The sequence below is a fragment of the Rhinopithecus bieti genome, unplaced genomic scaffold, assembly GCF_001698545.2.
Source record: "Rhinopithecus bieti isolate Rb0 unplaced genomic scaffold, ASM169854v2 scaffold_78508, whole genome shotgun sequence".
Classification (NCBI taxonomy): Eukaryota; Metazoa; Chordata; class Mammalia; order Primates; family Cercopithecidae; genus Rhinopithecus; species Rhinopithecus bieti.
Genome location: NW_016829854.1, coordinates 887588 through 942371, shown reverse-complemented (window position 1 = coordinate 942371; position 54784 = coordinate 887588). Strand labels below are relative to the sequence as shown.

General features: G+C 47.9%; 3 protein-coding genes across 4 annotated transcripts in view; 2 read left to right on the top strand and 1 right to left on the bottom strand.

The window, feature by feature from the left end:
• Positions 1 to 3613: 3613 nt before the first annotated feature.
• Positions 3614 to 37157, bottom strand: POFUT1 (protein O-fucosyltransferase 1). 2 transcript variants are annotated; one of them, XM_017865067.1, is made up of 7 exons: positions 36920 to 37157; positions 34510 to 34631; positions 28910 to 29092; positions 27651 to 27763; positions 14126 to 14318; positions 11189 to 11431; positions 3614 to 7773 (listed from the first exon to the last, which is right to left on the bottom strand). In XM_017865067.1, the coding sequence occupies exons 1-7, from the start codon at positions 37041 to 37043 to the stop codon at positions 7585 to 7587; spliced, it is 1167 nt and encodes a 388-aa protein (XP_017720556.1). In that variant the 5' UTR covers positions 37044 to 37157; the 3' UTR covers positions 3614 to 7584. The 2 variants fall into 2 exon arrangements, with proteins under 2 accessions (XP_017720556.1, XP_017720557.1); XM_017865068.1 differs by having other exon boundaries at positions 3620 to 7773; positions 14225 to 14318.
• A 2683-nt stretch (positions 37158 to 39840) lies between these two features.
• Positions 39841 to 52497, top strand: PLAGL2 (PLAG1 like zinc finger 2). Its single transcript, XM_017865066.1, has 3 exons — positions 39841 to 39859; positions 42645 to 43018; positions 47302 to 52497. The coding sequence occupies exons 2-3, from the start codon at positions 42759 to 42761 to the stop codon at positions 48530 to 48532; spliced, it is 1491 nt and encodes a 496-aa protein (XP_017720555.1). The 5' UTR covers positions 39841 to 39859; positions 42645 to 42758; the 3' UTR covers positions 48533 to 52497.
• Positions 52498 to 54481: 1984 nt separating this feature from the next.
• Positions 54482 to 54784, top strand: part of LOC108524145 (putative testis-specific Y-encoded-like protein 3) — a 7438-nt gene continuing 7135 nt past the window's right edge. The window contains exon 1 of the mRNA XM_017865085.1: positions 54482 to 54781. Within this exon, the coding sequence (XP_017720574.1) occupies positions 54721 to 54781 (61 nt within the window). The 5' untranslated portion in view covers positions 54482 to 54720. The remainder of the gene's footprint in view (positions 54782 to 54784) is intronic.

Below are 54784 nucleotides of genomic sequence, written 5' to 3'. Positions count from 1 at the left end.
TTTGAGATGGAGTCGCTCTGTCACCCGGGCTGGAGGGCAGTGGCACAATCTCAGCTCACTGCAGCCTCTGCCTCCTGGTTGATCAAGTGATTCTCCTGCCTCAGCTTCCCAAGTAGCTGGGATTACAGGTGCCCGCCACCACACCCAGCTAATTTTTGTATTTTTAGTACAGATGGGGTTTCACCATGTTGGTCAGTCTGGTCTTGAACTCCTGATCTCAGGTGATCCGCCCAGTTTGGCCTCCCAAAGTGCTGGGATTACAGGCGTGAGCCACCACGCCTGGCCATAAAGGACACTTTTATAAACCAAGCACTGGGCTAGGTGCTGATGTTGCAAAATGCATCCGGCATGGTCCCTATTCCTGCGGGACACTTCTGGTCCAGCTGGGGAAACAAATTGGCAAATAATTTGGTCTGATGGGTGACATGACATGAGAGGCAGCACAACGCGTGGCTTTGGGGCACTGACTCGTGTGCCATGCTTCCAGGGCCCAAGTCCCAGCTCTCCCACTCACAGGCTCTACAACCTCAAGCTGGGTGCTTCAACCTCACTGGTTCTCAGTGCTCTTATCTGTAACATGAAGATAATAAGAAAAGCAACCTCTTAGGGTTATTCTCTAATGAGATGAGTTAATTGATGTAAAGTGCTTAGAACACTGTAGCACATGGTAAATGATACATGTTAGTCATTTAATACATGTTACTTATTGAGACAGGGTCTTCCTCTGTCCCAGGCTGGAGTACAGTGGCACAAACATGACTCACTGCAACCTCTTGGGCTCAAGTGATCCTCCCACCTCTGCCTCCTGAGTAGCTAGAACCATAGGTACTTGCCGCCATGCCTGGCTAATCTTTTGACTTTTGGTAGAGATGGGGGGGGTCTCACTTTGTTGCTCAGGGTGGTCTTGAACTCCTGGGCTCAAGCGATCCACCTGCCTCAGCCTCCCAAACTGCTGGGATTACAGGCGTGACCACTGCACCCAGCCCATGTTACTTATTACAATTTCAAGGTTCTATGGGAGCTCAGAAAAGAATTTCATAGAATCTTGAAACATTTACGATATGTTTTAAGCAGAGGGAAAGCTTAGACAATAGTGTGGAAGTGTGAAGAGTGACGAGAGTTTCTCTCACAAAAGCCCTTTGGATATTGTTTTGAGCTATCTTCAGGGGTTGGCTGAGTAAGGATCTCCCAAACTTTATCATCATAATTCAAGCCACACCATTTACTTAATACTTTTTCTTTGAACCAACTCACTGTTTGTAATCTAAGTTTCTTAAAAGGAAACTTTAAATCACATTTTTAAACAGAAATACACAAGTACAAAATACCAAAAAATAAATAAAATGGCTGGGCGCAGGGGCTCACTGTAATCCCAACACTTTGGGAGGCTGAGGCAGAAGGATCCCTTGAGGCCAGGAGTTCGAGACCAGCCTGGGCAACACGGCGAAACCCCAGCTCTACTAAAAATACAAAAATTAGCTGGTGTGGTGGCGCATGCCTGTGATCCCAGCTTAGGAGGCTGGGCAACAGAGTGAGACCCTGTCTCAATAAATAAATAAATAAATAAATAACCTAGTAACAGTGTTACTAAATTCCAGCAAACTAAGATTGTCTGACTCTGAGGTCTACTCTGTTACAAGGACAGATTATTAGCAAGCAGTAGAGAGGAGTTAATGACACGACAGCACTGAACTGAGACTTTCTCTTTGGGCATTGTCAGCAGGATTGAGAAAAACTGAAAAGATAATTCTTGCCTTCTGCCAGTGCCTGCCCAGGACCCCCTAAACCAGCTTGTGCAGTGTCAGAGAGGGGAAGATATCCCCCACACTGGAGGAGATGAATGTCAAATGGATCAATGTGTTGCCAATTTGTTTTAGAAAGGTAGATTTTTCAGAGAGAGGTTTACCTGGTTATGCTTGGCATCCTGGGCTGATGATCAATAAAGGATTAGATGTAAAAACAAACCAAACCTGCTTGCCCTTAAATAATGTTATTTCAAGGGAAAGGTCTCAACCCTGAAATAAACCAGGTTTCAAGCAAGAATGTGAATTTATTTTGACAACATAATCCAGAGTGTAGGATTTGCCTCCGGGCTATGGGTTTTTTTTCTGTTAACTCCACTAAGGACAGAAGGAGAACTGAGAGGAAGAATCTTTATTTTCAGGCCAGTGAAAGTTTATTATTATTGTTGTTGTTGTTACTATTAATAGATTATTTGCTGAGCTTCTTTGAACAGAAAATGGAAAGGAGAACTCAACTCTTTCTTCCTCCCTCTGTCCTTTCTCCTCTTTCTTCTTTTCTTATTCTCTCTCCCCTCCATATTTCTGGAGATCTGTGATGTTTCAGGACAGTGTTTCCAGCTTTGGTTCCTTTGAACACCAGCGTCTCCATTTCTCCATCCAATCAGATACAGATTTTGAAAAATGGAATTCCCTTTTCTTAATTTTGAAAAATTGAATTTCCTTTTTTTTCTCTCTCTGAGACAGGGTCCCACTCCAGTGTCCAGGCTGGAGTGCAGTAGTGCCATCACAGCTCACTTTGCCTCAACCTCCTCCTGGGCTCAAGTGGTCCTCCCACCTCAGCCTCCCGAGTAGCTGGGACTACAGGTGCACACCACATGCCTGGCTAATTTTTGTATTTTTTGTAAAGACAGGGTTTCCCTATGTTACCCAGGCTGGTTTTAAACTTCTGGGCTCAAGCGATCGGCATGCCTCAGCCTCCCAAAATGCTGGGATGACAGGAGTGAGCCACTGCACCCAGGCTTCCCTAAGAAAACATATAAATTTGGTCTGACCCTAAAACAATGAGAGAGATTTGATCATCTGGTTGTAAAGCCCCTACCAATATACAGTAGGAGATGGAGGTCAATACAAACTGGGCAGCAGGCAGTTTCTAAAGCCACCTTGTTGACCACACCTGGTGGAACCCGTGAGGCTCACCAGGGAGGGGCTGCAGAGGTCTTCCATTACCATTGGCTGGCTGACCACACAGTGAGATCCCTACTTCCTTCAGATCAGTGTCGCTCAAGTTTTAGCCCCAGGAGAGCTTAAGAGATTCCTGGGCTGCATCCCCAGAGATCCTGACTCAGTGGTTCTGGGCGGAGGCCTGGGATTCTGCATTTCTAACAAGTTCCCCCAGGTGATGCTGATGCTGCTGATCTGACGACCACAATTTCAGGTCTTGGGCCACTGGGCATCCAAATCACTTGCAGGTGCTTGTGAAAAGGCAGATTCCTGGGCACTACCCCCAAGACATTCTGATTCTCAGGTTCAGGGTGGCTCCTGGGAATCTGCCTTATCAACCAGCCCTGGAAGGAATGTCTGAAGTCCACCCTTTGAGAGGCACCGCCTAGACCATTAGCACCTGTAATGCTGAGGTGAGGAATGCGGAGGTGAAGGGATTTGCTTCAAGGTCGTTCTGCAAGTCAGGAACAACTCCCTGGTGCCTGGGCCCTCCATCTTGGAGCACCCTGGACTCCTCTTTCCCTACCAGTCCACATTCAGCATGTCAGCAAATCCTGTTGGCTCTTCTTTCAAAACACGTTTAGGGTTTCCTTAAGACTCTAGCAAACAGACTTGGGTGTAGGAGAGTAAATTAAACTAGACTGGTAAAATGTGGGTCATTGTTGAAACTGTGAGTTCATTTTATTACTCACAACTTTTAATTTATATTTGAATTCTTCCATAACAAAAAGTTTTAGGTGTTTGATCCAACAAATTCACTTCTGGGAATTTATCTTAGTCAACTTTTTTTTTTTTTTTTTTTTTTTTGCTTTCTGTCCAACAACTTTACTAATGAACATTTTAAATAAAGAAAACCTCTTACAAATATTTTTTCAAATAACAATAGTGAAAAACTGGGGACACATTAAGTCTCCTTTGTTTATTTTGAGATGGAGTCTCGCTCTGTCGTCCAGGCTGGAGTGCAGTGGCACCATCTCAGCTCACTGCAACCTCCACTTCCCAGGTTCAAGTCATTCTCCTGCCTCAGCCTCCCAAGTAGCTGGGAATACAGGCATGTGCCACCACGCCTGGCTACTATTATTATTTGTATTTTTAGTAGAGACAGTTCATCATGTTGGCCAGGCTGGTCTTGAACTCCTGACCTCAAGTGATCTGTCCATCTCGGCCTCCCAAAGTGCTGGGATTACAGGCATGAGCCACCGTACTTGGCCTAAATTCTCATAATAGGAAAACAATAAACTATGGAACACTCCTTGGTAGATTTTTTTATAATCAAGAGCATTTATCCAGGCTACATACCAACAGGGAAAACATGATACACTATTAAGTAAAACAACAGGACATTAATTTGTATATATTGCATAATTAAAACTATGTAAATATTTGTATCTTTGAAAAAGACTGAAAAATAATTATATATGTTCAGAATCTAATCATTTCCCACTTTCTTCAATGCAATGGCCTTTGTCTCTTGGGAGAGGAGGGCACTGGAGTCCTAGTCTAGGGGTGCCCAGCACCCCAGTCTCTTACCTGCAACACTGTAACAGCCCTGCACTGGTCTCTTTGCTTTCACCTTTTCTCTCTCCAACCTCCTCGGCACTGACCAGCTAGAGAGGTCCTTCAGAACGTGAATCAGCTCATGCCCCTCTTCTGCTTAGAACCCTAGGAAGCTTCCCCTATCTCTCCAACTAAAAGCTGCCTGCCATGGCTGTCCACGCTGCAGAATGTCAGCTCGCCTGCTCTGATCTGCTGCTCGGTTCCCTGCCTAAGCCTGCCTCTCCAGGCATGCTGGCCTCCTGGCTGCTCTTCAGGTACACACTCCAGTCTTAGGGCCTTTGCATGTGCTGTTTTCTCTGCCGGGAATGTGCTCCCTCCCTCCTTCATGGCAGTTCTTCAGAGAGGTCTTACCTGGGCTCCTTATCTAAAATAGATCCACTCCCTCTTTTTGCTCCCAAACTCTTTATATTTATTTATAGCACTTATCAACACCTCCCACAGTATATTTATTACATCTGCTACTTTCTAGAATGCAACTTCCTTGAGAACAAAGACTTTATGCTTGATTCTCTCCTGCATTCCCAGTACCTAGCATAGAGCCTGACACATAGTAGGTGATCAACAAACACCTGCTGAATGACTGTTGTACTGAGTAACTATCCAATGGGGGCTGTAAGCTACATGTGGGCTTTGTTTCTTGGGTAACCTCCCCTCCTTAATCCTTCTGGCATAGGCAGACTCACAGCAGGAACCCAACAGAAGGTAAGGTGGCTGATCATTTTTCCATAGGAGGCCTCCATGGCACACAGGGTGGAAAGTGCATTCTGTGAATTAGAGGCAGCAGAGCATTGGCGGCTAATGGAACTGGCTCTGGGAGGTCTAATTCTGGCTTAACACCACAAGCTGGGCAGCCTTGGGAAAATTATGAGAATTCTCAGGGCATTAATTTTTCCTTGTGCAGAAAGAGAAGGATAATGACAGCTCCTATTTCCCAGGGCTGGGGAATAAATAAGAGAATGCCCATAAAGCACTTAGCAAGCACAGGGCCTGGCATGGAGGTGACCAGCAATGAGAGGCAGTCAAATTAATCAACAGCCACATTTGTGCCTTTGTCTCTTTCAAGTTTACAACATGCTCTTATATACATGCTTTAGCTGATCTGGGCCTTTGAACATTTTATAGGTAAGAAAATTGGGCCAGAGGAAAAAGTGCTAGCTCACAGAACACAACTCAATTTTGCTAGAACTTCTGGTGCTCTTTCTTTCAGAACACAAGTGATTATTACTGCTGATGTGAATCAAGGTGATTTGGAGCCAGGTGTGCAGTCTCAGAGAGGCTGAGGCGGGAGGATCGCTTGTGCCTGGGAGGTCAAGGTGAGTCATGATCATGCCACTGCACTCTAGCCTGGGAGACAGAGCAAGGCCCTGTCTTGGGGGAAAAAAAAAATCAGATGGCCCCACTGGAGTCCCAGACTCTAAAGTGTTTGCCTAGTGTAAGGCTGTGGATGGCAAATGAATTCCAAAATGAAATCAGCCAGCCAGCCACAGGCTTACAACCTAGTGGCGGCAGAGAGTGTACAGTCTCCCTCATCTGCAGCTCTTTCTCTGGATGAGGCTTGAGAGCAAGTCTGGACAGGCAAACCATCTCTCAGTCCACCCAGGACTTAAAATACTTCATTGTTTTCCCAAAAGGGAAAAATAGCAAGGCCCGTTCTGTATAGTTTCTCCTGCTTAGAGTTGGGTGGTGGCTCTATGCAGCAAATGCTGACTTTGGTGTTTGAGATCTTTGATACCCTGTGACCTCTGAGCACTGACCCAGGCTGCACCTGACAAAAAAATGTTTCCTCCCACAGGTAACCAAGGGAGAAGGCCCAGCAAGGAGCTCTTGGCCTGGCTCAGTGGAGGCTCTGCCACCTTTCCAGGATCAAAAGCCAATGGAGGTGACATGGTGGGGAAAAGTTCTACAGGGGTCAGACATGGAATTTTAGAACCACAAGGTCAAAAAACCATGGGCTCTCGGGAGTCATGGATTATTAAAACTGCAGCATCTGAGAGACCAAAACACTCACGACTTAGAGCACCTTAAGCCTCATGGTGTTGGCAGAGATTACATCGGAAGGGAAGTGTCAAAAGGTGCTTCTCCACTGATAATTCCGATGGCTTCTGGGCGCTGGGCATCTTCTATGTGGTCAGAACCTTGGCAAATGTTCCCTTGTGAGAATATGGCCTGAAGGCTCCAGCTGCAGGAGGAGGCTGGGAGAACAGGCTTTAGATATCAACCTAATGCCAACATTCTACCAACCAGGCCCTGCTGGGGCAAGAGATCAGAAGAGATTTGATGGTGCCAGGTTTGCAGTGGCCACCAATCAACAAAAGACTGTGAGAACAATACCATGATAGTCTGACTTGATGGTATGTGCTCCTTGCCAGGAACGTGCTATGTAAGTGGCACTTGGTCGCCCACAGAGCGCTGCACAGCACTACGACCAATAACTTCCATTTGCATAGTGTTTATAATGCAGGACAATGTTCATCCCCCAAGCTCCAGAAATGGCCTAGGAAGTGGGGGACAACAATGGCTCTGGCTAGGCAGTAGGGATGGCTCTTGAGGGCCACACTGGGGGACACCTTGAAAAGCAGCCAAAAGACTCACACCAGCCCCAGCCTCGTCCACATTCAGTTAAGGTCACTTTAGGTATCTACGTTAATAGAATTCACTGATTTTCAAAAACTACAGAGAGTTCTAGGGTAGTCATGACCTTGCATCAAAATTATAGAAATCTCCCTATAAAAAATCTCTCTGAAGAGTTCAGCATCCCAGGCTGCTCAGAGCAGAATGGACCGAAAGAGGGAGGCTGGACTGCTTTGCTGGTGTGAGAAATTCCCAGAAGAGCAGGAAGTACGTGCAATGGGAGATGCTCCTGCTCCTAGGAACTTGGAAGTCCTATGCCCTGGGATATGGAACGTCTCCCTCCTCCAGGGGCTCCTGGCACTCTTCTCCATCTTTGCCAGGTGAGAAGAGGAGTTTGCAATCCCGGAGCACCTCTGGCTGCCAGGCTTGGCTGGAAGGACCAGCTCAGATTCTGGTCCCTCCAGGATCAGAGGGCCTGGTGCTCAGGCCAGAATCAGAACTCGTCCCGCAGCTGAGGGGGCCTGTCCATGCCGAAGAAAGAAGACGGCCTCCCCTGGAGGTCCCGCTCCCGCTTCACAAAGGCAGTGAAGGAGGAGACACAGTTGCCAATAAAGTGGTCGGCTTGGCCAAGGATGTACAGGTCCACCTGGGCCACCTCAGGCTTCAGGCTCACCACCTTCACCTGCAGGAGGAAGGGCAGAGCATATAAGCTGGGGTGGCTGCAGGCCAAGGCCTGCCATCCACACCCCCAACCTTCTTCCCTGGGCTGCAGTTATAGACACAAAAGGAGGGGCAGAGAGGAGGAAGATGTGGTTCGGTGTCCGATGGCAGCATTGCCCAGCTGTTGCTTAGGCCCACTCCACCCTTCCCCGCTCCAGGAGCCTCAGCTCCAAACAGACCATTCACGCCTTCATGCCTTCACTTGTGCTGTTCCCTCTGCCTGGAATGCTGTTTCTTCACCCGTTAACATACCGACCAGACTTTTTTATTTTATTTATTTTTTAAGATAGGTTTTTGCTACACCGCCCAGGCAGGTCTTAACCTCCCAGGCTCAAGCAACCTCCCACCTCAGCCTCCCAAGTAGCTGGGACTACAGGTGTGTACCACCACGGATGTGGTTAATTTAAAACAATTTTTTAAGAGGAGGGGGTCTTGCTATGTTGCTCAGAATGGTATTGAACTCCAAGATTCAAGTGACCCTCCTGCCTCAGCCTCCCAAATAGCTGGGATTATAGGCATGAGCCACTGTGCCTGGCCTGACGAGACTCTTAAGGCTAAGCTCAAGTTCTGTTTTTCCTAAAGCCCTGGCCTGATGGACTTCCCCACCAAACCATAGAGGAACAGAGAGCCCCACACCTTCCAGTTCTGGGCTGGATGCCTCCGTCTCCCATCTACCCCAAATCCAAGCCCAAGGTCTGTCCAATCTACTCCCAAGATATTCCCCAAAGGTGAACCCTTCTCTTGAGGGACCGCCACTCCTTGGGCCTGATCATCACAATCTCTTGCCTGATGGACTGCAACAGCCTCTTCCTGGTCCCCTCACTGCCTCTCCTGGTCTGCTCACCACAGAGCAGCCAGAAGAAACTTTTTGAGATAACCTTGCATCTGTCCTTCCCACCCTCCAAGTGTAACACCCTTTAATGATGCCCTACTGCCCTTCAGATATGGATGACATATTGTGAACGTGGCCTACAAGGCCCTCGTTGGGCCTCTTCTTATCCCACCCCCATCATTCCTTGAGCTCCAGCCCCTACCCAGGCTCCTGCCCTCCTCAGGACGTTTGCACATGTTGTGCCGTTCAGGGTGCACCTCCCTTCACCTGGTTAGCTCCTAGCTCTCCTTTGAATCTCGGCTTCAGTGGTACCTCCTTGGGGAAGCACTCCCTGGCCCTCCAGCCTAGGCCAGAGTCCTCTGCTCTTCACTCTCGCAGAACCCTGCTGCTCTACTTTGGAGCACACATCTCTGCTTATAGTTTTCACCCCTTAGTGATTCTCTGATTAGCATCATCTCCTGCCCCTGACTGGGGCTAGAGCTGTGTCAGTTTGTTCTCCACTGCTGGCCAGGTGCAGCACAGAGCCTGCCCCAGTAAAAATCTGGTGAGTGGACAGGTGAATGAATGGACCTGCCCATCTCTCTAGCAAGCTCCTGAACCTACCTTGTGACACACGTTATTAGCTCCCTGCAGTCTCTTTTCCTGGGTCTAGAATGTGAACCCTGGAAGGCAGGACCACATCTTATTTATTGGTACCCCTACTCAGCACTGGACCAGCTTAATGGAGGAGCAAGGCTTAGTTCAGGATAAGGGTGGCCTCTGAACCCATGGAGAAGGGAGTTGAGGGGTGGGGAGGGACGAGAAGACTGGCATAGGGACAGGAAATAGAAAATGGCAAGAGATTCAAGGTACAACAGATACAGACTCCAAAAACTCACAAAAAAACTCCCTGGGACTCTCCAAATGCTTCAGCTTAGTACAGAGGTAGTTGGGGGTTGTAGGTAGGTGAGGGGAATGTGGGCAGAGTTGGGGCTGAAAGTGCTTTGCTGTTCCACAGAGATTTCTGATGTAACAAGAATCATCATCCTGCTATCTGGATTGTAGCAAAGAAATAATACCAGTTTAATCATGGCCAAAATCCCCCAAACAATTCCACTCACATTCTGAAACTTACCCACTCTGTGTCATGCCCATTATAATTAGCTCTGGGACTGCTTGGGTAAACTCTATCCTTTCTTGGGACTTTGGTTTCCTCAGCTATAAAAGAGGGGTTAGACGACCCCTGAGGTCTCTCAGCTCTGATTTTCTCTTAATTATATCTTTCTTCTGCATTTATTTATTTATTTATTTATTTATTTATTTATTTAATAGAGATGGGGTCTTGTTATGTTAGGCCGGGCTGGTCTTGAACTCCTGGCCTCAAGCAATTCTCCTGCCTTGGCCTGGGATTACAGGCACGAGCCACTGTGCCCAGCCCCAGCTCTGATTTTCTGTTCAGTGGGTGGGGAGGAGATTAGAATGTGCTGACTTAGCACTTCCTCTCTGCACTGGAGCTTCCTGTGTATCTGGGGTGAGAGAGAAGGGGAGGCCCTTGATATAAAGCCAATGGCACCCAGTGTCTGCCTCTTAAGGCCTGCACAGCATTTACAGTTTTCACTCATCCTACAAAGCCCTATGGAATGCTTAATACTAATTCAGTTATTTTATCAATACGTACTCATTACCTGAGTATTACTCTTCACTGATACAGTAAGCACTGACCAATAACATTCTAGTATTTACTCATGTACTGAATACTCACTATTCATAGCTTCTTCAAGGGTTTATAAGCACAAAGATCCTTTCCTTCCTTCATCAGCCACCAATTTCTACTATTGATGATAGCTAACTTTATTGAGCACTTGCTCTGTAGCAGGAACTGTTTCAATTTCTTTACATCTGACCTTCACAACTGCCCTGTGAGATAGGTACTGTTCAATCCCATTTTATAGATGAGGAAACAGAAGCACAGAGAGGTCAAATAACTTTTTCAAGGCTGCACAGTGGGTAAATTCAAGTTCTCTGACTCCAGAGTCTCTGTTACTAACTCCTCCACTATACTGGATCTCTCCCCAGAGCCCATTCTCTACATCCTCATTCAACAAACTGACTGCCTACTAAGTGTCAGGCACTGTCCTAGACACTGGTGATGGTAAGGCAGGGTTTCAGTCCCAAAGAGGTTGAAGCACCAGGCTAGACATCAACGAATGTAACAGTAAGTCAGCCTTGGATCCTGCCTTCAAGGAGCCCACAGCTCCTGGGAGGAAGTAAGACATGTTTCGACACCCGTCTCATACAGTACAGAAAGTGCCCAAGAGAAGAAATGATACAGGGCCGCGAAGGTCCCAGCGGGGACACGCGAGCTCCAGGAGCGGACAAAAACCTGGAAAGACTGCGGAGGAGGCCTCTGAGCTGGGGTTTGAAGGAAGGTAGGAACTGGAGAGGAACGGTAGATCCAGGCAAAAGGCTTGTAGGGGAGCCCATGAAGCATGCAGTGGGCAGTGGGACCACCCTGACTCCTCCTTTCATTCCCTTCCTGCTGTACTCCCACCTGGCCCGCACATACCTTCCCTTTGAAGAACTGTTGGAGCTCAGGCACGTAACTCTCGGAATCAGTAGCAACATAGACCGACTGGGCATCCAGTGACTTCACCCAGAGCTTCAGAGCCCTCTGGATCTCCTTCAGGTCAGGCAGGCACATAGTCATCGTGAGGGGGGCCGCTGTGCTGCGGCTGTAGCCCACACACTGCGGAGAGGCCATGAAGTGCGAGCCTGCAGTCCCGTCCTTCAGCATAGCACAGGCATTTTTCTATGGGGGGCAGGGAACAGGGTTAAATACTGGCAACTGCCCTGGTAAGTGGAAAAAGACAGGCTATACAGGAAAACCCTAATTACTTTTTTTTTTTTTTGAGATGGAGTCTCACTCTGTCGTCCAGGCTGGAGTGCAGTGGCGTGATCTCTGCTCACTGCAACCTCTGTCTCTCGGGTTCAAGCAATTCTCCTGCCTCAGCCTCCCGAGTAGCTAGAACTACAGGCACCTGCCACCATGCCCGGCTAATTTTTGTATTTTTAGTAGAGATGAAGTTTTGTAGAGATCCATGTTGGCCAGGATGGTCTTGAACTCCTGACCTCAGGTGGCCCACCCGCCTTGGCCTACCAAAGTGCTGAGATTACAGGCATGAGCAGCCGTGCCTGGCCTAACTACGCTTTTTTTTTTTTTTTTTTTTGAGACAGAGTCTCGCTCTGTCACCCAGGCTGGAGTGCAGTGGTGTGATCTCGGCTCACTGCAAGCTCTGCCTCCTGGGTTCGTGACATTCTCCTGCTTCAGCCTCCTGAGTAGCTGGGACTACAGGCGCCTGCCACCAAGCCTGGCTAATTTTTTTGTATTTCTAGTAGAGACAGGGTTTCACCGTGTTAGCCAGCATGGTCTCTATCTCCTGACCTCGTGATCCGCCCACCTCGGCCTCCCAAAGTGCTGGGATTACAGGCGTGAGCCACTGTGCCCAGCCCCTAACTACATTTTTAAAGAAAACATTGAGGACCAGGCGCAGTGCCTCGCACCTGTAATCCCAGCATCTTGGGAGGCCTAGAGGTAGGCTGATGGCTTGAGCTCAGGAGTTGGAGACCAGCCTGGGCAACATGGCAAAACCCCATCTCTACAAAAAATACAAAAATTAGCCAGGTGTGGTGATGCGTGCCTGAGGTCCTAGCTACCCAGGAGGCTGAGGTGAGAGGACCACCTGAGCCCAGTAGGTGGAAGCTGCAGTGAACTGTGATTTTGCCACTGCACTCCAGCCTCGGTGACGGAGTCTGGAGACCCTGTCTCAAAAAAAGCACTGAGGGAGGAAAATGCATCAAAAGAGTTAACAGTGGTTATTTCTGGGTGGTGGGATATTGGCTTTTTGAAACAAAAATTACTTTGCTTGGTATTACTGCATTATCTGGGACATTCACTGAATTCTGAACAGTGGCAGTGCTAACAGACAGCCTTATCTGATTCCCAACTACAGTGGGAACACTTCCAATAGCTCCCCAGGAGGTATGCCATCTGCTGTGGTTTCGAGAGATAGCCTTTATCAAGGTAAGGTGGGTCCATTCTATTTCTGGTTGGTTATGAGTTTTTATCATGAACAGGTGGTGACTTTTATCAAATGCTTTCTTGGCCTCTATTGAGATGATCATATGATTTTTCTTCTTTGGGTTTTAATATAGTAAATTTCATTACATTCTTGTGATAGATTTCACATGTTTTTTTTTTTTTTTTTTTTTTTTTTTTTTTTTTGAGACCGGAGTCTTGCTCTGCCGCCAGCTGGAGGTTGCCAGTGGGCCGGCTCTCCAGCTCAAACTGCAAGCTTCCGCCTTCCCGGGTTGACACCATTCTCCTGTCTCAGCCTCCGAGAGCCTGGGAACTCAGGCGGCCCGCCTCGTCGCCCGGCTGGTTTTTTGTATTTTTTTTTAGTAGAGAGCGGGGTTTGCAACGCTATTAGCCAGGATGGTTCGATCTCGCTGAACTCGTGATCCGCCCGTCCGGCCTCCGGCCTCCCAAAGTGCTGGGATTACAGGCTTGAGCCACCGCACCCGGCCGATTTTACATGTTTGTGTTGTGTGCTAATATGTTATTGGGTTTGACCTGTTAATATTTCACTTAGGATCTATGCATTTGTGTTCATAAGCGAGAATAGGCTATAATTTTCTGAGTTGACCTTATCTGAGTTTGGTATTAGTGTTACACTAGCTTTATAAAAAATAGCATCTTATATCTCTTGATGTTGTAGGAAAGTATAGATGGGAATTACTATTCCTTGAATGTTTGGTTGGAGCCACTCATAAAATATCCTGGGTCTGGCTCCCTTTCTTTGTGGGGGTGGGGGGAAAGGGGAGAGTTTAGTAATGTAAAAATGTAAGATTACCTCATCAATCGGCTATGAGTTAATTTTAATTTTAGTATTTTTCAAGTTTTCTGCAATGAGCGTTTCTAACATATCTACGTATCTTCTTAAGTCAATTAAGGCAACAGTCTACACTGATTCTGTTATTTTCACACAGAGGTGAAAACTTCATTGGAATACGAGGATTCTGCACATTTAAACAGCCTCCAAATTCTGGAAGGATGACATCTTCATTTCTTGGGAGCCACACCTCATCTCCATAGTTTGTTTTTCAATACAGAGTCTACTAGCCAGACACTGAGCTAGGACAGGGGACTCCTGGACTGCAGCCTCTTTATGGCTTGCTGCCTGACCTGGGGTCTGGCGTGATTTCTCAGTTCACCTATCTGTAAAATGCGGATAAAACAGCAGCTGCTACAGTGAGAGCGGGCCGGCAGGCACTCCGGAGTTACATTTTGATGTGTACTGCAGTGGGATGATGGGACACAATCCCACGAACCAGGCCAAGCAAGAGCTCTCTGCTCTCGCTGGGACACGGGGCCAATCCCTACAGGCCGGGGCCCTGCTCAGGGACACATCCAAGTTAGCCAGTGAGGGAGGAAGGGGGAAGTTACCCAGTCAGAGCCAATACGCAGATGAATGCCCACATAGGGCCGGACAAGGTGGGCATGAATCTGGGCTTCTCCCGTCCTCACCATTTCGTCTGACCATACCATGTACTTCTGCAGTGGCCTGTGTTCCTCCAGGACAGGGAACTGGGCCGGGGCTCCCGGCAGGGCAAGCACCGGATGTTCCTTTGGAGAAAATCTAGACAGGAGATGGAATGAGGGAAGTCAGAGGACGCACAGAGAGCCTGGCTGCCACCCCCACGGAAAAAAGGATGGTGTTGCACCATGCCCCAGAGACCCTACGGAGGGGCCCCTGTAACATGCAAGAAGCACGAGAGGTTGTGAAATACCAACGGGCTGATAAGGAACCTTGGTGGCGGTGGCAACAGGCACAATATGCAATACTGTCCCGCCGCAGGGAATTTACAACCCTCTTTGCTTGTTGAACAATTAAAACTTTACAGTAGAGCATTCCAACCTTTTATATGTCACGCTGGCTTCCAATCTGTGGTGCGGTAATTCACTCCAGGGTGGGGTGTCTGGACCAAGCCTTTGCCCTTTTATCTACACGGCGGGACTGGGACATGCAGCTGCTTACAGAAGCAACGGCCAGGTCACACTCACAGGGACTATGTACACTGGATTTGAATCATTCATTCAACATTTAAAAAACATTTATTGATTGCCTACTATGTATTGGGGCCTGGGGGAAAACAAGACAGGCACGGTCCCTGCGCTATGGAAGGGAGCAGAGGTCTGCAGGTGCCCCTATCACACCCTCCCAAGCCCCTGCTTCCCCCTTCATACACAGTACACCTCATAATTATTTCACATCTGTTTCTGCTGTGGGAAGGCAGTGGTTACAGTGTGCGCAGAATAATGTCTGGCATACCCAAGAGCTCGGTAAATATTTTTCTTTTATTTTTCTTTTTTGAGACAGGGTCTTGCTGTCACCCACGTAGTGGGTGGAGTGTAGTGGGTCACTGCAACTCCACTAAAGGCTCCAGAAAAGACCCTCCCACCTCAGCCTCCTGAGTAGCTGGGACTACAGGTACGTGCCACCAGGCCCAGCTAATTTTTTATATTTTTTTGTAGAGATGGGGTTTCACAATGTTGCCCAGGTTGGTCTCGAACTCCTGGACTCAAGTGATCTGCCTACTTAGGCCTCCCAGGGTTGGGATTACAGGTGTGGGCCACTGCACCTGGTCAGTATTTCTTGACTGAACAAATGAGGAGCAAACCTGTGTTCCCTCTTCAGCTAAACCCAGACTACGTCTCAGCAACATGAAACACCTTGCTGTTCCATGTTCACAATGCACTTTCAAGTTCTAGATCTCCGTATACTTCTCTCCAGCTGGAGTGGGGAAGTGCCTTCTGCCAGCCAAAATCCTTTCCTTAAAAGTATAAAATAAGAACAGCCATTCTGGAAAACAGTTTGGCAGTTAGGTATGCAGTTACCTCACGACCCAGCAATTGTACTCTTAGGCATTTATCCAAGAAAAATGAAAACTTACGTTCACACAAGCCTATATACCGATGTCCCTTGCAGCTTTATTCATAAAATAGTCCCCAACTGGAAACAACCCAGATGTCACTCAACAAGTAAATGGCTAAACACACCGCAGTACACCTATATCATGGAATGTGAACCCCACCAAAATAAGGAACACACTATCAACACAGGCAACAATTTGGATGATGTCAAGGGGATTATCCTTGGGTCAGGGAGGGTGGGCAATCTCAAAGGTTATGTATTGTAAGGTTCCATTTATATAAACATTTTAAAACGATAACATGGAGAAGAGAACAGAAATGGAGAAGAGATTAGTGGTTGGCAGAGGTTAGGAATGGAGTGTATATGTTTAGGGAGGTGGGTGTGGTTATAAACTGGCAACACAAGGATCCTTGTGATAATGGAACCGTTCAGTGTCTTAACTATGGTAGTGGATACATAAACCCACACACAATAAAATTGCACAGAACTAAATACATACACACACACACACACACAGAGGCACGTGCTCACACACTCAGAAGTAAGTACAAGAAAACTGAGTAAGATGGGTGAATTGTATCAATGTCAATATCCTGGTTGTGATACTGTACTATAGTTTTGCAAAATGTTACCATTGGGGGAAATTGGGTAAAGGCTACATGGGAGGTTGCTGTCTTATTTCTTACAACTGCATGTAAATGTACAATGACCTTAATGAAAATTTCAAATAAGAATTATGAAATATTTCAAACCATTCAGGCAAATACAGAAAATAATTTAATAATTTATATACCCATGACCCAAATCAGCAGATACTAACTTTGCTTTCAGGTTTAAAAAAACAAAACAAAACAAAACAAAACATACACACACCTAAACACAAGCTCATCCTGCCATCATCCTTCCCAGAGGGTAATGTGTTTTAATGTATGATTACACTTTTACTATAGGCATCAAAAAGGAGGGGAGGCTTCTTCTGAGTGCTTTCTATGGACTGAAATGATGAAGAATGTAGATTAAACCAGAATGCTTTGTTCCAACGTTGACTATGCCACTAGCTAACTTGGGCAGGTGACTTCACCACTCTGTGCCTTAGTTCCTCATCCGTATAATAGAGATAACAGATAACAGTTCCCACATCACAAAGCTGTTTTTTTTTTTTTTTTTTTTTTAAATTGTGGTTGGGTGTGGTAGCCACTCCTGTAATCCCAGCACTCTGGGAGGCTGAGGTGGGCAGATCACTTGAGCCCAGGAGTTCAAGACCAGCCTGGGCAACATGGCAACACCCCATCTATCCAAAAAAATCAAAAAATCAGCCGAGTGTTGTGGTGTGTGCCCGTGGTCTCAGCTACCTAGGAGACTAAGTGGGAAAATAGCTTGAGCCTGGAAGGTTGAGGCTGCAGTGAGCCATGATTGTGCCACTGAACTCCAGCCAGGGTGACAGGGTGAGACCTTGTCTCAAAAAAATAAAAAAAAGTTGGCTGGGCGCGGTGGCTCATGCCTGTAATCCCAGCACTTTGGAAGGCCAAGATGGGCGGATCACGAGGCTGGGAGATCGAGACCATCCTGGCTAACACAGTGAAACCCCACCTCTACTAAAAATATAAAAAATTAGCCGGGCGTGGTGGTGGGCGCCTGTAATCCCAGCTACTCAGGAGGCTGAGGCAGGAGAATGGTGAACCCGGGAGGCAGAGCTTGCAGTGAGCCGAGATCGTGCCACTGCACTCCAGCCTGGGCAACAGAGCGAGACTCTGTCTCAAAAAAATAATAATAAACAACAACAAAAAAGTTGTATATATTTAAGATATACAATATGATATTCTGATATACGTGTATGTAGTTAAATGATTAGTACAGTCAAGCTAATTAATATATCCATTTACAGGACTATTGAGAGGATTAATGTATTAATCAAAGCAAAGCATTTAGAACTGTACCTTGGCACACAGAAAGCTCTCAGAGAATGCTAGCTCTCATCATCATCATCACATTGCATGTAACCTAGTTAAAGGTTACATACAAATCTAACCAACTTTTTAAAAATTCAACTTTATGTTTCAGAGACTTGGCCATGTTGATCATGTGGATCATGTGGTTGTACTGGCTTCTCTAAAAGTTTTCCATTTTGTACAAATAAACTGCAATTTACCTACCTATTTTCCTCTTGCTGGACAGTGAGGTCGTTCCAATCTTTCTCTCACACAACAGTGCTCTGACAGACATGCCACTCATTCTCCACACCCAACACAGACCGCTTGCTCAGCAAACACCTTCCACACCTCCAAGGTCAGTCGGAACTCCCAAGCCTCACCTCCTTAGGGAGGGTTTCCTGTCCCACTTCTCTTGCTGCCTTCTGCACAACGATATGCCCTGCAGCCATCTTCCCTGCCCATGGAACTGTCAGCTGGTGAGGCTGGGGACCCGAGCAGCCTGTTTGCCACTGCTCCCACATACACTATCCAAGGCCTGTGTCACTTACACAGGCTTTGGACCAGTGACAAGAAAGTGTTCCCTGATGGTCCAGTTGTGTGACACTTGTCTTGCTAGACTCCAGTTTTCTTTTCTTTTTTTTTTGAGATGGAGTCTCGCTCTGTCTCCCAGGATGGAGTACAGTGGTGTGATCTCGGCTCACTGCAACCTCCGCCTCCCAGGTTGAAGCGATTCTCTTACCTCAGCCTCCTGAGTAGCTGGGATTACAGGCACGTGTCACCATGCCCGGCTAATTTTTGTATTTTTAGTAGAGATGAGTTTTCACCATGTTGCCCGGGCTGGTCTCGAACTCCTGATCTCAGATGATCCACCCGTCTCAGCCTCCCAAAGTGCTGGGATTACAGGCGTGAGCCACCGCGCCCAGCCTAGACTCCAGTTTTGTTTATATACATAACTGTGAATTGTTTATTGGGCCTCATTATGCGACAGGCAATGCTCCGATTGCTTATATATATTAAGTCATTTGATTTTCACAAGAGCTCTAGGGAAGTATACTGTCATTTCTCATTTTACAGATAAGGAAACTGAGGCACAGAGGTTACGTAACATGCCCAAGGTTGCACAGCCAGGAATTGGTGGAGCCAGGATTTAAATCTGGGCAGTGTGCTCCAGATCCTACGTTCTTAACTACTACCCCTCCCTCCCATCTCCTCCACCTCTGACAATGAGCTGAGTCTGTGGCTTCATCTTCTGATTCCCAGCCCCAGTACAGGCCTTATCCCATGGTAGGCATGATAACTTTTTTAGAATAAATGGGAAAGATTTGGGGACCTCACCAGAAAGACCAGATCAGGCTGTCAGGGGTTAGAAAAGGAAGGAACTCGTATTACCTGAGTACCTACTAAGGGCCAGGTCTTCAGTTAATCTTTCAGATGCTACCTCAAAGGATTTTCAAAGGAAAACCAGAGTAGATCTCCCAGCGGGGCTGGAACATTGGGATAAAACCCCGATGTGCGCCCCCCGGCTACCCTCCGACCTCTTGGAAAGTACCTGCAGTCGACATTTGGTGAATTCTAGACTTGGAATGTGTGTCCCCTCTACCTGAATCTGGACCAGCAAAGAGCTGTCCCCGTGGGACAACATCAGCTCAGACCCAACAAGCAGCGAGAGGCTAAGGCTGATCTGCTCACTCACTCTTGGTGAGGTAGGACAGCACTGTCTGGAAAGAAAACCGGGGGAACAGGGATCTTGGCTGGAAAGAAAATCTTGACCAGCTCCACCTGCCTGGTGACTGCTCACCCTTGGTCAGGCTCTTTGCCTACTGCTATCCAGCTGAAGTGGGCTGGCTTTCCTGCTGCTGGGCCCAGTGAACCTCTGGGGTTCTTCACCACCATGCCTGTGCTGCTGAGATTCTCCAACAAACTGGGACTTCTCTGTATACAGCATCTATTTATGTGTCCAGTGTATATTTGTGGGACCACGAGTGGATGAACCCCATATTGAGTGCAGAAGACCCAGAGACATGAACAAGGCAGGGCCTTGTTCTGGATGTCCCTGCCACGAAGGACTGTCTTTCCCTCCAGGTCTCTGCATGGCTGGCTCCCTCTCACTCTTCCAGTCTCATTCTGGTTCCCACAGGGAGGCGGCAGCAGCCTGGGAGAATGACAAGCCATGCGCTCAAATACCTGGACCATTATATATGAGAATGGTTTGGCATGACGGTCCATTGCCTTCCGACAGTCAATGTGCAGTAAGTGTCAGCTGAATTAGAGCTGTGCCAGGCTATTCACAGGCTCAGAACCATCAGAGCTGGAAGGATCCTCAGAAAGCATGTGGTAAAGAAGAAATACATCTTATCCTCTTTCCCGAGAACCCAGTTTTCAGCTGCATACATGGCAGCCTAAAATAAAGACACTTCTTATCAGCCAAACATACCCCAGGGGGCGAGGGGGAGAAAGACAGACATTTCTAAGTACTTCTTGCAGCTAGGTATGGCCCATGTGCCCTAATACTAGCTAATGAGATGTAAGCAGAAGGGTTATAATGAACTTCTGGGAAAGCTTCTTAAAAAGGGAGGATATGCCCTTTTGCAACTTTTGTCCCTCCAGTTGGGATGTGATGGCTGGAGCTTCATCTGCCATCTTGGCCCATGAGGTGACACAAAAGCTAATACTGGATGGCTGAACAAAGAGATGGAAGCCTGATTCTTTTTTTTTTTTTTTTTTTTTGAGGTGAAGTCTCACTCTGTCGCCCAAGCTGGAGTGCAGTGGCATGAACTTGGCTCACTGCAGCCTCCGCCTCCCAGGTTTAAGTGATTCTCCTACCTTGGCCTCCTGAGTAGCTGGGATTACAGGCATGTGCCACCACGCCCAGCTAATTTTTTTTTTAGTATTTTTGGTAGAGACGGGGTTTCACCATGTTGGCCAGGCTGGTTTTGAACTCCTGACCTCAAGTGATCTGCCTGCCTCTGCCTCCCTAAGTGCTGTGATTACAGGTGTGAGCCACTGTGCCCAGCTGGATTCTTGATGACACTATGGAGCTGCCATCCAGCTCTGGACTGCATACCCAGTTCTTCTTTTACTTAAGAAAACAATAAACCCTATCAATCTGCTCTTATTTGGGGCTTCCTGCTACCTGTAGCCTAACTTAAGTCTAACACACCTAGACTTGTGGCCTACAAACTTCTTCTGCCTTACTGAGAGCCCTGATTTTTTAAGGGTTATTGGTTGAAGGCAATAGGGAGGAGGAATTGAGCCCCTGGAACTTGGTCCCCTGCTGCCCCCGATAAAGGCCCTAGAGGCACTTTTTTTTTTTTTCAGCCGGTCTCACTCTCTCGCCTAGACTATAGTGCAGTGGACAGATCATGGGCTCACTGCAGCCATGACCTCCTCAGGCTCACCTGATCCTCCCACCTCAGCCTCCCAAGTAACTGGAACTACAGGTGTGTGCCACTATGCATGGCTAATTTTTTCTATTTTTTGTAGAGACAGAGTCTCCCTACATTGCCCAGGCTGGTCTTGAACTCCCGGGCTCAAGGGATCACCTGCCTGGGCCTCCCTGTAATCCCTTAAGATTACAGGTGTGAGCCACCATGCCTGACAAGCACTTCTTGAAAACTCTGAAGATAGCTTCAAAACCACTCATCTTGCCCATCCCCTTCATTTTATAGATGGGACATTGAGGTCAGAGAAGGGGAACAGCTGCCTAATCGCACAGTAAGCCTGGGAAGAGCTTCACTTTCTGATTCCATTCTTCTCTCCTCTCCAAGGACAAATTTGCATAGCAAGGAAGTATCCTGTATCTTAAGAAATGTTTAATGCTAAATGTTCATAGACATTCAAATTCATCCCTACTAATCATTCACAGGCTTCTTACCAGATTGCCTCACAGGGTCTACAAACCTGAGTGTTTTGACCCCCGCCCACCTTCTGATCTCCTTTCCTGTGTGGCAGATTAAAAGTGGTCATCAAGCCTTTGAACCCCTTCCCTTTAGGTGGGATCTGCCTCCTCCCAATAGCACCCCAACACAAGTGACACTGTGCCGGTTTCCAGATTCAGTTGTTAGGGAGCCCGCAGTTTCTATTTTCTGTCTCTTGGGATACTTACTCCCTGGATGCCCCCTCTCAGAACACAGGCGCCATGCTGTAAGAAGCCCAAGCCATATGGAGAGGTCATGTGTACACATGCTTGTTGGTGGCTCCAGCTTGGCTCCCAGATGACAGCAGCATCACCCACCAGACATGAGAGGGACTTCCTGGACATGTAGATCAGTCAAGCCTTTTTTTTTTTGAGACAGAGTTTCGCTCTGCTGCCCAGGCTGGGATGCAGTGGCACAATCTTGGCTCACTGCAACCTCGACCTCCAAGGTTCAAGCAATTCTCATGCCTCAGCCTCCTGAGTAGCTGGGGTTACAGGTGTGTGACACCACGCCCAGCTAATTTTTTATATTTTTAGTAGAGATCAGGGTTTGGCATGTTGGCCAGGCTGGTCTTGAACTCCTGGGATCAAGTGATCTACCTGCCTCAGTCTCCCAAAGTGCTGGGGTTACAGGTGTAAGCCATTGTGCCCAACCTTGGTCAAGCCTTTAGATAACTTGAGCCCTGGATAGGCATGGTGGCTCATGAAGTAATCCCAGCACTTTGGGAGGCCAAGGCAGGATAATTACTTGAGGCCAAGAGATCAAGACCAACCTGGGCAACAGAGCATGATCCCCATCTCTACCAAAAAAGAAGGATAACTTGAGCCCTAGCTGATAGTTGACTGCAGCCACATAAGACCATAAGCAAGAACTGCCCAGCTAACTCAAGTGTCCATCAATAGGTGAAGAGATACACAAATGTGGTATATACATACAATGGACTATTAGTCAGTCTTAAAAGGACTAAAATTTTGATACAGGCTACAACACTGATGAACCTTGCCACATGAAATAAGTCAGACACAAAAAGATACATATTGCATTATTCCACTTCTATAAGATACCTAAGTACCTATGAGATACCTAGAGAAATTCAAAGACAGAAAGTAGAAAAGCATTTACCAGGGGCTGAGGGGACATGGAAATGGGAGTTATGGTTTAACGGGTAGAGTATCTGTTTGGGAAGATGAAAAAATTCTAGAGATGGATAGTTGTAATGTTTGCACATGTGAATGTACTTAATGCCACTGAAGTATACACTTAAAAATGGTTAAAATGGTTTAAAAAAGTTCCACTAGTATACATATACACACACCAGTAACAATTTTGAAATCTTGTGTTTTAAATGTTTAGAATCGATCCTGCCAGCAATATTTACCAAACTGGTAAATTTTTTTATTTTTTTTTTGAGACGGAGTCTTGCTCTGCCGCCCAGAGCTGGAGTGCAGTGGCCGGCTCTCAGCTCACTGCAGCTCCGCCTCCCAGGTTTACGCTATTCTCCTGTCTCAGCCTCCCAGTGCTGAGGGACTTACAGGCGCCCGCCTCGTCGCCCCTGGTAGTTTTTTATATTTTTTAGTAGAGACGGGGTATCACCGTATTAGCCAGGGATGGTCTCGATTTCCTGACTCATGATCCAGCCGTCTCGGCCTCCCAAAGATGCTGGGGATTTACAGGCTTGAGCCACCGCGCCCGGCCCAAACTGGTAAATATTGATACAAATTACATCTCAAAAGGACAGGTTTTTTAATTAAGGAGGGGTGTCTTTTTGTTTTTTTTTCTTTCAGGTGGAGTCTCGCTCTGTCCAGGCTGGAGTGCAGTGGTGTGATCTCGGCTCACTGCAACCTCCGCCTCCCAGGTTCAAGCAATTCTCCTGCCTTAGCCTCCTGAGTAGCTGGGATTACAGGCATGAGCCACCATGCACAGCTAACTTTTATATTATATTTTTAGTAGAGACGGGGTTTCACCATGTTGGTCAGGTTGGTCTCGAACTCCTGACCTCGTGATCCGCCCACCTCGGCCTCCCAAAGTGCCGGGGATTACAGGCGTGAGTCACCGCGCCTGGCTGGGGTGTTTCTTTTTTAAGATAGGGTCTCACTCTGTCATCTAGGCTGGAATGCAGTGGCACAATCATGGCTCAATGCAGCCTTGAACTCCTGGGCTCAAGCAATCCTCTTGCCTCAGCATCCAAAGTAGCTGGGACTACAGGTGCATGCCACCATGCCTGGCTAATTTTTAAATTTTTCTTTTGCAGGGACAAGGTCTTGCTATACTGACCAGACTAGCCTCAAGCGATTCTCCTGCCTTGGCCTCCAAAAATGTTGGGATTACAGGTATGAGCCGCTGAGCCCAACCAAAATGAAAAAGTTAATTATTATTTGATTATATATATTTATATATATATATACACACACACACACACTGATTTCATTTTAAGCTAATATGTGTAGATATGTATGTATGTGTATATATAATATATATATATAAACGTATGGAGGACACAAGTATACACATCAAAATGTTAATTTTTTTTGGAGGAGTAATGAATTACATGTAAATTTTTCTTCTTCATTAAAAAAGAAACCTCTAGGCCAGGCATAGTGGCTCACATCTGTGATCCAGCGCTTTGGGAGGTCGAGGCAGGAGGATCACTTTAAGCCAGGAGTTTAAGACCAGCCTGGGCAAGATGACAAGACTCTGTCTATACAAAAAATAAACAAAATTAGATGGGTATGGGGGTGTGCGTCTATGGTCCCAGCTACTTGGGGGAGTTGAGGTGGGAGGAGCTCTTGGGCCTGGGAGGTCGAAGCTGCAGTGAGCTGTGATGGAGCCACTACAATCCAACCTGGGTAACAGAGTTAGACCCTGTCTCGAAGAAAAAAAAAGAAAAAGAAAAAAGAAAGAAATCTTCCACCAAATCTGAGGCTACTCATTGCCTCAGAATAAAGGTTATTCATTCCAAGAAATAGATGTTTAGCCTGAATTTAAACTTTGTACAGCAGGGAGTCCATAAAGAAAATGGAAAAATGAAAACCCAAAAGAACTGCCTAGCTAAGCCCAGTTAACCCACAGTCCCAAGAGAAATAATAACTATTGTTATGCTACTAAGTTTTGTAGTGATTTATTATGCAGCAACAGATGACAGCAACATCCTACCATTCTCTCACTCACTGCATACCACATTGCCTTCTTTCTGCCCCCTCACCATACCAAGCTTATTCCTGCCTCAGGGTCTTTGCTCCTGACTTCCTGCTGTGAACTACTTTCCCTCTGTGAACTACTTTCCCTCTAACTCTGACATAACTGGCTCTGTCTCATCCTTCTGGTCTTATCCCTACCAATCACATACCACCTGTTTAACATCCTTCTAAGCACCATGTCACTCTGGAACTATCCTATGTAAAAGTTTATTCACTATCTCCCTGTTAAGACTGTGAGTTCCATTGGGGCAGGGACCTTATCTGCCTTATTCTGGCCTGTATCCCCAGCATCCAAACCAGCCCTTGACGCTCAGGAAGTGCTTCTTAAATACATGTTGAAGGCAGGCAGGTATTTGCCCAGAGACTGTCAACTCCCTTAAACTCCCTCCAGGGACCTCATCTTCCCTACTAATTTTCCTTTCCCAAAAACTTGGCTGTAAGGCACAAACTTCCTCAAACCCTCATGTAATTCTTACAACTCAATGAACTCACACAAAGCTATGGGGCAATAAACAAGTGTTTCAACAACACTCCCCATGCACCATTGTCCTTTTTCTTCCTACTAGGATTGTGTGCTTTTCCTGGCTTTTTGGAATTTGCTTTTGGAGCTGCTTTTAGAGTTGGTGGCACTATTTTTCCCCCTGGCATATTGTCAACATGGGCAAATCTCCATCTTTTGAGGGCAGGTCTGCCTCTGGCAACAGCTCCAGTTCATTCGGAGGTGAAGGGGAGTGTGCTATCTGGGATCAACAATGAAGAAGATTTAAATCTGCCATGACTGAGGATCCTCAGTAGCGCATGAACTAGGTGCAAAGGCAAGTCCCAGAAAGGAACTGGCAGCTGTTAAAGGCACAGCTATTTAATCCATGGTGATTAAGAACAGGTGCTTTGGGACTGGGAGCAGCAGCTCACGCTTGTAATCCCAGCAGTTTGGGAGGCTGAGGTGGGAGGATCACTTGAGGCCAGGAGTTTAAGACCAGCCTGGGCAACATAGCGAGATCCTATCTCTACAAAACAAAACAAAATATTAGTCAGGCGTGGTGGCATATGCCTGCAGTCCCAGTTACTTGGGAGGCTGAGTGGGGAGGATTGCTTGAACCTAGGGATTTGAGGTTACGGTGAGCTATGATCATACTACTGTACTCCAGCCTGGGAGATGAGCAAGACCCTGTTTCAAATATAAATATATAAAATAACTGGTGCTTTGGATTCAGACTTCCTGGGTTCAAAACCAAGCTCTGCAACTTCAAGCTTCATGACCTTGGGCAAGGGACCTTACTCCTTTCTGCTTCAATTTCTCTAAGTGTAAAGCATAGATGACAGTAACAACCCACAGACTCAGGGAAAGAGTAAGTGAGTCAATACCTGTGAAGACTTAGAACAGTGTCTGGCACATAGAAGGCACTAAATGAATCTTAGCTGTTGTTATTTATTAAACATTAAAGATTAAAGTAAATCTTTAATAAAAAACAACAGGCTGGGTGCAGTGGCTCACGCCCATAATCCCAGCACTCTGGGAGGCTGAGGCGGGCGGATCACAAGGTCAGGAGATTGAGATCATCCTGGCTAACACGGCAAAACCCCGTCTCTACTAAAAATACAAAAAAATTAGCCAGGTGAGGTGGCGGGCGCCTGTAGTCCCAGCTACTTGGGAGGCTGAGGCAGGAGAATGGCATGAACCCGGAAGGCGGAGGTTACAGTGAGCCCAGATTGCGCCACTGCACTCCAGCCCGGGTGATAGAGCAAGACTCTGTCTCAATAAATAAATAAATAAATAAATAAATAAATAAAATAAAATAAAATAAAGATTTACAAACAGACCCAAGCTGTCCACTCAACAGCTCAATGACCTTGGGAAGTTATTTAACTTCACTGGGCTCAGTTTCCTCGCCTATAAAATGGAAATTGGTAACAATACCCACTTCATGAACTATCTCAAAGGCTTAAATAAAATAAAGCACGTGAGCAATAACACTGACAGCCAACACTGGCTGGCTGCTTAGTGCGGAATATGCACTTCATGCACTATGAAGCAGATACCATCAGTGCTGGCTCAGGGCTCAGGACTATCTCACCCCTCAGCCTGTGCTTGTTTTGTTTTGTTGAGACAGGGCCTTGCTCTGTCACCTGGGCTAGAGTGCAGGGGTACCATCATGGCTCACTGCAGCCTTGATCTCTTAGACTCAAGTGATCCACCCACCTTGGCCTCCCAAAGTGCTGGGATTACAGGCGTGAGACTCATTTCTCTATATCTGTTTACTTTTGGCCTATTAAATGCCAAGTGCTTTGACCACATATGAATTACTATGTTCCTTGCACCTCTTAACTAATATCTGCCTTCTAAGCCCACGATCTTTCCTGCCATGCTATAGCATTAAGGACAAGTACACTATGCTGATTATTGTCATTATGAGACCATAGCTCCTAGAAAACCAGGGCCGTCATCCTCATTTTCACACCTCACCACTGGCCTCTGAGTATTATGTCTCAGACATGACAGACGCCCTATAAATGTTTCACAGCCTGTGCCCATGCCCTGCTAACCTATTTTTTTTTTTAAACAGAGGCTAATGGAGTGTAATTAATAAACACATCCAGTAATTATCAGGATGACATCATTTCTCGGTCTGCACCTGATGTTCTCTAGAAGCTGCTCCCAATTTCACCTTGTGAAGAGTAAGGTAACACAGGAGTGATTCTCACGCCTAGAGGAGGAAATTGAGACTCATGTGACTGCAGAATGTTCTTTTTATGACATCCTTTATCAACCGATAAACTCTTTCTCAACCTCATGGCAGGTCAACGTTCCACTGTGTCAGGCGTGGAGACGGGAACAGATCACACAGGATTCCAAGTTCAACATACAGAGCACCGGCACCTTTGGTCTCATACATCAGGGTGGGGAAGACTGGGAGAGTGCCAGAAGGTGCTGAATACCCACGAGCTCCATGCCCCTCCCCTAAACCCAGCAACTCTACCCCCTCCAAGTACCTCTGGCTCCATTGTTCTCTGTAGGAAGCACTGAAGGAAATGCCTGTAAAAAGCTCAGACTTGTTGAAACTCACATGAAACTGATCCCAGAATGGGCCAAAGGGGTTTCCTTCCTGCAGAAAGAGAGTGGTGGAAAGCTTACTGAGGGGGAGGGAAAGCCATCTGGGGATGGGGCCAGGGAACTGTAGGTGGGGAAACCTGATTGGACTCAGGCCAAAACACTCTCACAGGATGGCCTAGGAGGAATGTCACTCTGTAATTCCTGGGCCAGGGACTGAGGAGAGTGCCTCAGCTTCAATTCTGGTTTCCAGCAGGAAAGTCTTTCCTGTTCACAGGTCACACCCTGCTGACCCAGCAGCACTGATGATGGTCTGGGGAGAAGCAGACCTTGGATTTGGAACCAAGGACTAGAGCTTCAAGAGATATTCAAGACTGGCTAATCCAATGCCTTCATTTTCAAGATGGAAACCAAGGCCCACTGAGGGTCAGACACTTACCCAAGGTTACAAGCAAGTAAGGGCACTACTGGGGCTGTGAGCTAGGTCTCCTTTCTCAAATTTCATAGTTCTTCCAACCACTTTCCTAAGACTTTAGAACATACACCAAAAGACATATTTGGGGGTTGCCTTACTTCCAAAGTGCCAGAAATGCACAAATTTCTTCTAATAAGATATGACAGCCTCTCATTCGCCTGCTGAGATGCAGGAAAGTATTTAAGTTAAGTGGGTAGACAATGGTGCCAAATTACCTAAGGCTGAATCCCAGCTCTACCACTTGTTTGCTGTGTGATCCTGAGTAAGATACTGACCCTCTCTGTGCCGTCCTCAGTGTCCTCCCTATGAAGTGGGGATATTATAAGTATTCTCCTCATGGAACAGTGTGAGTATTAAACGAGTTGATACATGTAAAGCTCTTAGCATGGTATCTGACATATATAGTAAGTGCTACGTGAATATTAGTTATTATTACTGATGTGACACTTTGCAGTTTATAAGCACTCTTTTACCTGGCCCTCAAGACACTTTATGAGTGAGACAGAGCAGGGACTGGCATCTCTATTTTGTAGGTAGAAATGAAGGCTCAGAGAAGCAAAGTCTTCTGCCCGAGGTGATGCTGCTCCACTAACAAATGCCAGAAACAGGACTTAAATATCTGTTTTTCTACTCTAAGTCCTTTCCCTGCATTTTGCCATGACATAGTCTTGGGGGCCTAGAGGACATGGAACAGGAAGAAAGGGACCCCGAACCCACAGGACCCACCTTCATGGGGCACGTCTTCTTATCTGGGCTTCGCTGGGCTGCCACCTCAAAGCAGTATGCCACCCGCTTCTCAGGGGGCCAGTGGGTGGGTGCCAGCTTCTCCATGAAATCCTCCAAGCTGATGACCCGATGGTAAGCCTGGAGGGGCTCCAGCTTAAAGTACTTCTGGTAGGACACATGGAGCTGCAGGAAAAGGAGGAGCAGAGGTACCACCTCAGTGCCCTAGAGGCTACGTTAGATATTTATTAAAACAATACACTCCAGGCCAGGCAGAGTGGCTCACACCTGTAAACCCAGCACTTTAGGAGGACAAGGCAGGCGGATCACCTGAGGTCAGGAGTTCAAGACCAGCCTGGCCAACATGGCAAAACCCTGTCTCTACTAAAAATACAAGAAAATTAGCTGGGCATGGTAGTGAGCACCTGTAGTCCCAGCTACTCGGGAGGCTGAGGCAGGAGAACCACTTGAACCCTGGAGGTAGAGGTTGCTTGCAGTGAGCCAAGATCGTGCCACTGCACTCTAGCCTGGATGACAGAGCAAGACTCCGTCTCAAAAAAACAAAAACACTCCAAGATCAAGACAGTTCAGACTACATAACAGTGAAAAGTTTTCATCAAAAGACGCCAAAGTTAGGATAGAGACAGGTTAGGGGGAGAGTCTGCAAACTAAAGAACAAACAGTAACATCCCTGTGTTAAAAAACACCTGCTAATCTATAACAAAAAAAGACAAATGATGCCAAGAGGAAAATATAGGCAAAGGTTAGGGGTAAACAATTCACAGCAAAGGAAACCCAAATAGCCAACATACTCAGAAGATGTCTAACCTTACTAGTAATTAGGAAAAAGCAAATTACAATTATAACAAGGCATCAATTACTTCTCACTCATGAGACTAGCAAAAACTGAAAAGCTTAACTTGTGGGGAAATGGGCACTCTTGTACACGGCTGGTAGCAGAAGTCTATATTTTGGAGCAACCACTTTGGGATCCAATCGGTGAGTATCTAATAGAATTTAAAATGCTCCTTTTGGCCAGGTGTGGTAGCTCATGTCTGTAATCTCAGCACTTTGGGAGGCCGAGGCAGAAGGATCACTTGAGGCCAGGAGTTCAAGACCAGCCTAGACAACATAGTGAGACCCTGACTCTACAAAAAATTAAAAAATTAGCTGGGCGTGGTGGTGCACACCTGTAGTCCCAGCTACTAGGGAGGCTGAGATGGAAGGATTTCTTGCATCCAAGAGGTTGAGGCTTCAGTGATGTGTGACTGTGCCACTGTACTCTAGCCTGGGCCAGAGTGAGACTCTGTCTCAAAAAAAAGAAAAAAATTTGTTTTTTTAAAGTACTTTCCTCTTCTAACTATCTGCTCTAGAGAAGTATAGAAGTTCTTGCACTTTGGACCTGGAGATCAGTACCAGGATGCTCAGTGCCACAATGAAAGTATAGGAAAGAACATCAAAGGAGTCACACCAAATATACTATATCCACAACAGTTGTTAAGGGAACAGGACTAGCCCCAGGAGTCAAAAAGAGACTTCGTTTACCAACTTTATCTGTAACGCTTTATTTCTTTTATTAACAAAAAGAGAAGATGAAACAAAGATGAGAAAGTGTTAACAATTATCACTTCCAAAGGTGGGTACATGGTTGGTGGTTGTATTCATCTATGTATTTTTCTTTTTTTTTTTTTTGAGATAGAGTTTCACCCATCACCCAGGCTGGAGTGCAATGGCGTGATCTCGGCTCATTGCAACCTCTGCCTCCCAGGTTCAAGCGATTCTCCTGCCTCAGCCTCCCGAATAGTTGGGATTACAGGCGCACACCACCACGCCCGGCTAATTTTTTGTATCTATAGTAGAGATGGGGTTTCACCATGTTGGCCAGGCTAGTCTCAAACTCCTGACCTCGTGATTTGTCCGCCTCGGCCTCCCAAAGTGCTGGGATTACAGGCGTGAGCCACTGCTCCCAGCCTCATCTTTATATTTTTCTACATTTTTTTTTTTTTTTTTTTGAGATGGAGTCTTGCTCTGTCTCCCAGGTTGGAGTGTAATGGCGCCATCTTGGCTCACTGCAAACTTCGCCTCCAGGGTTAAAGCAATTCTTCTGCCTCAGCCTCCTGAGTAGCTGAGATTACAGGCGGGTGCCATGACACCCAGCTAACTTTTGTATTTTTAGCAGAGACAGGGTTTCACCGTGTTGGCCAGGCTGGTCTTGAACTTCTGACCTCAAGTGATTTGCCTGCCTCCCACTGGACTCGGCGTATTTTTCTAGATTTTAAAACATTTCTGGCTGGGTGCAGTCGCTCACGCCTATAATCCCAGTACTTTGGGAGGCTGAGGCGGATGGATCACCTGAGGTCAGGAGATGGAGACCAGCCTGGACAACATGGTGAAACCCCATCTCTACTAAAAATACAAAAATTAGCTAGGCGTGGTGGTGGGTGCTTGTAATCTCAGCTACTCGGGAGATCTGAGGCAGGAGAATCACTAGAATCCGGGAGGTGGAGGTTGCGGTGAGCCAACATCGCACTACTGCACTCCAGCCTGGGTGACAAGAGCAAAACTCCATCTCGAAGAAAAAAAAAAAAATTCTGGCCAGGTGTGGTAGCTTACTCCTGTAATCCTAGCACTTTGCGAGGCCAAGGCAGGTAGATTACTTGAGGCCAGGAGTTCGAGATAAGCCTGGCCAACATGGTGAAACCTCGTCTTTACTAAAAATATAAAAAGTTAGCAGGGTGTGGTGGCGCATGCCTGTAGTCCCAGCTACTCGGGAGTGGAGGCACGAAAATCACTTGAACCCGGGAGGCGGATGAGCCAAGATTGTGCCACTGCACTTCAGCCTGGGTGACAGAGCGAGACTCTTTATCAAAAATGAAAAACAAATAAACAAAACCAAAAAAATTTCTGCAGGGTGTGGTGGCTCACATCTGTAATCCTAGCACTTTGGAAGGCTGAGGCAGGAGGACTGCTTAGACTCAGGAGTTTGAGACCAGCCTGGGAAACATAGCGACACCTTGTCCCTACTAAAAATCAAAGAATTGGTCGGGTTTGGTGGTGGGTGCCTGTAATCCCAGCTACTTGGAGGCTGAGGTGGGAGGACTGCTTGAGGAGAAGGAGACTGCAGTGAGCGATGATCATGCCACTGCACTTCAGCCTGGGCAACAGTGAGACCTTGTCTCAAAAAATATAAAAAGAAAAAAGAAACACAGGCCTGTAATCAGGGTGGGGATTCTGAGTCTGGGCCAGAGATAAAGTTGGGAGGCACATGGAGAAGAGTAAAAGCCACAGGAGTCAACAGACATTTATAGCAAAGCAAGTAATGGTAATAATAGCAACTAATATTTACTGCATGCTGACACAGTGCCAGGTATTGCACTCATCACTTCACACAGATTTGCACATTTAATCCTAAGAGGCAGGAATATAACCATCTCCAGTTTACTTATGAAAAAACCCAAGCATACAGAATTTTGATAACATCTGAGGTCACATAGCTGATAAGCAAGCAGAAAGAGGAGAAACACTAACATCTAAACAGTGGGTGGAGAAAAAGCAGCCCCGATACAGTGTAAAGAGGAAAATGCTGAGAGGTTAGATTGTAGCAGGGACAGGTGGTGTCTTGGAACAGGAAAGTTCAGGAAGGAGAGGCTCACAGGGTCAGGTGCCACTGGGAGGTCAGGTGAGAGAAAGACTGGAAAATAACCCCTGCCAATTTGGAGGTCACTGGTGACCTCAGTGAGAATGCTAACAGTGGCAAAGAAGAGCCTTGTTGAGGCAGGTAAGTAAGCCACAGAAAGCAAGGAAGTGGAGATTCAGAAAGACAACTGGCTGAGAAGGCAAGGAGACAGAGGCAAGCAAGCCAGAGGGAGATGGATGGGCAATGTCTACACTCTAACAGTACGAGGCCAGGCGCAGTGGCTCACGCCTATAATCCCAGCACTTTGGGAGGCCAAGGCAGGCAGATCATGAGGTCAAGAGATTGAGACCATCCTGGCCAACATGGTGAAACCCTGTCTCTACTAAAAATACAAAATTAGCTGGGCGTGGTGGTGCACCTGTAGTCCCAGCTACTTGGGAGGCTGAGGCAGGAGAATCGCTTGAACCCGGTAGGCGGAGGTTGAAGTGAGCCGAGATCGCGCCACTGCGCTCTAGCCTGGCAACAGAGCGAGACTCCATCTAAAAAAATAAAATAAAAAATGTGAGTGTGAAACTATCAGAACATCAATGGTTTCCATTAACTAAGGACTCTAGGATCTGTACGTTGATGAGTTCAGTTGATTCTAAGAGGGAGGTGGCATACGACAACACTGAAGGCGTGTTACTGTCACTGACTCATTCAGTCCTTACCACAAGACGGTAACAAGAATCATTATCAGCTTATTTTTAAAATGAGGAAACTGAGGCACAAAGAGGTAAAGTACCCTGTCCAGGCCATGTAACTAGTAAGAACCCAAGTCAGACTACGATCTCAGGTACTCAGGCTTTTGACTGCTGTTCAAACCCTCCATAAAGGCCAGGTGTGGTGGCTCACGCCTGTAATCCCAGCACTTTGGGAGGCTGAAGCGGGCGGAATACCTGAAGTCAGGAGTTTGAGACTAGCCTGACCAACAGAGCGAAACCCCGTCTCTACAAAAAATAAAAAATTAGCCGGGCATTATGGCACATGCCTGTAATCCCAGCTACTCAGGAGGCTGAGGCTGGAGAATTGTTTGAACCCGGGAGGTGGAGGCTGCAGTGAGCCGAGATCGCGCCACTGCACTCCAGGCTGGGCAACAAGAGCAACACTCCATCTCAAAAAAAAAAAAAAAAAAAAAAAGACTCCATCTCAAAACCTCTGTAAATACTGGCATGCAAAGGAAAAGTAAAATCTATGCAGAGAAAAGTTGTAAGAATGAAATTAAGTGTTTTGTTCACACTAAGTATTATTTCTGATGTCTACTGAAAAATTATTAAGTCAATTCATCAAATATTAATTAAGTTCCTACTGTCAGGCTCCGGGAGATACAATATGAACAAAGACACAGGGTCACTGGAAGACACAAAGAATAACCAAGGAACTGGGGGCCGGTGAGCATCGCATGACAAGGGAGCCCCTTGATGGGGTGAGAGGCAGCACTGAAGCCAGACTGCCTGGGTTGTGGCCTTGGACATGTTATTAAATAACCTGTGCCTGCATGTCTCCTTTAAAATTGATAAGAGCATCCACCACCCTTGGCCAACGGAATGCACAGAGGGTAGGACCAATCAGGGAAGGAAATGGAGGCTTTAGGTTCAAGTCACAGGCTCTGGAGTCAAAGATGGCTTTGAATTCCAGCTCTCCTACTCACAGGCTGTGTGATCTTGGGCAAGTTACCTAACCTCTGTAAACCCCGGTTTCCTCACAGGCAAGTGATGAGGGTGAAATGAGCTAATTCTCATGCAGCCGCACACAACAGGTGCTGGATAAATGTTAGGCATTGTTATTGCAGTGAAGACAGTTCTGGCTGGAGGTAGGGCAATCTTAGAGGAGTGGGAGGTAAAGCCCAGAGGACTTGAGGGCTAAGTGTAAGTAAGCAAGACTGAGGAAGGGCAGAGAAGGGTCAAGGTCAGGGAGAAGTACTCACGTTGGTGAAGGGAGGCTTGTGATGCTGGTACTCAATCCAAGGAGGGACAGCCAAGGTGCGGTTTAGCAGCTTTGCAAATGCCAGAGAGCCCAAGAAGTGATCGGCCTGGTTCCCAAAGCGCCCTAGAAATGGTATATTGTGGGTGAGGTGAGGCCTGGGGCATGGAGGGCATAGAGCATGCAGGGCTCAGAAAGGTTGTGGAGCCAGGGGTAGAAAGTCAGGGATACCGGCCGGGCGCGGTGGCTCAAGCCTGTAATCCCAGCACTTTGGGAGGCCGAAACGGGCGGATCACGAGGTCAGGAGATCGAGACCATCCTGGCTAATACGGTGAAACCCCATCTCTACTAAAAAAAATACAAAAAAATTAGCCGGGCGAGGTGGCGGGCGCCTGTAGTCCCAGCTACTCGGGAGGCTGAGGCAGGAGAATGGCGTGAACCCGGGAGGCGGAGTTTGCAGTGAGCTGAGATCTGGCCACAGCACTCCAGCCTGGGCGGCAGAGCGAGACTCCGTCTCAGAAAAAAAAAAAAGTCAGGGATACCAAGGAGAACCAGGGGACCTGGCAGCATAACAAGAAGTCTGGACTCTTGGGTCTGATATCCAAGGCTCTTCAGGTCCTGCAACAACTGCTTCCGCCACTCCAGGCTTCTTGCTGTTTCCCCAACATGCTCTACAATTCCCGTCCCCATCCAATGCCTCTGATCTTGCTGTCCCTCAGCCAGAAGAGCCCTTCTACCTTTATCTCCATTCACCTGCACATGGAAGGGCAACTCGAATGCCTCATTCACTGGGCTCCTTTCACCAATCCCCTGCCATACTCACTCTCCTCCTTTACCCCCCACTTTGGCGCTGAGTTACTTCAGTTCTTCAATTTTCCTCAAATATCTTTTTTCACTTCCTGGCCTTTGTACTGGCTGATTCCTCAGCCTGTGAATGCCTCAGAAGCAAGGACCCTGTGTAATTCCTTTTGTTAATCCCAGCGTGCCATCTGTTCGTTCATTTCACAAATATGACTGAGAGGCCACAATGTGTCAGACTCTGTGCTAGGTGCTAGGATACAGGAATGAACAAGAAGGACGAGGCCTCTGCCTCACAGTTCACTGGGGAGACACTAAACATATAAACAAACAGGTGAAAAATGTTGATAATTGCCAAAAAGAGATGGGAAAAGTTTGGTGATAGGGTAATGAGATTACTTGGGTAGAGGTCAGTGAAATCCTTTCTGGTGACATTTAGGTTGAGATCTAAAGGATGGGAAACAGTGGTCAGGCAGAAATGGAGGAGGGGGTTCCAGACATAGGGACTGCCACCTGCAGCAGTGCAGACTGGAAGACCTGAGCATGTGTGAGGAACGCAAAGGAGGTAAGTGTGGCTGCAGCTGGAGGATCAGCAGAGAAGGGAGTTGTGGAGATGGCCAGTGGAGGCTACCTCAGGCAGGGCCCTGAAAGCCATGGTCAGGAGTCTGGAAGCCACTGAGGGCCTTAAGATCATCCACTTCCACAATGATGATCCACCACACCCATTTCAACTGTGCACCTGGCATGGCCTTTAGATTCTCCCTACCCTGCTCTCTTTATTTCCCCTAAGTATTCATCATCCTCCATGAAACTATGTACTTATTGTTTTACGTTTATCCCTTACTGGGTTTGTTTGCTTGTTTCGAGACAGGGTCTCACTCTGTCACCCACGCTGGCAGTGTACTGGCAAGATCAGAGCTCACTGCAGCCTCGAATTCCTCAGTTCAAGAGATACTCCCACCTCAGCTTCCCAAGTAGCTGGGACTACAGGCACATGATACCACGCTCTTTTTTTTTTTTTTTTTTTTTTTTTTTTTGAGATTGGATTTTCACTATGTTGCCTAGGCTGATCTCGAGCTCCTGGCTTCAAGTGATCCTGCCTCGGTCTCTTAAAGTACTGGGATTACAGAAGTGAGCCACCGCCCTGGTCTACTTATTCTCTGTTGTTTGTCTTCCCCAACTAAAATGAAGGCTCTACAAGGACGCGGAGTTTATTTTATTCACTGCGGTATTCTCAGCACAGAGAACAGGGCCTGGAACAGAATAGGTGCCCCATAAATATTTGCTGAATGAATGAAAAATCACCAGGAGCCAGCGTGGGTCAGTGACATCAAGTCCTGCCCCAGTAACTCCATTTACTGGACCCTGGGCTGGCTTAGACCTCTAGCAAGTCACATAACCTCTCCCAGCCTCAGTTTTCTCATCTGTCAAATGGAAGGTTGGACACGTTGGCCCCCCTGTGCCCTTGCAACTAGGGCAGAGAGAAGAGCATGCCCTTTCCCGCTCTGAGGTTCTCTCCTGGACCTGTGAAGGTGTCTCTGGGTGCATCAGAGGAGTTGCTTCTCCTCTCCCGGCCTCGGTTTCTCCATTTGAGCAGAGGGCTCGGGAGGCCTTACCCATGCAGGGGCAGTAGAGCAGGTAACCGGCCGGGTCCCAGGAGCCCGCGGGCATCTCCGGGAGCGGCAGAAGCAGCAGCAGGAAAGGCACGCGCAGCGGCCGTGCCCACGCGGCGGCGCCCATGTCGGCCCGGGAACCCGAGACAGCCACGGCGTACAGTCGGGGAAAGAAGGAGGGACGCAAGCGCCCGCCCCGCTCCCGACGGTCCCTGCGCGCCGCCCGCGCGCCGCCCCGGCCGCTCTAGCCCGCGGGCGGGAGGGACCATAGAGATCCCGCGGCACCGCCCCCTCCACGACCCGAGCGCCCGCTCGCGCGGCTCCCACAATGCACCGCACAATGGCCCGACCGCCGCCACTTACCGGGGCCTGAGCTTCGGCCTGGCCGGGAGCCCCGAGCGCGGCCGGCTCCGCAGCGCGGCCCGAGCGCGGGTGAGTGCCGGCGAAGGCCCCAGGGGACGGCGGGGAGCGGGGCGGGAGGCCATCTCGCTGGGTCCGCGCGCCCTGTACCCGGAGCGGTGGCGCCCCTCATCTCGGGCCCCTCAGCGCGGTCGCCCACACCCCCGATCCGGGGCCCGGTCTGCGCTAACCCGGCCTCAGATAGGCCCTGGGGTGACGAGAACTCTCCCTGGACCCCATACCTGTGTCTGGGGGACCCGAGGAAGCCACTGGTCTCCTCCCTTCCGAGACCTGGAGACGCAGTCCTGAGGGACCCCCACTCCCGACCCCCAGGCTCCCTGGAGACCCAGATAACGCGCTGCTGACCTTACCAGGGACCCGGGTCTGGGGGACGCAGATAAGCTGCACCTGCTCCTTCCCTCCGACACGCCTACCCAGACCCACATAACCCCCTTTGCTTCTCCAGATAGCCCGCTCTGTACCCTGTTTCATTTTTCAGACTTACATAACCCCCTTTGAGGCTTCCCTCAAATATCTGGGTCTGGAGCAGTTGGATAAGCCCCACCTGTAGTTCCCTCCTCAGTGGCCATACTCCCAAGCTTTCGACATCTTCCATCCCGTTACCCATTTTGAGACCCTCTTGAAATTCGGAGGATTCACTTCTGACTATCCCCAACCCCCCAGCCCTCCAACCCTTAGAATCCCCCATCTCATTCTTGTGGGGATCCCTTAGAGACCCAGGAAACTTGCTCACGATTCCTTCCCATCCTCGCTCTTCCTTCCCATCCCGGAGACTCCCTCCAGACTTCTCCCTGAATTCCCCTTGCTTCTCCAGCCCTCATCTGCTCTCCATCTCTCCCAGGCTCGGGGAAATTGAACCTTTCCCACACCACAGTGGGGTAGTCTAAAAGCTGGCCTGGGACCAGGCTGTGGCCCATCTTGGTGGGGAGAAAGGGCCCTGTTAGATGGAGGATATGGGGACAGCTGTGTGGGGGAATCGGTGCTTTCACCTGCAAGCATAGCCTGTCTCCTGGCTTGTGTGTTTTTCCACCTGTCAGCCATGGGACTGTGAGTCTGGCCTTGGGTTTCTAACCCTTCTCTCCTAAAGTGAGGCCACCAGATTGGGGGCGGGGGTGTCGAATCAGGTTTTCTCCCCATGAAAATGGGGTTGTGATGAGTTGCAGCCATTTGTTCAAGGCCTCCCCAGGAGTGGGAGGCAGCAGGAATCTGAGGAAATAGTGAATCAAAGGGACTCTAAAGAGGGCCCATCTACACTGACAGAAGAATTAGCAGCCTGAGAGTAAATCCAACCCCTGTTAATCCTGTTTGATGTTTCTTGGAATGATGCAAGTCATTGAGACTCTCCAGCCTCCCTGTAATTTAATTCTCCCACCACTCTGGAGTGGGCGGGGGAAAGGGGGCGACAGCATTCCCATTTTCCCTCTTCTCACTGTTTTCCAGCCAACCAGTGTGTCTTTAGGATTTGTTTCTGGTTCTGAGATCAGGATCTGTTTTTTTGTTTTCTTTCCTCTAAGTCTATTTATAATTTCCCAGTTGCTATTTTGGGTTCTGCTTTAGGGAAGATTCTACCCCAAGGAACGTTCCGGGTCTATTTCCTCCGGCAGGTGTTGAATTGAGTTCTTCAGATCCCCAAGTAACTCTTGGGCAGGAGGATAAAAGCTATTTTAGGGTAGTCACTGAAGTGGAGCTGTTAATCCTCTGTGGGTCTCTTTAGTTAAGAACACTCAAAGATTAACCCTTTCCTTGTGCAGGGATGTTATCTCTTAACAGTTTTTTAGGGGAGTGTTAGGAGAATTTGAGTGTGGTAGCAGAAGGTGGAAACATGCAACTCAATACAAAGATAATAGCTCTCTTTTGTTGGGTACTTCTAGCAGGCCAAGCCCTGTGCTGAACCCTTTGCATACCTCACTAAAATAATCCTTACAGCAAGCCTGTATTTTTAGCTTTACAGATGAGGAAACAGGCTAATAATGGAGAAAGAACGCAGTTTCTATAGAAATGATGTAACACCATAAAAACTATAGTTTCATCAGAGGGCAGCAGGCATCATGGCACATAACAGGGGATAGACAGACTGGAGAGAAATATGTCTCAGTTTCAGCTTCCAAAGAGGACCATACAGAGTTTTTAGCACACATTCCTGTTTGGGATATGGAGCCCTAATAATAGGAGAGGGTATAGGAAAGTGGTTGTCTGCTCAAGAGAGAACTCTGGCCCAGGAGATGGTGCCTAGAGGGAGGTAAAGTAAAGGGCTCTTTAAAGGGGATGTGCCGAGGGTTAGTTGTGAGGGAAAAGGGGAAGACTGCATTCTGGGGGAGATGTTGGGAAAGGAAGGAAACTCACTCTGAGGCCTGAGAAGTAACATTAAAGAGGAAAAAAAGAAGTACTACTCAGGCCTCATGCGGAGAAAGAGGCAGACACAGCTGAGACCTCAGAGAAGGCACTGCGTGTATTCAGCACACATTTTGTATCAGCCACTTTCCAGAGTATTATTTCACTTAATCCTCTATACGAATCTTACAGGTAAGGAAAATAAATCCTTATTTTAGAAATTGAGGAAACTGAGGTTCAGAGAAATAAAGTAAACTGCCTATGGTTTCCCAGTTAGTAAGTGGCAGCTCTTCTGATAGCAAGTCCAAGGTTCTTTCCCCTTTCAGATCAAGCACTAGAAAGAATCTTAGGCTGAAAATATACTGAGTTATGCCAGTAACTGGGAAGGATTGTGTTTGTTTTATGGAAACAGGTTCTGTCAGCTTCTCTGTAGTCTATAGTCATTAAGATTAAAATGTGAGACCAGAAGAGCAGCTTTGAAAGAGAAGTAGAATTCTTTCACAGTTTTGCTGAGGAAGGACAAGTCTGAAGGAACAGACCTTCTGATTATGTGAGACAAACCCAGGAATCTTTCTGGATCAGAGGAGTTTGCAGACAAAGGGCAGAGAGAGAGAGACAGACTAGATCCCCAAAAGAGTTCATAGGTAACACTAGCAGCTTTGGTTATCCAAGAGGCTGCTGGTGACTAGGTAGGGACTTCCTGTGCCTTTTGAAAAGTGTAGGAGAGTAGGATCAGGGTGTTGGCTCTTTGTGAAAACATAGCTCCATTAAAAGCAGATCAAGGTGAGCACATGGCTGCTGCTTTCCTCCTTTGGTTCTATCAGTACAAGCTCCTTAGCCACCACCAGCCTCTTTCCTAGAAGCCCATTACTCACTGTTTCAGTAGCAGCCTACTAAACTATTGTGTCTTGTTTGTGCTTGTTCAGAACAGATGAGGTGGACGTGTGGGAGGTGGAGACGTAATGTTCTCTTTCTGAGTTTGTGTGGAGTTTCCAGGGCTAGACTCCTCTCTCACATCAGCCAAACTGATGTGACTTGTTTCCTTCTGGCTGCCATTCCCAACTTTCCAGAGGCTGAGGTGCATGATTTCAAAATGAAGGGGGAGTAGAATTTGACTTTGAAGGTAGGGGTAATTCTCTCCAATCTAAACATGCACACTCGAGCACACTCTCTGCTCAATTCCAAGGTGCATAGTAATCGCTGGTATTACAGGTAATTCCACCCTTGCAAAGGAGGAGGGGACTTAAACAATGAAAGCCAGACGTCACAGGCCTTTGAGGTTTATAGTGAAGCAGACACATATGCCATAATGACTCGAAGGCTGAAGTGGGACTGGTTTTTAGTGCTACCTACCCCTCAGCATGTGATTCATGCAAAATGCAGCCACCTTAGTGCAGATCTTTCTAGACAAATCTACACTCATGATGGGGACATGCTTATCATATTACATCGCAGTGTTTCTTCCACAAGAGGAATGGTTCCTGAACAGGACGTAGCTCATGTTAATGATGAGCAAAGCTCTCTGGGGCATGAACCCGCTGATCCCATCATCTTGTTCACAGCCAGTCTGTTGGATGAATGGTCACTGTAAGCAGCAGGTGCTAATGAGCTGAGCAAGCATTCTGTGGCCCACAGCTAGTTTGTGCAGTTAGAGCCCTCCCCAGATTCTCGTGGATAATCCCCAGACACCCCTTTTTCTCTCTTCACATGGAAAAGCCTCATGATCAAATTTTGACACGATCTCTTCAAAGGGAATCCCCCTGTTGTAGCAGGTTGCATTGTGGTTGGTAATCTTTGGTAAGCTCAGGAGTATGAATGTGGGTCTCGTCCCCTTTTGAGAGTCAGTGTGGTAACTCCCATCCTCTTCCTCTGGATTGGTATCCGGAAAGGAGTTGTGTCATCCTTGCACATCTCCCCTTCTATTCAACAAGAGAAAGAATCAGACTTTAAGATTTTGGCTGCCCATTTGGGAATGGCTGCGAACCCAGTTTAAACCAGAACTACCTGGGCATAGGTTGGTCCCTGAGAATCAGCCTGCATTCAGTGACTAGTTAACTTATCTGAAATAAAGTTGAGGTTCCTTTTTTAGATATTAGGTATATAGAGATGAAAGAGAGATGATGCAAGCCCTCAAATAATCAGGCTGGTGGAGAGAAGTAAATTCCAATGTGAGCTTGCTACCTTCTTCTAATGGAGATGTGCATATGTACTCTGAGGGCCTATAGGAGGGGCCCCTCAGCACCTGGGGTGTTGGACAGGCTTTGCGAAAGAGGGATGGTCTGGGCCCTGAGACAGAGACCCAAAGAAGTGGTGGTGGTCAGGATGGGACCAGTCCTGGTTTAGGGAAAATGCTAGGAATCTGCTGTTGCCTTCCCAGACAGACCCTCCTGATGTTGATGCACTGCTAAGAAACACATCTGGTACCAGGGCTGACTATCCAGGATGCAAATTTCCGAAGTAGAGACTTCCCCTTCCTCCTCTCTTGCCTTTTGGGCATTTTATTGCTCCTTAGCACCTCCAGGAGGAGGAGAATTGTGGAAAGTAGTGGACGAGGAGGTGCCAGGGTAATGAGAAGGAGGAACCGCTATTTCTAGGTTCAATGGAAAGGATATAAAAATGAGGTCCAGAAGAAAAAGTTTGAAGTTTTGGGGCTTTTGGTTCTTCAGTTTATCTTGTTTCTTATTAGCCTAAATGGTACTAGTAATAGTAGCTACCACTAAGGACTTAATGGATGCCCAGCCTTCTGCTGAATGCTCTATATTCATGATCTCATGTAATCCTCAAAACATTTTTACAATTTAAGAGATTATTATGCCCATTTTATAAATAAGGAAACAACTCAGGGAAGTAAGTAATTGGCTGAAAGTCGCACAGCTTCTAAGTGGAAAGGCTGGGATTGGAACGGGATCTGTCTGCCTCCAGAGCCCATGTTCTCATGATATTGGGCTCCCTAACACCAGGTGTTCTGATGTTTCAGGTGAAGAGATTGTTTTCTGAAAGCTGCGTTGGAGGCTGTGACAGAGCTGAGAGCCTGTGTGGAGCGGATGGAGAGGCTTTCTCAATAACATGGCCCTTTGCCATTAGCCTTGCCATGACCACATTTTTCACCAGCGTCCCCCCCTGGATTCAAGATGCAAAGCAGGAGGAGGAAGTGGGCTGGAAACTAGTTCCCAGGCCTCGGGGCCGGGAGGCAGAGAGTCAAGTGAAGTGCCAATGTGAAATTTCGGGGACACCTTTCTCAAATGGGGAGAAGCTGAGGCCTCACACCCTTCCGCAACCAGAGCAGAGACCATATAGCTGCCCTCAGCTGCACTGTGGCAAGGCTTTTGCTTCCAAATACAAGCTGTATAGGTAGGTGACACTCTCATATCTCTTCCTGCCCTGAGGTTCCCAGAGGGAAAAAGCAGAGAGACTCTGCCTAGAGTGGGTTTTTAATCTGTGGCAAAAGAGTGGAGGTTTATTTGTCCTACAAGTATACCCTGAATGCCAAACAGTTGAAGTCACTCTCTAAAAATTGATTCAGATTGCTTGATTCAGACACTAGAATCTGATGGGTTGCCTCCCAAACTATTGGGATTACCGGCATGAGCCACTGCACCCGGCCTTCTTACACCTTCTTAGTAACGATCTGGGTGCCAATGTCAGGCAGCCTTGAACTTTTTTTTTTAAAGAGATGAGAGTCTTGCTCTGTCATCCAGGCTAGAGTACTGTGGTGCAGTCAGCTCACTGCAGCCTCCAATTCCTGGGCTCAAGTGATCCCCTCACCTCATTCTCCCAGGTAACTAGGATTACAGGCTTGAACCACTGCACTTGATTATGTTTTAATTTTTTGTAGAGATGGGGTCTGGCTGTGTTGCCCAGGCTGGTCTCAAACTCCTGGGCTCAAGTGATCCTCCTGCCTTGGCTTCCCAAAGCAGTGAGATTACAGGCATGAGCCACCACACTTAGCCCTGAACATTTTTTAAAAATATTGCTTTCCTCACCTTTGTCAGGTGGTGGTCAGAATTTTAGCTAGAAGTTAGGAATCAGGAATCAGTATTCGAACTTTAGAAGGAGAATTAGACCTTTTGGCCCAATCTGTAAATTTTAAAGTAGAGGCTCAGAGGAGGGACGTAACTTACCCAAGGTCACACAGCTTCAGAGGTCCTGCAGTGCCTCTTCTACTGAATCAGCCTGCTACTTACTCATTTAACTATGTCTGTCTCCCTGTTGCCCACTGGGGCAGCTGCTTTTCTGAAACTTATAAGCCCAAGAACCCCTACTTAAAGTGAAATTAAATGTAAAAGTCCTGACATAAGGCAGATAGAGAGGAGCAGCTTTGGTTGCTTTGGTGAAGACAGGCAGGCATGGTCAAAAGCAATTTTGGGCCAGGCATGGTGGCTTGCACTTGTAATCCCAGCACTTTGGGAGGCTGAGGTGGGCGGATCACTTGAGGCCAGGAGTTTGAGGCAAGCCTGGCCAACATGGCAAAACCCCGTCTCTACTAAAAATTTTAAAAAATTAGCTAGGTGTGGTGGTGCATGCCTGTAGTCCCAGCTACTTGGGAGGCTGTGGCAGGAGAATCACTTGAACCCAGGAGAAGGAGGTTGCAGTGAACTGAGATTGTGCCACTGTACTCCAGCCTGGGTGACAGAGCGAGACTGTCTCAAAAAAAAAAAAAAGGGCAGTTTTGATTTTATCCTTTTCACGTTAGAGGAACCTTGAACTTGCCCTTTAGAAATGAGGTAGATCGGCCTGATGCACAGTCATCCAACCATCCATTCATCTACCCAACGTTATTGAGCTCTTGCTCTGTACCAGGCACAGTGCTCGGTGCAAGCGGCGGAGGAGTGAGCCAGTCAGATGGGGGTGCTGGCCCTCCTTGGGTTTATGGTCTTAATAGTGGGTACAGACAGTAAACAAGTAAATACATGAACAAGATGACCACAAAGCCTCAGTTCCTCATCTGAAAAACAGTTAATAGGAAGGGACTAAAATAGGCAACAGGGTAGTGTGGTAGCCAGGATTGCTCTCTTGACAGTTATTCTGTGGTCCTCAGGAGTGCTTAGATTCTCTGTGTGCTCCTGTATCTTAAGGGAACTCCAGTCAAGGCCATATTCTTAGGCTTTCTTTTTTTTCTTTTTTTTTTGAGATAGGGTCTCACTTTTGCCCAAGCTGGAGTATAGTGGCGTGATCATAAATAACTGCAGCCTCAAACTCCTGGGCTCAAGTGATCCTCCTGCCTCAGCCTCCTGAGTAGCTAGGACCACAGGCATGTACCACCACCACACCCGCTAATTTTTGTACATTTTCTAGAGACAGAGTCTCTTCCCTGTGTTGCGCAGAGTGGTCTCAAACTCCTGGCCTCAAGCAGTCCCCCCACCGTAGCCTCCCAAAGTATTGAGATTATTGGCATGAGCCACTGCACCCAACCTTCTTAGACTTTCTGTTTTTTTTTTTTTTTTTGGAGAACGGAGTCCCAGCTCTGGTTTGCCTGGGTTTGGATGTGCAGTGGCCCGGATCTACAGCTCACTCAAATAGCTCCGCCTCCCGGGTCTTTGGCATTCTCCTGCACTCAGCCTCCCAAGTACGGGACTACAGGCGCCTGCCACCGTCGCCGGCTAGTTTTTTTTTTTTTTGATATTTTTAGTAAGAGACTGGGTTTCACCCATGTTAAGCCAGGATGGTCTTCGATCTCCTGACGCGTGAATTCCGCCGTCTCGGCCTCCCAAAGTGGCTGGGGATTAACAGGCTGAGCCACCGCGCCACAGCCCCCTAGACTTTCTTAATGATGGTCTGGTTACCTGTGGACAGCTGCAGGAAAGGTCCTGGGTCAGGAGGCAGGAGCCCTGACTCATCACATGTAATTTACTGTGTGATCTTAGGTGAGTTACTGAACCTCTTTGGGCCTCAGTTTCCTCACCTGCAAAATGAGGGAAATGAACAGTGGATCACTAAGCACCTCCCTCTCTACATTACCACGTCAGTTCCATCACAGGAGGTTGACAGTAACCCACACAGGCATGAGCATTCTTGAGCATGCACATGTGGGATGTGGGCAGTGGGTGTGTTTGATAACCTCCAGGTGGAAAGGATCACAGAGTGCTGTATGAGAGAGACGACTGTTGCGTACCTGACTGAACACAGGTCTTCCGAAGGCCTGTTTAAATCCAGCCTCTGATACTTACCAACTGGCGGGTGAGGGGGCTGCCTTATTTTTTAGACTCCTTTCCTTGTCTGGAGATCAAGGTTAATGACACAACTTACACAGAGCCTGGCAAACAGTGGGTGCTGAGTTGATTCTGAATATGCTCTGGAGCTGTGAATTGCAGTTCCGGGATTCTGAGCCACTTTTCAACCGTATGGGATCAGGTAAACCAAGGGACACTGAAGTGCCATACCATTAAAACATTTCTTGAAGTGTTACTGGTTTACATGACAAGCAGTTCAAGTGGTACTAACTGGCATGCCATGAGGAGTGAATGGTCCTCACACTCGAAGTCCCTGTTCCTCTCCCCAAAGGCAGCTGGTGGGTTGGTTTTTGTGTATCCTTCCTAAGACATCAAATGTGTATATTCCCTTTCTTTTTTATTTTCAAAAAAGATTGTATTACATGCACTGTATTGAACTTCCTTTTTTGACTTAGCCCTACATATCTTGGAAATTTATTCTAGATAAGGAAGTTAATTAATTTATTTAGAGACGAAGTCTCGCTCTGTCACCCAGGATGGAGTGCAGTGGTGCGATCATAGCTCACTGCAACTTCGAATTCCTGGGCTCAGGTAATCCTGCCTTAACCTCTTGAGTAGCTAGGACTACAGGTGCGTGCTGCCATGCCCATCTAATGTTTAAGATTTTGTAGAGACAAGGTCTTGCTATGGTTCAGGCTGGTCTCAAACTCCTGGGCTCAAACGATGCTCCTGCCTCGCCCTCCCATAGTGCTGTGATTATAGGCATGCACCACTAACTATGCCCAGACTGGAAGTTTAGATATATTTCATTTTTTCTTTATCGTATCATTTAAAATTATTTAAATGTAATGTTTGAAAAACGAAGTACATCCACGTAATTCAAAATGCAAAAGGTATCAAAACTTATATGATGAAAATTCTCCATGACACCCATCCATAAGCTGTTCGGTTCTTTTTTGCATAGGCAGCCACTGGTATCAGTTTCTTGTATATCCTTCCAGAAATATTTTAGGCATATACAAGCAAACGTACATATATTTTTCCCCTTTTCACATAGAGTCCTATTCTGTATCCACTATTCTGCCTCCTTGCTTTTTTTCTACTTCCTGTCTCTTAGGAGCATGTTCCCTGTAAGTACACATAAAGCCTCATTTTTGAAAAGTTGAGTCATTTTATGGACTTACCATAATTTATGTAACCAGTTCCCTATTGATAGATTGGACGATCAGATTGTTTCTGATTTTTTTTTGCTACTACAAGCAATGCTGCAAAGAATATCGGTACACATTATTTTGCAGATAAGCAAGGATATCTGTAGAATATAATTGGTTTGGTATTGCATTGCAAGCCTTTACCATAGTTTTTGTATCTAGTTTCCTGTTAATGGACACCTTGGTTGTCCAGTCATCCCTTGTGATCTCCCCTTTTTCTGCTTTCTCCCCTCTCCCCTGTCTCTACCCCCAGGCACATGGCCACCCACTCAGCCCAGAAACCCCACCAGTGTATGTACTGTGATAAGATGTTTCACCGCAAGGACCATCTGCGGAACCATCTGCAGACCCATGACCCTAACAAAGAGGCCCTCCACTGCTCTGAGTGCGGTAAGAATTACAATACAAAGCTGGGCTACCGGCGCCACCTGGCCATGCATGCTGCCAGCAGCGGTGACCTCAGCTGCAAGGTGTGCCTGCAGACCTTTGAGAGTACCCAGGCCCTGCTAGAGCACCTGAAGGCCCACTCACGCCGGGTAGCAGGCGGTGCAAAGGAGAAGAAGCACCCCTGTGACCACTGCGACCGGCGGTTCTATACTCGTAAGGATGTACGGCGGCACCTTGTGGTGCACACAGGCCGTAAGGACTTCCTGTGCCAGTACTGTGCCCAGCGGTTTGGCCGTAAGGACCACCTGACGCGTCACGTCAAGAAGAGCCACTCGCAGGAGCTGCTCAAGATCAAGACAGAGCCCGTGGACATGTTAGGCCTACTCAGCTGCAGCTCCACAGTCAGTGTGAAGGAGGAGCTGAGCCCTGTGCTGTGCATGGCCTCTCGGGACGTAATGGGGACCAAGGCCTTCCCTGGCATGTTGCCCATGGGCATGTATGGTGCCCACATCCCTACCATGCCCAGCACGGGCATGCCACACTCCTTGGTGCACAACACGCTGCCCATGGGTATGAGCTACCCTCTGGAATCCTCACCTATCTCTTCCCCAGCTCAGCTCCCTCCAAAATACCAGCTTGGATCTACCTCATACTTGCCCGACAAATTGCCCAAAGTGGAGGTGGATAGTTTTCTGGCGGAGCTTCCTGGAAGCCTGTCTCTCTCATCCGCTGAACCCCAGCCCGCCTCACCTCAGCCGGCGGCAGCTGCGGCCCTCCTAGATGAAGCACTGCTTGCCAAGAGCCCCGCCAACCTCTCTGAGGCCCTCTGCGCTGCTAATGTGGACTTCTCCCACCTACTGGGCTTTCTTCCACTCAACCTGCCCCCGTGTAACCCACCTGGGGCCACAGGAGGCCTGGTCATGGGCTACTCCCAGGCCGAGGCACAGCCCCTGCTCACCACTTTGCAAGCTCAGCCTCAAGATTCCCCAGGAGCTGGGGGACCACTGAACTTTGGGCCTCTGCACTCCTTGCCTCCTGTCTTCACGTCTGGCCTGAGTAGCACCACCCTGCCTCGTTTCCACCAAGCATTCCAGTAGCCCCCACAGAGGCCCTCAGCTCAGTTTTTGGCTCTGTTAGGGAGCCTTAGTACCCACCCCGTCCGTGTCCCCCATGAAGGCAGCTGAGCTTTCAGAGCTGGGTTCAAAAAAAATTTCAGTGTCTGTATGGAGCACTTGGTTTGCGGGTTCAGGCTCCAGGATCAATTCCAGAAGGAGCCTTGAGCCCCAACCCTGTGAAAAGATCTCATACCGTAGGACTTCAGGTATTTTTTACTTTTATTTTTTTGACCTGAATCGGGAGCCACACTTAGCCCTCTTTCTCTCCAAAGCGCCAGAACCTCCTCCTCTTTGGAGAATGGGGAGGCCTCTTGGAGACACAGAGGGTTTCACCTTGGATGACCTCAAGAGAAATTGCCCAAGAAGCCCGCCTTCTGGTCCCAATCTGCAGACCCCACAGCAGTCAGTTGGTCAGGCCCTGCTGTAGAAGGTCACTTGGCTCCATAGCCTGCTTCCAACCAATGGGCAGGAGAGAAGGCCTTTATTTCCCATCCACCCATGCATCCTGTACCAGCACCTCCATTTTCAGTCAGTGTTGTCCAGCAACGGTACCGTTTACACAGTCGCCTCAGACACACCATTTCACCTCCCTTGCCAAGCTGTTAGCCTTAGAATGATTGCAGTGAACACTGTTTACACACCGTGAATCCATTCCCATCAGTCCGTTCCAGTTGGCACCAGCCTGAACCATTTGGTACCTGGTGTTAACTGGAGTCCTGTTTACAAGGCGGAGTCGGGTCTTGCTGACTTCTCTTCACTTGAGGTCACATTTTTCCCCCGTGGGGAAATAAACTGAGTTTGGACTGCTCCAGTCTCTGCCATCTTCCATGACTGCATCTGTTCCTGCCTGCCTCGGCAGTGTCCACAGAAGACAGGCAAGAAGATTGGAGCAGTTTTCTCACAGGTCTGCAATTCTGTTTTTCTCCAAGTACATTATGACCCCCTCATCCTTCTCTTGAACTGGAGAGGGGAAGAAATGAAAGGCATGCCCATGTCCGTCACCTCCCCATCCCTTAGCCCCACCTTGAACATCATGAGCTGTTGTTACTAGTCTTGGAAGCAGAGTCTGGGTTGGTGTGGATAGCGAAGGAGGAGGTCTGAGCCCTTCATTTGTCTTCCTCCCAGCTGTCCCTTTTCCAGGAAGTTGTGGAATTGTTGGAAGAAGAGTTTGCAGAAAGGAATGGGCAGATAGCTAAGTCCTAATCTATGGGTACATTGTTGTGTCCCAAACCAAAATTTTCCTTATCCGCAATGTCCCTTCTGTCTCTTCCACTTTACAGTGGACTCAGCCACTGTGCGTAGGCTTCTCTGCTCTCCATCAAATCACTTCTACTTCCTTGTGCCCCCGCCCCCGCCTCCAGTTTTCCCCCAGTATCCAGCAAGGTTTCTTGCAACAATGATCAGTTCTTCTCTTCTGACTTGTGGGGCTCCCTACCGCAGAGAGTGCAGCCCTTGCCCAGAGCCCAGGAACCCCATCCTTGCTTCATCTCAGTTCTTCATGGGCTTCACTCTTCCCACTCATGGAAGGGAGGCAGCTCAGGGACCTCCATTGTGGGACCCTTGAGACGCCTCCACTCTGATTCAGAAACACACTTCTACCTCTTTACTGTTAACTCTTAACAGATGCAGTCAGCAGTTTCTGGGCACTTCTCTCAGTAGGTGCCTCCTGCTGACTTCTCCACTAGGGTTTCAGGACAAACTACCAAGGAACTGCCTCAGCCTCCTACCAGTTCTCCCTCACCCAACTTCTGTCTAGGTTCACTTGGTTTGTCATCAGGAACTGAGCAGGTCCAGGACTGAGGCTTCTGCTTCAGCCCAAGCCAGTACTCCTTGTTTGAGGTAAAAGCCTTAAAATTTAGCTCCCTAGCCCTTGATTGGAAGCAATTTGGAATAAGTGTGTTTCGATTTAGGCAGGGTAGCTTGGGATACCTTTTAAAAAACAAAACCAGATATTAAAATGTCTGGCAAGGTTAGAATCAGACTAGATGATTTGCTTCTAAAAATTAGTTTCAGTGAGTCCCAGGGACTAATTAAGGTTTATTTTAAAAAGCGTCTACCTTGGTACGCAACCACCTCCTGCATGCTGTGCATGTTATTGGGACTTGTATTATAGGCGATAGTATGTGAGAATCCATTTGGGACTCGCTGTTGCCATTCTCCTTGTATCTGGTTTTCATTACTAGACCCAGCAACCCTTCTCACCTCAACTGCCACCTTCCCTACACCCTCAGTTTACAGAGGCCACTGAGCCTCTGGCTGCAGAATACAAAGTCCTGGGCTGTTAGAGGAGTCCTTTCCTCTCTGCCTGCCCTTTCCTGTCCCTCCCTCGAATTCTTTCTCCCCTTAAGTGATGCTGGGAAAGTCATAGGACTGGCAAAGCAACTGTTTAAACCCTTGTAACTGGGGCCTTGCCCCCACCTCCTGTCTTTTCTCCTTGCCTTCCCCATTCCCGTGTCCTCCCATCTATCCTGTCTTTCCTTTCCTCCTCCCTTAGTGTCCTCAGCACCCACAAGGAATTTTCCTATCACTGTGAACTTTGCTGGTACAGAGGAATGATATCTGCCTTCACCTTTTTTTTTTTTTGGACCATAGCTAGCCAGTCATTTCTTAAACCTCCCTTCCTAAAATCTGGGGGGTGGGGGGGGGGGGGGAAAAAAAAAAGCCTTAGTGGCCTGGTTGTTCAAAGGATAAGAATAGCTTTATCCTATACTCAGTACCCAAACTCACTTCAGTATGCTTACTGAGGCCATGAGAACCTGAGGGACATCTGCCCAGGACAGGAGCCATGGCATATGGCAAAGACCAATGAGGGACCAGGAAAAAAAGGGGTGATGTCCCCTTTCCCTGCTACCTCCAGCCTCTGTCAGCAATGGGCTGTCTCCCTCCCACCCTACACAGTAGCTGGTCAGGGCTGAGTGCAGCCCTGGGGGTAAGGGGATGACATGCCTAGGTGTCAGCTCAAAGGATTTCTGCATCATCTTGAGGTGGGAGGCAGGGAAAGGAGCACCAATGAGGTTGCCCCCCTCCCCAACCTTTTACAAATGGCATTTTCTTAATTGAAATCCGGGAAGCAGGTGTGATTACTTTTTTGCTCGTAGATATTGTCCTAAGTTGGAATTCTCCCACTGCCCTAAAGCTTTCCCTAGTAGTCCTTTAAATTCCCCCCTGCCTTTTTGGTAGCTGTTTTCTCCGTCCTCTCTCCACCTCCCCTCTTACCTAGGAGCTGTTTGTAAGCACGATTTTTTAACAGGTTATATTGTACAGGATCAATATTTTACTTTTTAACAAGGATATTTATGTAACAAGAAACTTTGCCTTAGGCAGGTGTTGGCCAGAAAAGTCCAGATTCCTCTGGAACCCCACCCTGGCCTCTCCTGGAGCTCTGAACCTGCTGTGGAAGGAACTGGCTGTGGCCTTCGCCTCTGGAGAGTAGGGCCTGTGGTGAGGGAAGAAACTGGCCGTGGCCTTCGCCTCTGGAGAGTAGGGCCTGTGGTGAGGGAAGGGCGCTCATTCACCATGATAGTCTTGTGCCTCCCTGGAGGGCTTGGAAACATTCCAGTCCGATTTCTTTGTGTGCCGGCTGACTTCCTCAGCTCATGCTTCCCACGTGCACCTCTCCACCTCTGCATATTTGGCACTAGAACTCCTGAGACACCACTTCTCATGCTTCTCCCTCCCTATCAGCAGTCAAGGCTTTGTAACTCCAGATTATTTAAAGAGAAAAATACAAGACAGAAATCTTCTAGCACTTTGTAAACACAGTGAATAACCTCTTGGAGTATTTTGGCTTTATATAAAACAAGGTTTTAATTGTAAAGTATAAGTGCCATTAGAAAATGCACAGGGCATATCTTTGTTAAAGTAGATTTTCAATGTTTTACAGAATTACATTTTCAAAAAAAGGTTTTATAATGAAGTTGTTTATTAAAACTTCTGAATGATGTGTTTGGGAGTTGTGAACCTGTCTGGGAAAGGGTTGGAGACAGCCTGGAATTGGGAAGAATTGGAGTCTCCAGACATCTTTAGCATCCAAGATGATGGTGAGTGTAGGGCAGACAGTAAAAACCCCTCCCATCAGCACCTACAAGCTTTGTACTTTTAAGTTAAATATCTTATTTGCATGTCTTGAGGTAAGTGGCATAATTCTATCAATCATCTTGGATGCAAGGGTCAGACAGCCAAAGTCAAACTGGCTTTAAACAGTGAAATTGCATGTAACTGGAAAATACCAGATGTAGAGCAGTCTTTAGGTTAGGCTTGATCTTGTGGCTCCAACATGGTTGGCCTCAGCATTCCTATTTCTCTCTGCTCTGTCTTGTGCAGTTGTGACTTCATCCACAGGCCCTACAAAGTAGATTTCCCCTTTGTGTGGCAGTGAGCAGAATGCTGCCTGGATTCCAGACCTGCCATTCTCACACATTGCCTACCAGAAGGAAGCAGCCCTTTGCGGGCTCTCAGGAGAGGACTTGCCACAGAAGCCCCAGTAAGCATCCTGTTTCATTGGCCTTGATGGGATTCTGTGCCATCCCCAAACCAGTTACCATATGCCCCTGACAACAAGGCTGAGACAGGAGGAGTGGTTTCTCAAAGGAAATTTGGGGCACTCTTAGGATGAGGAATTGATGCTGGTTGTCCAAGAAAGGACAAATGTTCACCCTAGTCACTGCCCAAGGTGCACAGCTGGTGACAGCTAGGACCTGACCTTACCTACACTTGTGTCCAACCACCAGGTTCAGGCAGACTGCTGAGAGGCTTACATGGCTTCACCTGAGCTTGGTGGTCTCTAATGAAGGTCGTTACCACCATCTTGGGCACCAACCCTTGTGCTGAGATCCTCCCATCAGAGCGAGGCTCAGACTGAACTGGCTTTTCTGTGGTCTGGAGCTAGTGTCCATGGCCAAGCAGTGCACATCACTTGGAGTCCAGCCCAAGAGCCTATGGGGCCATTAACAAGTGCAGGTGTTTTGTGTACAAAGGAAGTGGGCTGACCCTTCATCGTTGGCCTTCCACTTGATGGATGTTCACTGTCCACCCCAATAGGTTAAAACCCTAGCTAGGACCCTAAGGAAATCTACCTTGCTCCCTAGGGAGTGTATACCACAGTAAGGTCTGAGGGCTCAGATGAGGGAACTGTTGTATCCATTGGTCAGGAAAAAGCTGAAAACTTTCTGGAAGAGGTGGCAAAGACTTCCAGGCAGAGGTCGGGGGATTAGAGGTACTGACCTCCACAGGTCACAGTTTGGGAGCTGAGACCAGAGGAACACAGATTTGCAGGATCAAGGACTGCAAGGGCTGGCCAATCCAGCCCTTAGCCTACCAGGTTCAGTCCCTGCACTTCAGGCTAGAGTCCACCTTTGGAAGGGTAGTCTTTGGGCCTAGGACAAAGTGAAGCAAGGTCCACCAGGCTTCTGCCAGCCAGCCCAGGAGGAACCAACTCCTGTTGGAGAAACCAGGCAGATGCCCACTCGCTCCCTGGTTTGTAGCATTTAAGACCCTCTCTCACCCCAGATTCTTCCACTCTGACCTTGCTTATTTTCCCCACATGAATATTTCAAGCACCTGCTTTCCCTCCCTGAATGCGTTGATCACCTTTGTGTGTCAGAAGATTATCTGCCGCTCCCAGTTTAAGTTTGGTCAGTCTTTGCAGGGGATACCTCTTAAGCCCTCTGCATGTGCCTGAGTTAATTTATCCAGTGCAAAGCTGAGTGTCCTACAACTGCCCAAAAGCGCCACTCGAGTGTGGAAGCCGGGCGACTCCTGCCTTCCCACCACAGATGGGGAACATTGAGCAATCGCCTGGTGTGGTGGCTGTGATGGGAAAGTTTTAATTGTCCAGGGCCAGGGACTGGGCCTGTCCCCTGGTGTTTGCTCCGAGCTGACCTTGCTTGGTACACACTTCTCCCCACCTCCACCGCCAGCGCTAACGAATCTGGGGCCAGTTCCGTCTGGCGCCCGCGGTCGCGTCCCCGTGGGGCAGTCCTGTACCCTTCCTCTGGGCCTCCAGGCCGCTCGCCCGGGCTGCGGGGGACCCCGGCGAATCACATCCGAGAGGGGGGCGCGTGGGGCGGAGCCTTCCGCCCGCTGCCCTCCCGCCAGCTGCCGCACCTCTCGCCTAGCCCGCAGTCGCCCGCGCGCCCCGAGCCCCTCGAGGTCAGAGGCTCCGGCAGGCGATGGCGGACGAGAGGGCGGGGACTCCGGAAGCCGCGGCGCGCCCGCCGCCCGGCCCTGCCCGGG

What these genes read in the sequence shown, in the direction of transcription:
- POFUT1 (XM_017865067.1), bottom strand. Translation starts at nt 37,043, where the DNA reads ATGGGCGCCGCCGCGTGGGCACGGCCGCTGCGCGTGCCTTTCCTGCTG. An exon ending in GCTCTACTGCCCCTGCATGG is followed by an intron (nt 34,632 to 36,919) that starts GTAAGGCCTCCC and finishes TACCATTTCTAG; the next exon opens with GGCGCTTTGGGAACCAGGCC. An exon ending in AGAAGACGTGCCCCATGAAG is followed by an intron (nt 27,764 to 28,909) that starts GTGGGTCCTGTG and finishes CTCTTTCTGCAG; the next exon opens with GAAGGAAACCCCTTTGGCCC.
- PLAGL2 (XM_017865066.1), top strand. Translation starts at nt 42,759, where the DNA reads ATGACCACATTTTTCACCAGCGTCCCCCCCTGGATTCAAGATGCAAAG. An exon ending in TCCAAATACAAGCTGTATAG is followed by an intron (nt 43,019 to 47,301) that starts GTAGGTGACACT and finishes CTCTACCCCCAG; the next exon opens with GCACATGGCCACCCACTCAG.